We start from the raw sequence: 53,395 nt of genomic DNA, 5'->3' as shown, positions 1-53,395 counted from the left end.
GTTTATATTCTATGTGTGAAAAAACAATTACGCTATCACATACATAGTGCCTTTTAAAATTATTTTTTTCATTCTTTTTTCTTCTTATTCATTTTTTCATTTTTTTATTTTTTTTGCCAATAAAATTGTAGAACTACTACTATTCCCTCTAGTTTCTATTGTAATCAAATATCGAACTAGTGATTTTTTTTTTATGAGTTAACTTATATGTAATCCAACGTTTTTACTGATCTTTTTTTCTATTTTTTGTTATTAAAATTAACAATAAATCAAAAATAAATTTTCAAAAATCACTACTAAATTATGATAATCTCACTATTCAAAAAATTTATAAACTCTAAATGAATTATTTCAATATTTTCTTTTCTATCTTATAAATCTAAATCCATAATAAAATACCATCAAAAGTATCCTATCATAATGATAAAATTATTATTAGAGTAATTCTTATATACACTTTATATACACTGAAAGTATATACACTATCACAATTGAATGCGTGATACATATGCAAAATTTGGGTTTAAAATTGAAATTCGGATTATGTGTCATGCATCTAATGGTGAAAGTGTATACACTGTCAGTGTATAAAAGATTAATTCTTATATTATAGTTGTTTATCACACAGTAGGTATGGACATGAAAATTTTGGCACAATTTTCTTATAATTATACTAGATAATCTTATAATTATATAGAAAAATAAATTAAAACTTATCAACAAGGGCATTTCTAGATATTCATTTAAAAATTTACCCAGTCAATATTATTTTAAAACTTTGTTAGTAAAACTGTCAAATCAAGGGAGGTAGGTGTAATTTTTCAAACTTTAGGGGAGCTCAGTGAAATTATCAGAAACCTCAGGGGAGGTATCTGAAATTATCCCTAACTAAATTTTAGACTAATTTACCTCTATTAAAAGCAAAACTAATCTTTGGACTAATTGCTCCTACTAATAACAAAATTAAATTTGGGATGAAAGCTCATAAATAAGAAGCCAATCCTTATACTTGGAAAACTGAACTCTTTAGAGAAATTTAGCGATGTAACTAAACCTTATCTGAACATCAAAGCAATTGCCTTGGAAGATATCTGCTTACCAGCAATGTGATTAACGTTGAATAAAGCATTAGCCCTGGAAGAATATGGGGTCCGTGGAAAAATACACTATCCACTTACTGGTGTTTAGTGCATCAAATTCCTCAACTCATGATTATGTGGAATTTCATTTAGCATATTGCTGAATGATCTCATGGTTACGCTGATGAGCTGCATATATAATGATGTCATAGCTGTTTCGTTACCACTTGTTACTGGTCTCTTCCCCCCTTGAATTTTACCAGATTCCTAACCAGCCATTTAAAAACTTTCTGATGTTGATGCTAAAAAGATGAGCAAATTCAGATATGATAGATGAGTCCTCGCTGGAGCAGTCCAGATAAAACAACTAAAGCTCTTGATCCAGCTGGAGGTGATAATATTGAACTTCTTTGAAGATGTACTAATTTTGATGAATATAGCCTGCAGCAGCAGGTGTTCAAATACCAAGTATAAATTCAAATAAACAACAGGACTTTTGTTCCTGGAGAAGGCTTTAATGCTTAAATCAGCACAGGGATCAGTATTTAGACTTGGAAAAATTGATTCAGATATATACGTAGTAATTTGTATTAAGAGAGTGTAGAATGGAATAATTGACCTTGCATTTTAACTATTTATGGTGGAATTAAAGCTAACGGATTTTTTTACTGAGTTTCGTCTCCAATATTGTTACCTGCTGCTGCGCAACATTTAAGTGCATCTAAATAAAAAGACTAAGAGGTTGTCTAAATTGTAATTTTTATGAGATTCTGAGAAAATATTACCATAGCACATATTAAAGTATGATGTATGTGAAATAAAAAGTGGTTGAAAAATATACAAAAGAAATATTCTCAAAAAATGTAAAAATTTTTTGCCAATAGGTAGCTAAGCCGTTCAACTGCCATGCTCTAGCACGACATTCTGGATCCACAGGAAAAATTATAGAACCGCTGGACACTTCGAGTTTGAATCCTTGTTGCGAGGTGGAGCACGTTAAACCTTGTTTCTTGCAAGTTGAGCTTGTAATCACTCAAGCTCTCTTGCACGTTAAACCAATAGCCAAGAACATGGAAGCTCCTATCCATCGGGAAGCAAACGAGACTAATTAAACTGAACATCTTAGTGTTTAAATTTGTTTGATTATTTTAACGAGTTTAAAATTTTGTTTAAATTTGGTTTGTTTCTTTACCAAATCGATTTTGAACAAGCTTTTTTTAATCAATTTAAATTTTATTGAATATAAATGCTATTCAAGTTTAATTTGACTAATTGGCAAATCAAACTTGAATGAGTTTTTATCAAAACGAACTCGATTCAAGTATTAACTAGTATGATTCATTTTTTAGTTCTATCTACCTGTTGCACAACGCGTCATTCTTAATAACATTTATGGGGACTTGGAAGTTAGATGTCCACTGCTGCAGTAAGCAAATACCAGTTGAGTCTCAGACGGGATCCTTCGTCTGTTATATCTATCCATTCTTCTTGTTCAATACAAAACTACATAGTTCCACTTATTAATATTGCTGATGTGGTAAGTAACATTGAATGCATATTTAGGTGATGTTTGGTAAATGGGTTTCAAATTCAATTTTAGCATGGACGGCTTATTTTCTGAATCAACATGATTGCACGTAACTGTACCTCTGATAAATTCAAGGATCTCATCCTCAAATGCTTGTCTAATCTCATCTGAATCATGTGGCGTGAAATTCCAAAGTAGAAGATTATGGGTACAATTAGGCATAAACAAAATTATTTATGAATATTATTGAATTTGAAACCCATTTACCAAACACCCCCTAAATATGCATTCAATGTTATGTGCTACATCAAAAGTTTTAATAAGTGGAACTAAATAGTTTTGTATTGAACAAGAAAAATAGACAGATATAATGGACATAGAATCTCGTCTGGTCTAAAAGTAGCATATACTATAAGCTAAGGGTAACATTTCGACACATTTTCATACGCTGTAATAAAGATCATATATAAACTATTTTCATTTGCAATAGAGAATCTATCTTTTACCATAATCGGTTTTTTAGAGCTCTCGCCTTTACAGGCTCCACCATTCTTTCTTTTCTTGTCACCTTTCTCCTCTATCTCTCTCTTCTTTTCCTCTCTTGATCATCTGCTTCAGCATGTTCTTCAACTCTCTGAAAGAGGTTCTTGAAAGTTTTGGGAGTCTTGTGATTTATCTTCTCGGAGAATTTTCCTGCTTTGGTATTGAAACACCATAATTTGCATATCCTCATTGGCTCTAGCATGTGCTTATAGTTTCACTCTTGAACCCAACATACTCTAGAAGGGTTTCTTCCTCTCTCTGTTTCAAAGTCATCAAATGAATACAAGTCCTCCAAATGCGTTTTTGATTTTCAAAGTTAGTGAGAAAAAGATCGAATGGTTGATCCAAACTTTTGTTGTTTCCCTTCTTATACTTGCGAAACCAATCGGAAGCTGCACCTTTCAACGTGCCCGGGAATGGGAAACCTCGACAAAAGATAGCATCTCTTGTGCGGTTAGCAATATCGGCTGATTTCGATACGAATTGGCCAAGTCGTAATCGGAATAGAGGGGACTGGTACGATACTGATTCTCGAATATTGCGGATATTACTATATCCGCGGCAACTCGTTCTGAGTAATCGATATTGGTCGATTCGAATATGTGATGCATAATTTTGGCCAATATATCCGAGTCAACTCGGATATTTTTTCAGATTGTGCCTTTTTGGCATTTTCTAAGTTTAGTAATTTTTTCAGATTTTTAAAAAAATTTTGTGTGCTATAATGTACGTAGCACCTTATATTCAACTGATATGCTGCGATGGATGTGGAATAACCGAAACCGCGACGTAATCTCGATCTGTGATGGCGAGCCATGCTTGTGCCTTAGAAGCACATCTTGGAGCATATGCATCCAATATTCTCATGCATCTGTCGTACCATCATAAGAATTGAAGAGATTCCAACATGATTTCAATATGTGAAAGGCATAGAGTTGGATAGCAAATTATTTACATAAAACTATCTGCTTGTATCATAAACATATCCCATTGCATGACAAACCATTTCTTTTCCAACAAAAGCTCCAACCAATCGAAGCTTTCTTAGGTTGAGAAAATTTTTTATTTCTTATATATCACATCAAAAAATTATTTTATTATTTTTTTAAAAAAAATTTCCCAAAAAATCTCCTATCCAATCACACTAGTTTGTCCCCTTTCTTATCATTTATCTTGTCTGCTCGAGCTTTTAACTTGTCAAGTTTCATCATTACATCCTCTTCCTGAGCGGGTTCACTATGAGAAATAGCAGTTCTCATCGATTCACGCGGGGTAGAAGCATCTCCTGCTCTTCATCTCATTGGCCTAATGGTGGGGGGCTTCCTATTTAAAACTCATGCTCTCCCATTTTTGTTTTGTCCTGTTGAGTCCCATTTGAGGTTTCTTTTCCTTAGTTTTCAAAGTGCTGTCTTTGATCCTGAATCCATTAATTAACAATCATACCTGTGAGCACTTCCACTTGCTGCTTGAACCTGTGCATCTCGACGTCTTTGTCTTGGTTTTGGGAACCGGAATCCCTCTCGCTTGCCCCTGGACCAGTAAGCGGTTTGAGAGACTTTGCTATGGACCAAATTTATCTCTGTGAGAATTATTACAATTGGTAGGAGGAGTACTAAGTGCCATTTCAGGTTGCTAATAATCAATCCCCACAGAAGACATCAAATGTTCTTGCAAAATTGAGCAAATTCCAAAATGACAAATAAATTCTCGCTAGAGCAGGAGTCCATGTATAGTAACTGAGGTTCTTGGTCTGACTGAAACGATAATATTCTAACTTTTTTCACATAAACAATGGGCACTTTATTTTCAAGGGAGCCTCCGACTTAACTTTTGGAGAGAATAATTCACACATCAAAATAGTAAATTGCATTAAGAGAGTCTACAATGAAATAATTAACCTTGTATTTTAACTATCTATACGGAAGAGTTAACGCTTTTTTTTTTAGTGAGTGAGCCATAATAGGTTTTGTGGGCTAGGCTTATAGTCAATTGAGTTGATCGAATAAATTTATTGTTTGTATCCTTCAATTGCATTTGATATGTTTAATTGGCCACATATCTTTTACACAACCACCCCAGATTTAAAGTTCTCTTTCCTTTTCAACAAAAAAAAAAAAAAAAAAAAACAAATTTACCATGAATCAACGCGCTAATTTTAATTAATTAAACACATAAGGACACATGGTGATTTGCATATGACGGGACGATGTACAGTTCGGCCCTGCTAGATCTTCTTTTGAATTGAAATTTCCAAGCAAACCCTTGAAGGTGAATTTCAGATTACTGCATTCAATACTTTTGGACTGCGCATATGAAAATCGTACTCCCAATGAAATTTAACCCAGTTTTGATGCACTTTTTTCTTGTTTTGCCATGCGGTTTTCAAGTGGGACAAAGCAATTCTGCTCAACCAAATGCAAATTTACAAAGTTCTTGCGGTATTTGATTAATTCTCCTTGAAATTTGAATGGTCTTCTTCCCCCCTTTGCTTCTTATTCACAAAGATTATAAACATGGAGCAAATGGAAATTATTCATCAATTTCATTGTTTGTTACAGTTTTCCTATCTGTATTTACTAAAATGTTCAAAATTCATCTATATCTCTTGATCCTCTATGCACAAGGTAATGACACAAAGAACCATATACTTTAAGCCAAAGAAAAAAGAAGAAAAAAAAAATAGAATCTTTGGGGGCAAGATTAAAAATGGATGCCAGCAATAAAGTTGCATGTGCTTAATGTACAATATTTTAATTAATCAGCAATAAAAGTGTAAACAGTAGCATTTCAATCAGAAAATATAATTAATAGTTCTATACAATCAAGCAATTTCTAGGGTGATTAAGCATACATAAAATTCCAAAGCCATCCGGGGACGACTTATAGTGGGTTGCACTTGAGACAATTTCTTGGCTGAGGGATTCTGCAGACAAAACCTACCAAAAACTGATGAATTCATGGTGCAGTTGAGATTAAATTTGTCTGATGGTAGAGTCAAGAGTGTCTCTTATTAAAGTGTAATCATATATGGGATGATTGCTTAGAAATCATAAGCCAATTTTTATACTCGGAAAATTGATCTCCTTGGAGGAATTCAATTAAGCGAGTTGGCCTTGAAAGGTGAAAACACGAAAATATCTTCTTCTTCTTCTTTTGGAAAAGACACGAAAATACCACATATTAGTATATGGTACATTAAATTACTTAAATATCTCAACTCATGATTATGCTGCATAGTTCACTAATTATTCTTTGCCACTTGTAATCTCTCTGCCAGTGGAGTCCCTCATAAGAGGATTGTCATAATTAGCCACTTTAAATAAATTGTCTCATGATTAAGAGTAAAGACTTTTCCGAAATCTGCAGAAGTAACAATTTTTTTGGTTTACCGTTAATGTAAATTCATATCAATCACATAGGCACAATTTACATCGACTTTTCCAAGTCAACATGGAACTGGGATCACTGCATTCAGTGCTTTGGGCATCAGCATGTGATCCATGCTTAACCTGGAACCACTTTCATCAATGTAAGAGTTTGCACCGCCACTGTGACTTCTGTGGGCTACAAGTTGAATCATTCAGATTATCAGTTCATAGTCATTGCGACTTAAATGAGCTTTTCAAGAATGGCTACCCTATCAGTTTGCCATCGAGGCCGAAACAATTGAAAGTAAATGACTAAATGCCGACTACTACCACAATAATTAATGGTAGAAAGAACTAAGTATTGTGCAGTACATTTAGGACCTCATAATCAAATTCAACATTTAAATTTTATTTAAGGAGTTTAGCTTTTAACATGTTCAGACGTGTTTAACATCTTAACTAATTAATTAAATGACTCTGAATTGCCTACGCAAAATAAAAAATAATAAGTGATAAGCCACTAACTTTTTATTTAAAGTTGAATATGCTCAAATGTCAGTACTTAACAATTCATGAATTTAACGGATTCAAATTTTATACTTTAGATTTTAGATTTCAAATTTCAATTTTATCATGTGAGCCCTTAAACACGCTTCAATTATTTTTATAGAATCACTTGACAGAATAGACTTTATTTATGATATCCATGGTTACAATAAAGAAAGTTGAGGAGACTATATATGTCCTAAAAGAACCATGTCTATGAGGGGCATTGTCTCTCAAACAGCACAAGTTAAAACATCCTACAGCAATACATCGTACTACTCCACAAGCAGCTCATACTTGTGGCTGCAGAATACTTTGGATCATATTATAATCTTGAGTTTGGGAGAGATTAATCATTAATCCATCATGCTGAAATGCCAGTGTCATACGTGTATCCAGCCTTCCACTCACTAGGGATCACATTAGTTAATTGCACCCAAAAGTTGGAATCTCCGTAGTCATACACAGTCCCTTGGAACCTCAAGGTAAGTGCACCCAATGGAGGATCCGTCATATCAAATACTGCACCAGAGGGCCTCCGCATTGGCCTCCATTGCTTGCAATCCTCCTGCATCAAACAAAGGGACATAAATCACAAGTCATATCTTTTTTGTTAATTCAAACAAGACTTCCATTTACATGCTCTATGCTTCACAGACTTTTACTATTTCACAGGCTCAATTTATTGTATGAATTAATTTATCTTACATTTTCAGTGTAAAGGTTTTTTCTCTTGTACTAATGCATTTGGTTGCATGACACGTAACATTTATTTTACTTTTACACATGCGACACGCATTCAAATTAGTTAGTATGAAAAATACTTCAATGTTCAATGTAGAAAAGATTAATTTTATCGATATAATTGCCTGCTTGTTAATGCTCAATACTTTACCTGCCACACTTCAATAGCAGTAATGTCATAAGCACCGGGTTGGTATAACGGTACGAGTGCCAAATATCCGGGGTACCTGCTGTGTGCCTGGACTAGGAATAAAAGGTTGTAATTATATTTGCAAGGAATTCTCTTGAATTCTACATCAACTACACCGTAGGCAAAAAGATGTTCAGCCATGTAAGGACGAGCCAATCTTCCATAGGCAGCTGTGCTGAGGACGAAATCTGTTTTGTCTCCTTCACCATAGTCAGTCACTACTACCTTGGTTCCCTCCTCAGTGCAGTGCTCTGGAATGGTGCATCTTACCTGAAATTCTTAATCAATAGTCATCATGGATGAACTTAGTGAACAAGGAAGATATGCAATGCCAACGTCGAGGCAAGGATTAATGTGGTCTAATTTTGAAGAAAAAGAATTACAGTTTTCATATACCCGATTGCAATTCAAATCAAAAATTGGAAAGGAAAATTAATCAAATTTAAAAACCCTGCAAGTGGATGTCACTTTCATTCTTTCTGAAAGTGCAATGATATTGTCTAATTAAATTTTGAACGTTATCTACCAATAGTTTTTTTTTTCTTCAGGAGCAATGCATGTTTATTTTATTATCAATCCAATTAGGTGAGCAGTTTATTGATAGATATGCACCTTTTTTGTTGGGTGATTGCTTTCAAACGTTAATGATGATAATGCTTGGAAAGTTTACCTGATAGCATGCCCCACATCCAGAGCCACCCCTGTACAGGCTGGAGACTCCAGAAACTTGACCATCGTTGACAGTTCTTCCATATTCACCGAACCCGCAAGCTCCGGCTGAGTAATTGTTCATTAGCCCAATTCGAACAGTTAACTTACAAACTAAAGTATATATTCAGATTTTGCTAAGCACCAGAAAAAACCCTTAACAAGATAGTTGAATATTACACGTTTTTGTAAAACTCAAGGGTCAATTTTTCTAGCAACAATTTTTTTTTTATTTTTTTTACTTCTAATGTTTGTTTAAAAGTAGAGCGAAATGAACATGATGATGACCTAACAACTCTCAATTCTGCGAGCTGCATAAGAAACGATGCCACATTTGCATGTAATTGCATGTATACAGAGAAGAACACATGAAATATAGACTACAGTGAGAAGGGGTAGGCAAATGAATAAAAAACGAGAGTAAACGTACTTGGAGTTCCTAAGCAATCAGGGCTACCATAATAGGTTGCTCTCGAGGAGTAATAATCTCCCCCGTGGCATAGTGCAGGCAAGAGCACAATGATGCAAAGAAATGCTACGCAATAAGAATTCATGAAAGCCATAAGTTATAAACTATCTATCTTCTATAGCAAATTAACTATGGAGTAGTAGAGTTGATAGGGATGAGGAATGTGAAGCTCAGTAATGCGTAGGCCATATTTATAGTGGAAGTTTTGATAGGGAGAATAGGGCTGTATGATATTTGAGGGTTCTCCATACTTGTTGCCCTTTTGCTTTCCTTCCACTATGGAATTTATGGGGGGCCAAGTCGACTCAAGGATTGGACATGCGTACACCGAAGACCCGTAATTGACTCTTGGAGACCTTTCAATAATCTTGTATTTCTTTTATATCATAATGTGATTCAACATAAATACATGTATGTACCTTTACATTCTTACGTGCAATTAAAGTATCAAATGAAATCTTGTCCCATTTTCTGTAAATTCAGATTTTGCACATTTTGACAAATTTCTGGCACTTGAAGAACGGTTTAGGAATGCTGGAAGAGAAAAATATAGATTTTGGCCTACTACTTGCGACTTGCGAGTACTTTGTAGTTTAGCAAACTACTTTCATTTTTATGAAAAATTAACACCTTAGATCTCTCTTAGTAGGCGTTTAGAGTGCCATTTAACTAACTAAATGAAATAGGAGTTTGTCACGTTTGTGTATACTTTGCTGTGCACTAAATTTTTTTATTAAGTGGCTATAATGTTCGTCGGACATTATTTCTTAGCATGCCCTCCAAAGTCCAAATCTTGGTTCCACCGGTGCTTGTATGTGAAATGTTTTAGATTTAAATCTTTTTCTACAATTTAAAATCCCGATGGACACTACAACCCACAACCACCACCCACCATTGCCACCACCTCCTCCCTCCTCCTTTCTCATCTCCATCCCTCTTCCTTCTCCTCCTCTCCCCTCCCCTTACCCGCCACCCCCCACCCCATCCCTCCCCCGATCTGGTCATGGCTTTTTCAGCTACTAGAGGCCTTGATCTGGTCGAGGCCAGATCGGAGGGGAGAGGAAGGGCAGGGGGTGGTGGGGGAGAGGAGGGAGGAGAAGAGGGGAGGGTGTAGGAGAGGAAGGAGGAAACAGATGGTGGCAGTGGTGAGTAGGAGTGGTGGTGGTGGTGGGTGGTGGTGATAGGTGGTGGCTGTTGTAGAATTTATATTTTAAAATTTTTTTATATTTATAAATTGTTTTTGATATAATGTACGAATGAGATATTTTTGAAATTATTTTTATTTTTGTATTACTATAATATTGTATTTCAAAAACTAATTTTTAAAAAATAAGCCAATCCAAACAGATGGATTGTTGAGAATAAGGAATCATAAAACTCTTTCCAGCAGCTACCATCGAGCAAGCAGCCTTGCAGGACCTGCTCTATTTGCCTGTAGTAGTGCAATCTCAGGCAATGGGTTGTTGAAAATCCTAGCATTCCATGCTTATAGCTTACCCTTTGGAGCCCTCAACTTTTGGTTTCCCAAAATCAAAGGAATTGTAGGCAAATCGGCCTCCATGCAAATAATGACCTTAACATTCTGCTTGATTTGTCAAGAAGTAATGAATAATCAAGATATCTGTCGATCCTATCACAAGATATGGGTTAATGTTTTCTTTTAAAATGAAATGCAATTTCAATGCACTCTTTTTAAGATGAAAGTGTGATCCAATAGGCACAGATTTAATTGGTTTATGAAATGATTAGCCATGGCTCTTGACCGTTGACAAAGAAAAACTTTCCAATAAGAAACAAGTATTAGACGAATTGATTTTGGCTTCTGATCAACTAGTTGGAGCCTTGGACGCTGATCCTTGAGCGCTACCTACACAGAAGACAGTGTTTTCCATTTTTTTTTTTTTCCTAATGAGTAACCTACAGATAAGTGACAACTTTTACAGAAACAGTAGAATCCATGATGGAAATCTGGGCAGTACATTGTCATGCATCATGAAAAAATATATACTCCCTGCATAGACAAACACAAATATACAATTTTAATTTAGAGCTCATTTCTGGTTTCAGACCCTGCCTTGTTTGGTAACTCAAAATTAGTTGTTTTTTTGTTTCCCCTTTGAGCTAAAGCTTATTACGTTCCTCTGGATCATTCTATGTATACGACATTCGGATGGGAATTCCTGTTAGGGTCCTGCCCAATTGCCTTGCCTATAATTTTACCACAAGATATGCAGAAGATTCACCCACAATTGCACAAGCTCTATGAAAGCAAGTCAGATGATAGTTCTTAAGGGATGTTTGATTCAAGAATGGATTCCACTCCCTTATCCCAATGATTTTCTCAATGAATTTTCTTGATTTATATGTTATATTACATTTCTGACGATCGACTTATGAATAGCAAATAAACATGATACTATTGTTGCATTTTGTAGAATTTTGCTAAGCACTCTTTTCTTCTTGAAATGCACAATTAATTGAGTGATACAAGCTTTGTGCAAAGAAAAAGATGCTACTATAATTTTCCCAATAGACTAGAAACATAAGGAAGTGTTTGAAACAGGATGGTGATACATTTCTTAACTTGCTAAATCATGTGTTAGTACCCTCTATCACATATAAAGTAGAGGCTAGTTAAAGACAAAACAAAACTAGAGGCCATTTCAGCGACTGAATTATACCCACAAGGTGAGGTTGGGTTTGATTGCACTATAAAGTTCGTCAAACCAAACAGACGACATTCATTCTGTATATGTCACTTGTTCAATCTGGTGCAAAAGCACTTGTGGAATTTTATTTTTTATTTTTTAATTTTGACTCATAATTACATTCACATGGCTCCATTCAAGTACTCTAATATTGAAACTATAGACCGGCCTGAAAGTATGCCTTTTGAAACCAAGTCTACATGAGTTGTGGTTGGTGGCTTCCAATCTTGCCCGTTCATCCACAAATTCGCTTTATGCTTATCTTAAGCCCTAAAAACTAGCATCATCATGACGATGCAACAAGGAGAGCTTAAACAGGCAAGAGTAAGAGTTTTGATCCAAAATATCATCACTAGGACATGTGCTTGTTCTTATGGTGACGGTCTAGAGATTCCTTTACATTAGCGGGTTTGAAAACACGTTAATTACGTGTGATACAATAAAAATTTAAGTTAATTTTACGGGTTGATCTTAACTTTCGTTTGATTTATCAAGGAGATTATCTGCACTAAACCCATAATACTAGGACGTCCATGCGTCCCAATATGTCGCCAAAACCATTCAAGAGAAAATTTGAACGTATTTCGACATATTTGTCAATGTCGAATTTTTGTCGATCTGACAAGGCAGCTTGGCTGGTCGGACGAACGCCCCCATGTATACAGAGGGACAGGTTCCTGATGCACTGAACAAAGAACTCGCAATCGGCTTAAAAGCAAAACAATAAGAGAACGAACAATCAATAGGCTGAAGATGGTGGAAGCATGCTCTTTCATTTTCTGGGTCCAGACCACTTAGAAGTTAGAATAGGAATGATGGATGGACAGAGTTTGAAGTTTCTGTTAGGCAATTCTATGATTAGCAGCAGCGGAAGTGGAAGTGGAAGTGGAAGTGTGGAACCACTGCAATCTCCTTGCTACACTTGTACAAAGGCCGAAGAATGTGGGGGAAGTGCAAGCCAAGCATCAAGAAAATTAACATGACACCAACAAACCAGCAGCTCTAACTGATAAACCAAAAAAGGGGCGGGCAAAAAGTGATCACAAACGCAACATATTGTCAAATCACCCATTTCCGAAACTTTCCAGATGTCCCAGTGACGTAAATCTGGGAAAAGGATTAAGTAGTAATTCAGGATAGTGGACTACAGCTCGTACGCAATCTCCATATAGCGCCTATCATGACAATCAGCTCCAATTAGGCAACAAGTACTTTAACAAAAGCCACAGGCGAATATGGAGAAGCGGAGTGAATAAGCTCAGAAGAGAGTGACACTACTGAAAGTGCCAAAACAGCATGCTTTCTTGCGTCTATAATTACAGACCCTCAGTGTTGATATGATGACATGAAGTACTTTTTGCATCATCAATAAGATAATTGTAACATTAAAACCTTAACTTTTAAAGCTCTACAAGGACACAGCATCATATTTCTGGAATGCTCAAGTGAAGTACTGAAGTACACAAATTCTCTGAACTCCAGGCAAACATCTAAAGGAATGTTGACAATAATTTTTTGAAACCGAGCAGTAAAATCCTTTGTAACCAAGTGATCGGCTAACCGAATCACAAGCAACAGGAAAGCAGAACCACATTAATGATACAGCAAAACTAAGTATAAGCTGACAAAGGAGTTCACCCAGAGAAATAGCCTTGTTCATGAATTGCCGGAAAAAGGTGAATGCCAGAAGTAACTGTCACTGCAGAACAGGTGTGCTATTCGTGTATGAAATTTTCATATATTCTTCACTAGAAAATTTACACCCTGAAGGCAACTTGAAGCTACCAACTGTTTCACCAATCCTTTTTACAATGGCTTCAAATAAGTTGTGCCTTCCTCAAGTCAGATACAACTCCTCTATCTTCGCTGCCCCTTTCATTGTAAAGAACCTTCACAATAAAACGAGATAATGTACTATTAGTTGCCCGAAAGCTAAAAAACGAATTACATTAAAAGTCAATTGGTTTTCTCGAGTACCTTATCAATAATTCCATATTCAACAGCCTCACTTGGACTGAAGTACTTCGGCCGCCTTATGTCAGCTTCAATCTGCTCAAGCGATTTTCCTGTGTGCTTTGAATATAGTTTGACCTTCACAAAAAGGTAAAAGGGACAGCATGTTCAGCCGCAAGAATGTAGTCTAATGAAAAACCATGAAGGTAGGCACCATGTTGCCATCACATATGTCAGTCTGCTGGAATTAAAAACATCGTGATATGGAGAGTATAAAGAAAGAGCAACACGTAATAACTATCTATACAAGTGCAAAGATAGAAAGGAAGAAAGCTGGACATCAGGCTAGCTTATTCAACTTTCTGCATTAGAAATCTCAGATGACACAGTAAACATGAGCTTGCCAAAATAATGGTAGTAGAGAAGACACTCATAAAGGCATGCCGTTTTGGCACACAAGTGAGGAAGTACCGCAAAGCAGTCCCGTCCAAAGGTGTCCAATATGTAATAACAGGTAAACAGGAGAAACAACGACATAAATGAGAGTCTATTTACCAGCTCTGCCTTCACGTTCTTTACTTCTTTCCTCATAAGGTCAACATCTGTTGCTTGACCTTGAAATCTACCAATTGGCTGCAAAAAAAGATAAAATATCTTAAGTTCATCCATAAGGAAGTATAACCAAGCTAAACTATTACTACTAATAACAAGGCTGATAACCATTTCGACGACACTAGGGCACAAAAAATAATGTACTAATTTTGCAGCTACAATCTCAAAATAAAATCTTCTCTCTTTTTCTGTGTCTTACAGAAATATCAATCAGGAGCACCACGTACAGCTATAACAATTATCCTTATACTATATAAGAATGAGTTGTGGTCAAAGAGAGTTTGAATTTCAACCGCATGAATAGGAATCTTTTTAAAATGTGGAATGTTTTAAAAATTTTGGTACAACTAAGGGCAGCATGTGTTTAGGTATATTTACCGAAATGCCCTCAATTTGATGCATTTAAAACTTTGATTTATGAAGACATTTGGGTATTTCTGGAATATGAAATTATTTTGCAACCGTTTTTGCTTCGAAAATAACTCATATAAGCTTATGTATTGGTGTAATTACTGAAATGATGTTATAGACGCATTTAATTGAAGTGTGGCTTTTGTTGTGTAATTAACACAAAGACATATTAACACGTTATACACTTAACACGTTGCTATAACTAACTGTTGGAGGATATTCCTTTGTTTGAAACAACTTATGTTTGCTCTGGAGCGATTTTCAACTGACATCTGTAGGGGCTTTTTGGGAATGATAAAATTGTAAAAGCATTGATAAAACAAATTGTACAAGTGTGTGCTGCAATTAAAATATACTATTATTAACTTTGTCATATTTAATGACTTTTTTTTTTTTCAAAATGTACTATTTTTTGTTCAATGAAAAATCATCTTTAATCACATATTCCAAACATCCGCACGATGCTCGGGCACTCCCCCCTAGTACTAATAAGATAAGGATGATGACAACAACTATCTGCATGTTGGCACAAAAAAGTATCTACTCATTATTCATGCTACAATCTCAGACTAATTTCCTGTTCTTGTTACTCTTTTCACGTAAATTCATTTCGTACATAATTACACAGAAAGACAGAGACAGACACCAAGGTAATGCTAGAATGTAACGAGAGAAAAATGAGGAAAGAAAAAAAAAGGGCAAGGAAGCCATTAAAATCTGAATACCTGCTTTATCATTATAGTTGATGAGGGCAAGGCAGAACGATTTCCCTTTGCACCAGCAGCCAAGAGCAATGCAGCTTCTCCCCAAGCATTGCCAACACAGAGTGTGAAAATTGGTGGCTTCACATACCTGTGCAGAAAATTAAGACCTGCCTAAGAATCTAAAGGAGATATGTACATTCAATCAGAAAAGTTTCTCCGCTCCCCATTTGGTACTAAAATAGATACTTTGGGTAACTTCGTACAGTCTCACTTGTTTCATAAAAGTAACAAAAATCCACATACGCAAAATCACCAATTCTTAAATTTAAATGAGTTACATCGAATGCCCAGCACAAGAAATAAGCATGGGCTTTGAGTGCAATGGCAGGATCAGATGCCACAACTACACCCATGGCTATCAACTACTCATTAAGCAGCAGAAAGAGTCTTGAATTAGTCAATATTCTTTTGCACTAATTATTGACATACTATTTACGGTCTTATAATTGAAACCAATATGTTACATTAAGTTGTGCTCTGCAGAAGGCATTTCTGAAACGCATGCAAATTTAAAAACTCATTACAACCTTATCAGAACATTTTGTCAATTAGGAGCAGCTAATGATTTCATTACCCCATGACATCATAAATTGCAAAAGCCTCTGTTTCATATCCCAACTTCTCTCCATCCTGCAACAGAAAGCACACACTGTCAGTCACATTGCATATTTCTTCTCTGCATTTTCACATCCAACTTTTACATGAGTATGCTAAATTTCAGCAAGCCCCAAAAGTTCCCAGATCCTTCAGGCCCAAGTTCGTCATAAATGCATATTAGTCAAGCAAATTACATTTTTAGAGAACGGGATAAAGAATCCACCCAGAAATGGCCTAAAATAAAAAAATTTCAGATTCCGAACCCTCCAAGAAGAGTCTGAGTTTTATTAAGGTCCAATCATAAATTTAAAAGTACGTATAAATTTTTTAAGATAGTAGGTATATCAGGTTCTAACCTTGGTTGTCCCCGTTGAGTTTATGTAAAGATAAATTGGCTTTTGCTCATCTTCATACTGAAGGTAAAGAAATTCTGCTAATATAAGTTCAGTGACAGATGGAACCAATGACATGCCCAAGTAGACAATACGATTCTTATACAAGTAAGATGCTAAATCTGGTGGAGGTTGCTCCCATGCACTTCCCCTTGAAAATGGAATGACCTATATGAAGAAATAAGACAGGGTAAGCATACAAAAGAGCTAAGACACTAACATGGAGATCAAATGCTTTGTTGCTTAAATAGCTATAAAAGGTGACAACAAAAATTCAATAATTCAACCTAAGAATCTGAAGCTATCAAATCACCACAATAACCATAGATCGTGTATGCGATCAACAACTTGGATGCAAAAAGACTTGGCCATCTCACAGAAAGAGGCTACAGCACAACTTCTTTTCAAATCATGTCATGGTTCCGCCACTTTACTCTTGTTTCTGTAAAAGTTTCTCAATTTCTCTGATTCTACATTTTTAATCAAATTTCTTGAAAATTTCCGTAACAACTAATTGTCAAATAATAAAAATTTCTACAATCTGAAACGTGCATATTTCATTCAAAAATCCACAATTCCTGTTCAAACACCTTTTTAACATCTCCTCAAACCCATGCCATGTAAAAAGTAAGCAACAGAAGTAAAATGCTGCAAGTTCAAACCAACAGTTCAAGCTCATTTTCAGATACGTAATTCACGAATAGTGGAAATAATTACCTTTTACTAATATTCCAAATTGTGCCAAAAAATTCACATATTCCACCTTCTCAAAACTTAAAATTATGCTAAAAATGAAGACCACTTTCATCAACATTAGAGTTTCTTATCTATTCCACGTTAGCAACTACAGCATCAATAAAAATATAAAAATAAATAAATAACAATTTAGAAGAATACATAGGGAAACAGAAGGGAAAATTTTACCATGGTCACGACGCCACGTTTGCCCCCGCGAGAGTAGGAGGGTGAATAAGGGTTGAGAGAAGCGGGACGGATTTTAAGGCCGGAGAAGGCGGCGGAGACGGAGCCGCCCATAGAGGAAGAGGAGAGAAAGGGAGTAGATGGAAGAGAGGGTTTAGTAAGACAAGAGGAAGAAGAAGTTGGAGCGCGTGAAGAGCACGTTTGCGATAGCTTCAATCTTGCGAGCGGGAACGAATGAGAAGCCATGGTAGCGACCTCCATAGCAGCAGCAGCTGAGAAAGAGGGAAGCAAAGATGTGGAAGTCTACATTTGGGCATATTATGGCCCGATTTGGCAATTAATTCGGGTGGGTCGTTACCCTATATGATATCTGCCCCGATTACTGGCCCAATTGCGCTTTTTGGCCTTTCAAAGTAGTCAAACTTTTCAATTAAGCCTCTAAAAAAGTAAGAAATTTAAACTTAGCCCTCAAAAAAGTATATATGTGTGTGTATATATATATAAATTTTGGCCTATTTAATCTAATGTTTTCAACATATAATGTTTAAATCATTTAGGAAGAAACTGGAACCTGGTGAGAAAAAGGTTCAAAGGTACTATTTTAGCAATTTTTAGTGCCATTTTTTTTTTTGCTCGCGTGACTTTCAAAGATAAAAATATTAACTTACAAGACTTTTAATTTGACATTATTCTTTTTCTTGAGCATGCAAAATATTACTAGTAACAGATAGTCGTGAATGTGGCCTATGCTTTGTGTTACAAATGTCTTGCTCTTAAGTTTTTCTTATAAATTTCCACTGCTTGTAGATTGATAGGCGTTGAAGCTAGAGCTTTTAATGAGTTAAATTGAGGCGAATATTTAGTGTTTAGACTCTATTTGTATATTATATGACTAAGGTTCGAATTAGACTTGAATATTAGACGAATTTCAAGTGTTATTCGAATTCGATTTATTTATTTGTATAAATATGTGAATTCGAGTTTGAACTGAGCTTGTTCAACTAAACGAGTTGAATTCGACCTCGACCTCAAACTCAAGCTTGAATTTGAGTTTGGAGATGACTTAATTATAATTTTTAATAAATAATACTCCCTCATCCTATTAAAAGTGTTGTACTTTTTTTTTTCCTTTTTTATCTGTTTCAAAATGATTGTCACTTACCAAAATTGACAATGAAAACTTTCACACATTTCTGTTTCATACCCTTTAATGTGCCCACTCTTTTCAATCTTTTAGGGGGCTCAATCATGCACTTACCAAGTACAAACATTGCACTTAATAGTGCATGACTCTCACATGAAATGCAAATAACAATCGTACATGACACTTCCCTCTAAAGCAGTCGGGAGACATTTCATTCTTTTGGATCCCACATGTCTTATCACAACTAGTGACCTTTTTATTATTCACCATATATGAATACATTGAAAGTTAAGCAGCGTATTACCGGAACTTAAATCCGAATCATTTAAAAGTTTGCACTATTGATAATAATTGCAAGTCCCGAAATGCAATGCACTTTCTAGGACGGAAGGAGTAGTACATTATTTAGAATAAGCTTAATTGTATTTCTTGGTTTTAAGAAAATAAATAATACTACTATATATTTTATGTATAATTACCTTTTTAGTAAAATATAATATATATATTTACTAATATTAAATGTATTTATATTTTTATAATTATATATGTGTTCACGAACTATTCAAATAACTCACGAACAGGTTTATATTCAACTCAATTATTAAATGAGTCTAATATTATGTCTGCATTCCATTCGTTTATTAAACAATTGATTTTTTTTTTTAAATTCGAACTAGTCGAATATCAACATCTTCGTGAATAGCTCTATTTGTTGAAAGCTCAAATTGAAGCCATGTACATTTCTAAGGTTGCTAGCTTGCCTTAAATTCTCTTCCCCAACCCATGTACTTGCTCAAATTTGAGGGTTGTATGTAATGATAATATTTTCAAACAAATGACGACATTTTACGACAAAAGTCCTCAATAAGAAACTCATGAAATTGTGTTAAAAACAAAAATGTATCCAAATGGCATGAAGATACATAAAGTACGCTTTCTCTTAATCTGCTTCAACTATTCGATCCTGCTGTGCCAAGATTCGTATATATTATTTAACTGTGTTCCACTCAAAGTCAATCACTCGACTTTTGTCGGTATAAAGTATGTGTTCCGGACAAGCCATAAAAAGGTAACTAAACCACTCCATCTGGTAAATTGTTCATTAGTAAACCAGTTTTAGAGAAAGTTACGCCTCATGTAGTTTATCTTGCGCAAAAAAAAATAGATAATGGCAATTTGCATGGCATGACAGGAGCAGTAACAATAAAAGCCAAAACTATGATAAAATCTTTCACCAAAACTATGACACGACCAACAAAAATGAAAACCAAAACTTTGATTCTAATATCTTTCGCATGATGGACCCAATTACATCGTGCTGCAATGTTTGGATTATAGTTTTCTAACAAAATTTTTTTATATTTTTCATGAATATATTTTTCAATTACTTTTTTATTTCACATACATCAAATTGTTATAACAATATTTTTTTCCTACGAAACTCTAAAAAATAACAATCCACATTGTTTCAAACGAAGTTTTAGCAACATTTCTCTAGTTTGAAACCAGTATGAAATTGATTCAATTATAGACTCATGATGAATAGTCATTGGTTCAATTAGTGCATATACGTCATACTCTATACTTTTTTTTTTATAAATAGATATAGATCAATAAAGATTTTTCTAAAGCAGTTTTAGTAAGAACTCTATCAAAGAGTCCATTTAACTTCTAAGGAATTATTAAAAATATTCATAATTTTAGAAAACATTCATAATTAAAAAAAGCTCAGATCATTATTTGAATAAAATTGACAATAAGTACCACATTTGATCATCCTAGAAAAGATAAGTCCTTCTTATGGAGTTTTTCAGTTCATTTCCAAATTACTTGTCAAGGTACTTACGCACTAAGCTTGGTTTTTAATGAAAACAGATGACTCTCTTATGTGCAGCATACAAAACATGCGTGCGCCACAAGTGATTACTTTATTCTATCAATCCGTACCGTTATCTTTATCTTTATCTATATCACACGCATGTGTAATATTCTACTCTGAACAGGTACTATAAATATACAACTTCTAATCAATGTATAGAGCGTCTCCAAACAGATATCACCAGTTTTATAAGTATACTTTGCTGCTCCTTAATTTGAAACTATTCTATAGCCTAGTCATAATTCCATTTCTGGCCATTCTTTTTCTAGACTATATATAGAAGCCCATATTTAGAAAGAGTGGAATATTCATGGAGGAAGCTCTTATGGCAGCTAGTAGAGAGGGCAATGTTGATGCCTTGTATGATCTGATTCAGCAGGCTCCTGTTAACGCTGCTCGTAGAGAAGCTCTTAACGCTGCTCGTAGAGATCTTAACGCTGCTAGCAGAGAGGGCAATGTTGATGCCTTGTATAAGCTCATTGAGAAGGAACCTGAAATTTTGGACAGCGTCAACAAAGTCCAAGTTGTTCACACTCCTTTGCACGAAGCTGCAAAAGCTGGGCAAACTAAGTTTGCCATTGAACTGACGGCATTGATGCCGTCATTTGCCAAGAAGCTGAACCCTCAAGGGCTAAGCCCTCTTCATCTGGCAGTAATGTCAGAAGCACATGAACTCGCTGAAGAGAGGGCCGGGAAAAACAAAACTGCGATGGCGCTGATAAAGCTAGACGCCGAGCTGGTCCGAGTAAAAGGGAGGGAAATGATGACTCCTTTGCATTATGCAGTCAGAGAAAATAATCTGGAACTTTTGGCTGAGTTCTTGTGTGCTTGTCCGAAATCCATCAGTGATTTGACGAATGAGCACCAGTCTGCTGTTCATATTGCTGTACAAGAGCGAAAGTTCGATGCATTTAAAGTCCTCCTGGGATGGCTCTCGAGAAGGAACAAAGAAGAGGTGCTCCGTTTCAAGGACAGTGATGGAAATACTGCATTGCATATTGCAGTAGCAACGGAACAGTTTGAGGTATACATGTTTCTTGTTTTTTCCTATAGCATCCAAGTATGTAAAATCGATCATGCAGCAACCACTATGTAAAATCGATCATGTTTGCCTACCAGAAAACATGTTCATGTATTGTAGTAGCCTCAGAACCCTTTAGCTGAGTAGCATTTAGCAATATATGTATACTCAATTCCAACAGTACTACAATCTAATTTGAATAGGGTGGGTAGAGAGCTCATTTCATTAGGTAAAAATATTACTGGATGCAAAAGGCTTTGACTATGGGGGGACAAAATACATAGCTATGGTCATAGGCTGGTATTATCGGCTTCTGTTTATATAACGTTATTAGGCCTAATAGATGAAATTACTTTTCCTTGTACAGGTTGTGAGGGAGTTAAGTTCAAAAGTCAAAATAAATTCACTGAATTCTGAAGGATTGACGGCTTGGGACATCGCAAATGCTAAGCGCTCTGTTATTTCCGGGAACATAAAAAAGTTCTTGAAAAATCGAGGAGGTAGATCTGCAAAAGACCTCCCTGAGAAGGAACTCCTCCACGAGTTTTTGAAATTAAAACAGGGTCCCTTTGAGAAACCAATCGGATACCTAATTTACGTGGACAAGGAAATGTCCCTGGAAATGCGCAGCTTTATCTTAGTTGTAGCAGTGTTAATTGTCACAGCTACTTTCCAGGCAGCACTCCAGCCTCCAGGTGCGTTTTGGCAAGGGGATGGAGACACGAGTCAAAAAGTCTCGACATTCAATCGATCTAATAACAGTGCCAAATTCGGCCTACATAATTTTCGAAAACAACAACACAACATGACACGTGTGGTTGGACAAGTTGTCATGAGCCCCAGAAATTTCATGAACAGGCTTTGTCTGACTAGAATGAGCACAAGAGGTCAGGGACATCTAGTTTGGATAGTAAGTGACGTGAGAGACCAGACGGGCTGATACTGGGGCGACTTCACCTTTTCCTTTTGATTTACCTGTATATTGTTACTACATGACGTTAGTATACCTGTATGTACATGGTTATCTGTCCAACTTGATATGTATTTGTGTATTTGCTTATCCATCTTCTCGGTATGGCGTGTTATGTGGGTATATGTTTATTTGAATATTTGGTGCCCTCAATAGTTACTTTCGTAACCTTATCGTGTTTATTTACTAAATTACCTTTTGGGGGAAAAGAAAAGAGAGGGAAAACATATATATGGACGGGAGACGTAGCCGTGGACGTGGACGTGGCCGTGGGAAAGAACGAGCTCAAGAGCCAAGAGAGGAAAGAGAAACAACAGCTGCACAAGAGCAAGGAACGAGGGTTGAAGCCGAAGACCAAATGGCAACGGTAATGCAACAAATGACAGATATCTTGGCAAGACTGGTGGATCAACAAGGCCAAACGGCCGTGAATCAACCTCGAAACCCTGAAATCGGAGAAGATAAGGCTCTTGAGAGGTTCCAGAAATTTACTCCTCCGAAATTCCTTGGAGGATCTGATCCGGATAAAGCCGAACAATGGTTAGAGGCCATGATTAATATTTTCACCGTCTTGAACTACACCGAACAAAGGCAAGTAAACTTTGCGGTGTTCCAATTTGAAGGATCGGCCCGAGCGTGGTGGAACGTTATTAAAGCAAAATGGGAAAGAGAACAGACCGTATGGACATGGACGAATTTCATAAGGGAATTTAATGAGAAATACCTCCCTCCTTTAGTTCAAGAGAGGAGAGAGGAAGAGTTTATTGGACTACGCCAGGGAACGTTAAGTGTGGCCGAATATGAAACGAAATTTACGAAACTATCCAAGTTTGCTTCTGAATTGGTGGCCACAGAACGGCGAAGAGTAAGACGGTTTATACAAGGATTAAATTTGGAACTCCAAGAAGCATTAGCGGCAGTACAAGTGAATACGTTTACGGAGGCCCTTGAGAAAGCTCAAAGAATCGAGACTGCAAAGGCACAGATAAAAGCTCCCCAGACCCAGAAAAGGAGTGCATCGAGTAGTGTAGTGGAGGAATTAAGTGAAGCGAGAGTCCCTTCCAAAGTGCAAAAAGTGAACTTTTTGTCCCACCCACCATGGACATTAGGGGCGATAGGTGAAGGATCTACAAAAGAAAGCCAAATCAGATTTGGGAAAAGTTTTCAAGAAAGCACGAACTAGCGGACCGGCAAAGGTTTATGCTTTAGACAACCGACAAGTTCCGGACTCGTCTGAGGCAACTGAAGGTAAAATTTCGAGGACGAAATTTTTTTAAGGGGGAGAGAATGTGAGGACTCGCATATTTCTTGTATTTTTCTCAAAAATACCCTTTTATTTGAAAATTATTATTTATCAAAGCCCACTACCCAAATATTTCACATTAAGTGTAGATAAACCTAGAAAATAGGGTTTTACGCTTCGGTTTCAAGTTTGGAGCGAAATTAGGGTTTTCGCGATTTTTCGCCGGATGAATTTTCGGTACAGAGTAAGAATTAATTTGGGGATTAAAAGTGACTTTTAAGTGAGAAATAATATGTGACTAGTGGCAATGATATAAGGTTAGTGAATGGGAAGTAAAAACCCTAGTACGTGAGTTTTTAAGAAAAACGGCGCGAACCGGCGGGTCGCACGCACTACCGTTTGAACGCACCGCTTGACCACCATTTTTCCTTACCAAACAAATTTATTGAACTTGAGCAAAATATCTTCTCTCTTGGCAGCAAGCTTGACCGAATGTGAGGCTAGAAATAACAAGAAAGAAAGAGAAAAATTTTGTGGCCAAGATTAGTCCAAGTGTTTGCCCAATTTGTGGACACCATTAGTCCTAATCCTCTTGCTTTATTATAAGGCAACTAAGCTCCATTTCTCTTCATATTTCTGCCAAGGAGCCGAGAGAGAGAGAGGGGAAGAACAAGAGAGAAATTTCTTCATTTCATCTTCAAATCCAGCAACTTAGTGAGAAAACAAACAAAGTAAACCGATTAAACTTGTTCTTGAGTGATTAGCTAGTGGCTTGTGGTGTGATTTTTGAAAGAGGAAGCTTGGGCTACTCTTAGTGACCTTTATTCAAGGTAAGAGAGTTTATCTCTCTAAGTTTTGCTTTCAATTTTGTTAAATTAAGCTTAGTAGTTTGATTTTGTGGTGGAATCATGGATGATTAGCATGTTTTAGAAGTTTTCCCCAATTTATTTGATGAACTAGGGCTTGTGGAAATTCTGCCCAAATTGTTGTATGATGCTTATATGTTGCAATTGAGGGTTTATAAGGTGTTGTGGTAGTGATTAGACCAAGAAATTAAGGAAAGTTGCACTAGAAACTCAAAATTCCAAAATCTGGAAAATTTGCTCAACATTCTGTCCGAATTTGTATCTGTATGTTAGAGGCTGATTTGGCCTTAGGTCAAAGAAGAAAAGTTGTATAGAATGGCATTTTATAGGTGCCTACAAAATTTCAGCTCAATCGGAGCAACGTAGGACGTGAAAAGTCCAAAATACCCTTACTGTTTTAAGTATTTCCCAGCAGTCCGTTTCTTCAGTTCAGTCCAGTTTATCACGTTTTTTGACCAGGATTCATTCTGATTTAGCTCTGGGACAAAACATGAAAGTTGTAGTGTTCTGTATTAGCTTTAAAATGCCTCTAAGAACACCTGATTCGGACTTGTGTGGACTGAGTTATGACCATTACAGTGTTCTGCGTTTAAACAGCCGACGAATTGGTTTCTGGTTTAGTAATTTGAGAATTTGACCCAGTTACATTAGAAACTGGACTAAGTGACCTTCATGAACATTGTAGCCTTGTGTCTTAACTTCGAAACGGCATAGGTTTCGTTTTAATCCGATAAGCGTAGCCTCGGATAAGTTATTTCCGCTTTCATACGTCAAATCTGTCTTTTGCTAAATTGAATTTCTGCACTTGTTATTACTGTATTTCTTATTCTTATGATATTCTGAGCCTATGGAACGGCTCTTGACTTGAATTGATTATGTGTGATGTTGGGTTGTGGTTGAGGAAAATAATGAAGCCAAAATGGCTGGAAAATTAGGTAAACACAAAGGGCATGCTGCCCAAATTTTCGCCCGAGGGCTAGGTTTCTATTTGAACTTGTATAATTTTGTTAGGCCAATACCATGACCGGTTTTCCATTTTAAAACATGATTTTTCATCCTTGGGTTCAAACAACCCTCTTCTTACTTGAAAGTCATCTTTACACGTTTTACTCTTAATTAGTCGGGTTTCTTTGTTTCCCTTAAATGTTTTGCTCGATAAACCATAATAATGTTCTCTTGTTCAACCTTAGGTTTCATTGGTGATTAAGGGTAATATCCGGAAGGATATTTTGCACGATATTTTGCATTTCTAGGTGAGTGTTCCTTATTTGATTCTATGGCTTGTTGTTATCATTTGCTAATGTGTTAAGTGCTTTTAATGATTTCCAAAACGAGCTTTCTAGGCGAGTGTGTACTTTATCGCACTCGACCTAAATAATTGTGCAATTTTCAAGGATTTAATGATTGAAATGTTACTTGCGCATGAATGTAAGCCTTTTGGGCTGAACTGGCCATTGCCCCTTGTTACCAGTCGTCTCGAGCCAGAAGCGGACTCGGTCGGGCGATTAGGGACTTGGGTGAACGTTTGGTATACTCGAGTATTACCCTGTAGGTTGGTGGAGACTGGCCAACGGCCAGGACGGGGGTGAATGAATGAATGAATGAACGAACGAACGAACGAGGGTTTATTGATAAACGAAAAATGTATTTTCAAATGATTGGAGGAATAAGGGGAAATGTCAGGAGAACGAATGAACGACATAACGAATTGCTCCTTGTGAGCCGTATCCTTTTAATGAATGTGTTACTCCTGCTTTCCATTGTAAATGTTTCTTGAATTATTGATACTCCATGTTTAATGTATTGGATTGAATATCTGATTATGTGTTCGGAACCTCACTGGGCTTTTAGCTCATCCCTTTAGTTTTGTTTTCCTTACAGGGGAAGGCGAGCGAGGACGTGAGCTTGAGATAGACTAGCCAATCTAGTTTTGTTTCTTTTGTTTCTTTTGTAGTGGTTCTCGCCTAGTGCTTGGCACGGGCTGGACGTATGAAGGATTGAGAACCCTTGTATATTTGATGTTTATATTCTCTTTTGGGTTGGCAATGTATATAAGTTCCGCTTTAAGTTTGGATCAATGCCCTATTTATTCTTGTGATTTATTTCAATTTTTAATTGAGGACTGTAGCGAACGACTGAGTCCCGGCGAGAGCTGGGCAGGCGGCCCGCCGAACCCTCTGGTACGCCTTAGGGGGAGGTGGGGTCGTTACAAGTGGTATCAGAGCTTAGGCTTCAGATCTCTGTAGTGTATCCTAGATTAAAGATTAGGATACCGGACTGTGGGATTTGATTGGACTTGAAAGTTAAGCGATTGAGGGATAAAACTTATAGCTGCTTCGCGTGGTTTCTACGTGGAGTGACCCTGGACTAAGTGGTGAAAAAGTATGAGGGACTAAGTGAAGCTATGAATTGCGAATGTTATAGGCCTTAAATCTTTTTCATGGTATCTGAAGACCATAGATAGGTATGTCAGGTAGGAATTCCGATTGTAGATAGTTTACTCTTGAGACTGCAGCTCGAGATGTGAATTATCTTATTTCGGATTCTCGTGCCTGAGTACTCTATAGTTGAGGTGCTGCTAAATACTTGAGACTTGTATTTTGGGAACATGAACAGGCTTTGTCTGACTAGAATGAGCACAAGAGGTCAGGGACATCTAGTTTGGATAGTAAGTGACGTGAGAGACCAGACGGGCTGATACTGGGGCGACTTCACCTTTTCCTTTTGATTTACCTGTATATTGTTACTACATGACGTTAGTATACCTGTATGTACATGGTTATCTGTCCAACTTGATATGTATTTGTGTATTTGCTTATCCATCTTCTCGGTATGGCGTGTTATGTGGGTATATGTTTATTTGAATATTTGGTGCCCTCAATAGTTACTTTCGTAACCTTATCGTGTTTATTTACTAAATTACCTTTTGGGGGAAAAGAAAAGAGAGGGAAAACATATATATGGACGGGAGACGTAGCCGTGGACGTGGACGTGGCCGTGGGAAAGAACGAGCTCAAGAGCCAAGAGAGGAAAGAGAAACAACAGCTGCACAAGAGCAAGGAACGAGGGTTGAAGCCGAAGACCAAATGGCAACGGTAATGCAACAAATGACAGATATCTTGGCAAGACTGGTGGATCAACAAGGCCAAACGGCCGTGAATCAACCTCGAAACCCTGAAATCGGAGAAGATAAGGCTCTTGAGAGGTTCCAGAAATTTACTCCTCCGAAATTCCTTGGAGGATCTGATCCGGATAAAGCCGAACAATGGTTAGAGGCCATGATTAATATTTTCACCGTCTTGAACTACACCGAACAAAGACAAGTAAACTTTGCGGTGTTCCAATTTGAAGGATCGGCCCGAGCGTGGTGGAACGTTATTAAAGCAAAATGGGAAAGAGAACAGACCGTATGGACATGGACGAATTTCATAAGGGAATTTAATGAGAAATACCTCCCTCCTTTAGTTCAAGAGAGGAGAGAGGAAGAGTTTATTGGACTACGCCAGGGAACGTTAAGTGTGGCCGAATATGAAACGAAATTTACGAAACTATCCAAGTTTGCTTCTGAATTGGTGGCCACAGAACGGCGAAGAGTAAGACGGTTTATACAAGGATTAAATTTGGAACTCCAAGAAGCATTAGCGGCAGTACAAGTGAATACGTTTACGGAGGCCCTTGAGAAAGCTCAAAGAATCGAGACTGCAAAGGCACAGATAAAAGCTCCCCAGACCCAGAAAAGGAGTGCATCGAGTAGTGTAGTGGAGGAATTAAGTGAAGCGAGAGTCCCTTCCAAAGTGCAAAAAGTGAACTTTTTGTCCCACCCACCATGGACATTAGGGGCGATAGGTGAAGGATCTACAAAAGAAAGCCAAATCAGATTTGGGAAAAGTTTTCAAGAAAGCCAAAAGATGGCTTCTCACGTGGTCTGTGGGTACTGTGGAAAGGCAAATCATGTCGAAAGCGATTGTTGGAGAAAGGGGCGGAAATGTTTAATCTGCGGAAGTGGCGATCATCAAGTTAGCAACTGTCCGAGGAGACAGTCACGTGAAAGCAATACTCTGCAACTGGATGGAGCTAAGTCACAAGTGAATGAAGGAGGGAAACGAACTAGCGGACCGGCAAAGGTTTATGCTTTAGACAACCGACAAGTTCCGGACTCGTCTGAGGCAACTGAAGGTAAAATTTCGAGGACGAAATTTTTTTAAGGGGGAGAGAATGTGAGGACTCGCATATTTCTTGTATTTTTCTCAAAAATACCCTTTTATTTGAAAATTATTATTTATCAAAGCCCACTACCCAAATATTTCACATTAAGTGTAGATAAACCTAGAAAATAGGGTTTTACGCTTCGGTTTCAAGTTTGGAGCGAAATTAGGGTTTTCGCGATTTTTCGCCGGATGAATTTTCGGTACAGAGTAAGAATTAATTTGGGGATTAAAAGTGACTTTTAAGTGAGAAATAATATGTGACTAGTGGCAATGATATAAGGTTAGTGAATGGGAAGTAAAAACCCTAGTACGTGAGTTTTTAAGAAAAACGGCGCGAACCGGCGGGTCGCGCGCACTACCGTTTGAACGCACCGCTTGACCACCATTTTTCCTTACCAAACAAATTTATTGAACTTGAGCAAAATATCTTCTCTCTTGGCAGCAAGCTTGACCGAATGTGAGGCTAGAAATAACAAGAAAGAAAGAGAAAAATTTTGTGGCCAAGATTAGTCCAAGTGTTTGCCCAATTTGTGGACACCATTAGTCCTAATCCTCTTGCTTTATTATAAGGCAACTAAGCTCCATTTCTCTTCATATTTCTGCCAAGGAGCCGAGAGAGAGAGAGGGGAAGAACAAGAGAGAAATTTCTTCATTTCATCTTCAAATCCAACAACTTAGTGAGAAAACAAACAAAGTAAACCGATTAAACTTGTTCTTGAGTGATTAGCTAGTGGCTTGTGGTGTGATTTTTGAAAGAGGAAGCTTGGGCTACTCTTAGTGACCTTTATTCAAGGTAAGAGAGTTTATCTCTCTAAGTTTTGCTTTCAATTTTGTTAAATTAAGCTTAGTAGTTTGATTTTGTGGTGGAATCATGGATGATTAGCATGTTTTAGAAGTTTTCCCCAATTTATTTGATGAACTAGGGCTTGTGGAAATTCTGCCCAAATTGTTGTATGATGCTTATATGTTGCAATTGAGGGTTTATAAGGTGTTGTGGTAGTGATTAGACCAAGAAATTAAGGAAAGTTGCACTAGAAACTCAAAATTCCAAAATCTGGAAAATTTGCTCAACATTCTGTCCGAATTTGTATCTGTATGTTAGAGGCTGATTTGGCCTTAGGTCAAAGAAGAAAAGTTGTATATAATGGCATTTTATAGGTGCCTACAAAATTTCAGCTCAATCGGAGCAACGTAGGACGTGAAAAGTCCAAAATACCCTTACTATTTTAAGTATTTCCCAGCAGTCCGTTTCTTCAGTTCAGTCCAGTTTATCACGTTTTTTGACCAGGATTCATTCTGATTTAGCTCTGGGACAAAACATGAAAGTTGTAGTGTTATGTATTAGCTTTAAAATGCCTCTAATAACACCTGATTCGGACTTGTGTGGACTGAGTTATGACCATTACAGTGTTCTGCGTTTAAACAGCCGACGAATTGGTTTCTGGTTTAGTAATTTGAGAATTTGACCCAGTTACATTAGAAACTGGACTAAGTGACCTTCATGAACATTGTAGCCTTGTGTCTTAACTTCGAAACGGCATAGGTTTCGTTTTAATCCGATAAGCGTAGCCTCGGATAAGTTATTTCCGCTTTCATACGTCAAATCTGTCTTTTGCTAAATTGAATTTCTGCACTTGTTATTACTGTATTTCTTATTCTTATGATATTCTGAGCCTATGGAACGGCTCTTGACTTGAATTGATTATGTGTGATGTTGGGTTGTGGTTGAGGAAAATAATGAAGCCAAAATGGCTGGAAAATTAGGTAAACACAAAGGGCATGCTGCCCAAATTTTCGCCCGAGGGCTAGGTTTCTATTTGAACTTGTATAATTTTGTTAGGCCAATACCATGACCGGTTTTCCATTTTAAAACATGATTTTTCATCCTTGGGTTCAAACAACCCTCTTCTTACTTGAAAGTCATCTTTACACGTTTTACTCTTAATTAGTCGGGTTTCTTTGTTTCCCTTAAATGTTTTGCTCGATAAACCATAATAATGTTCTCTTGTTCAACCTTAGGTTTCATTGGTGATTAAGGGTAATATCCGGAAGGATATTTTGCACGATATTTTGCATTTCTAGGTGAGTGTTCCTTATTTGATTCTATGGCTTGTTGTTATCATTTGCTAATGTGTTAAGTGCTTTTAATGATTTCCAAAACGAGCTTTCTAGGCGAGTGTGTACTTTATCGCACTCGACCTAAATAATTGTGCAATTTTCAAGGATTTAATGATTGAAATGTTACTTGCGCATGAATGTAAGCCTTTTGGGCTGAACTGGCCATTGCCCCTTGTTACCAGTCGTCTCGAGCCAGAAGCGGACTCGGTCGGGCGATTAGGGACTTGGGTGAACGTTTGGTATACTCGAGTATTACCCTGTAGGTTGGTGGAGACTGGCCAACGGCCAGAACGGGGGTGAATGAATGAATGAATGAACGAACGAACGAACGAGGGTTTATTGATAAACGAAAAATGTATTTTCAAATGATTGGAGGAATAAGGGGAAATGTCAGGAGAACGAATGAACGACATAACGAATTGCTCCTTGTGAGCCGTATCCTTTTAATGAATGTGTTACTCCTGCTTTCCATTGTAAATGTTTCTTGAATTATTGATACTCCATGTTTAATGTATTGGATTGAATATCTGATTATGTGTTCGGAACCTCACTGGGCTTTTAGCTCATCCCTTTAGTTTTGTTTTCCTTACAGGGGAAGGCGAGCGAGGACGTGAGCTTGAGATAGACTAGCCAATCTAGTTTTGTTTCTTTTGTTTCTTTTGTAGTGGTTCTCGCCTAGTGCTTGGCACGGGCTGGACGTATGAAGGATTGAGAACCCTTGTATATTTGATGTTTATATTCTCTTTTGGGTTGGCAATGTATATAAGTTCCGCTTTAAGTTTGGATCAATGCCCTATTTATTCTTGTGATTTATTTCAATTTTTAATTGAGGACTGTAGCGAACGACTGAGTCCCGGCGAGAGCTGGGCAGGCGGCCCGCCGAACCCTCTGGTACGCCTTAGGGGGAGGTGGGGTCGTTACAAGTGGTATCAGAGCTTAGGCTTCAGATCTCTGTAGTGTATCCTAGATTAAAGATTAGGATACCGGACTGTGGGATTTGATTGGACTTGAAAGTTAAGCGATTGAGGGATAAAACTTATAGCTGCTTCGCGTGGTTTCTACGTGGAGTGACCCTGGACTAAGTGGTGAAAAAGTATGAGGGACTAAGTGAAGCTATGAATTGCGAATGTTATAGGCCTTAAATCTTTTTCATGGTATCTGAAGACCATAGATAGGTATGTCAGGTAGGAATTCCGATTGTAGATAGTTTACTCTTGAGACTGCAGCTCGAGATGTGAATTATCTTATTTCGGATTCTCGTGCCTGAGTACTCTATAGTTGAGGTGCTGCTAAATACTTGAGACTTGTATTTTGGGAACATGAACAGGCTTTGTCTGACTAGAATGAGCACAAGAGGTCAGGGACATCTAGTTTGGATAGTAAGTGACGTGAGAGACCAGACGGGCTGATACTGGGGCGACTTCACCTTTTCCTTTTGATTTACCTGTATATTGTTACTACATGACGTTAGTATACCTGTATGTACATGGTTATCTGTCCAACTTGATATGTATTTGTGTATTTGCTTATCCATCTTCTCGGTATGGCGTGTTATGTGGGTATATGTTTATTTGAATATTTGGTGCCCTCAATAGTTACTTTCGTAACCTTATCGTGTTTATTTACTAAATTACCTTTTGGGGGAAAAGAAAAGAGAGGGAAAACATATATATGGACGGGAGACGTAGCCGTGGACGTGGACGTGGCCGTGGGAAAGAACGAGCTCAAGAGCCAAGAGAGGAAAGAGAAACAACAGCTGCACAAGAGCAAGGAACGAGGGTTGAAGCCGAAGACCAAATGGCAACGGTAATGCAACAAATGACAGATATCTTGGCAAGACTGGTGGATCAACAAGGCCAAACGGCCGTGAATCAACCTCGAAACCCTGAAATCGGAGAAGATAAGGCTCTTGAGAGGTTCCAGAAATTTACTCCTCCGAAATTCCTTGGAGGATCTGATCCGGATAAAGCCGAACAATGGTTAGAGGCCATGATTAATATTTTCACCGTCTTGAACTACACCGAACAAAGGCAAGTAAACTTTGCGGTGTTCCAATTTGAAGGATCGGCCCGAGCGTGGTGGAACGTTATTAAAGCAAAATGGGAAAGAGAACAGACCGTATGGACATGGACGAATTTCATAAGGGAATTTAATGAGAAATACCTCCCTCCTTTAGTTCAAGAGAGGAGAGAGGAAGAGTTTATTGGACTACGCCAGGGAACGTTAAGTGTGGCCGAATATGAAACGAAATTTACGAAACTATCCAAGTTTGCTTCTGAATTGGTGGCCACAGAACGGCGAAGAGTAAGACGGTTTATACAAGGATTAAATTTGGAACTCCAAGAAGCATTAGCGGCAGTACAAGTGAATACGTTTACGGAGGCCCTTGAGAAAGCTCAAAGAATCGAGACTGCAAAGGCACAGATAAAAGCTCCCCAGACCCAGAAAAGGAGTGCATCGAGTAGTGTAGTGGAGGAATTAAGTGAAGCGAGAGTCCCTTCCAAAGTGCAAAAAGTGAACTTTTTGTCCCACCCACCATGGACATTAGGGGCGATAGGTGAAGGATCTACAAAAGAAAGCCAAATCAGATTTGGGAAAAGTTTTCAAGAAAGCCAAAAGATGGCTTCTCACGTGGTCTGTGGGTACTGTGGAAAGGCAAATCATGTCGAAAGCGATTGTTGGAGAAAGGGGCGGAAATGTTTAATCTGCGGAAGTGGCGATCATCAAGTTAGCAACTGTCCGAGGAGACAGTCACGTGAAAGCAATACTCTGCAACTGGATGGAGCTAAGTCACAAGTGAATGAAGGAGGGAAACGAACTAGCGGACCGGCAAAGGTTTATGCTTTAGACAACCGACAAGTTCCGGACTCGTCTGAGGCAACTGAAGGTAAAATTTCGAGGACGAAATTTTTTTAAGGGGGAGAGAATGTGAGGACTCGCATATTTCTTGTATTTTTCTCAAAAATACCCTTTTATTTGAAAATTATTATTTATCAAAGCCCACTACCCAAATATTTCACATTAAGTGTAGATAAACCTAGAAAATAGGGTTTTACGCTTCGGTTTCAAGTTTGGAGCGAAATTAGGGTTTTCGCGATTTTTCGCCGGATGAATTTTCGGTACAGAGTAAGAATTAATTTGGGGATTAAAAGTGACTTTTAAGTGAGAAATAATATGTGACTAGTGGCAATGATATAAGGTTAGTGAATGGGAAGTAAAAACCCTAGTACGTGAGTTTTTAAGAAAAACGGCGCGAACCGGCGGGTCCCGCGCACTACCGTTTGAACGCACCGCTTGACCACCATTTTTCCTTACCAAACAAATTTATTGAACTTGAGCAAAATATCTTCTCTCTTGGCAGCAAGCTTGACCGAATGTGAGGCTAGAAATAACAAGAAAGAAAGAGAAAAATTTTGTGGCCAAGATTAGTCCAAGTGTTTGCCCAATTTGTGGACACCATTAGTCCTAATCCTCTTGCTTTATTATAAGGCAACTAAGCTCCATTTCTCTTCATATTTCTGCCAAGGAGCCGAGAGAGAGAGAGGGGAAGAACAAGAGAGAAATTTCTTCATTTCATCTTCAAATCCAACAACTTAGTGAGAAAACAAACAAAGTAAACCGATTAAACTTGTTCTTGAGTGATTAGCTAGTGGCTTGTGGTGTGATTTTTGAAAGAGGAAGCTTGGGCTACTCTTAGTGACCTTTATTCAAGGTAAGAGAGTTTATCTCTCTAAGTTTTGCTTTCAATTTTGTTAAATTAAGCTTAGTAGTTTGATTTTGTGGTGGAATCATGGATGATTAGCATGTTTTAGAAGTTTTCCCCAATTTATTTGATGAACTAGGGCTTGTGGAAATTCTGCCCAAATTGTTGTATGATGCTTATATGTTGCAATTGAGGGTTTATAAGGTGTTGTGGTAGTGATTAGACCAAGAAATTAAGGAAAGTTGCACTAGAAACTCAAAATTCCAAAATCTGGAAAATTTGCTCAACATTCTGTCCGAATTTGTATCTGTATGTTAGAGGCTGATTTGGCCTTAGGTCAAAGAAGAAAAGTTGTATATAATGGCATTTTATAGGTGCCTACAAAATTTCAGCTCAATCGGAGCAACGTAGGACGTGAAAAGTCCAAAATACCCTTACTATTTTAAGTATTTCCCAGCAGTCCGTTTCTTCAGTTCAGTCCAGTTTATCACGTTTTTTGACCAGGATTCATTCTGATTTAGCTCTGGGACAAAACATGAAAGTTGTAGTGTTATGTATTAGCTTTAAAATGCCTCTAATAACACCTGATTCGGACTTGTGTGGACTGAGTTATGACCATTACAGTGTTCTGCGTTTAAACAGCCGACGAATTGGTTTCTGGTTTAGTAATTTGAGAATTTGACCCAGTTACATTAGAAACTGGACTAAGTGACCTTCATGAACATTGTAGCCTTGTGTCTTAACTTCGAAACGGCATAGGTTTCGTTTTAATCCGATAAGCGTAGCCTCGGATAAGTTATTTCCGCTTTCATACGTCAAATCTGTCTTTTGCTAAATTGAATTTCTGCACTTGTTATTACTGTATTTCTTATTCTTATGATATTCTGAGCCTATGGAACGGCTCTTGACTTGAATTGATTATGTGTGATGTTGGGTTGTGGTTGAGGAAAATAATGAAGCCAAAATGGCTGGAAAATTAGGTAAACACAAAGGGCATGCTGCCCAAATTTTCGCCCGAGGGCTAGGTTTCTATTTGAACTTGTATAATTTTGTTAGGCCAATACCATGACCGGTTTTCCATTTTAAAACATGATTTTTCATCCTTGGGTTCAAACAACCCTCTTCTTACTTGAAAGTCATCTTTACACGTTTTACTCTTAATTAGTCGGGTTTCTTTGTTTCCCTTAAATGTTTTGCTCGATAAACCATAATAATGTTCTCTTGTTCAACCTTAGGTTTCATTGGTGATTAAGGGTAATATCCGGAAGGATATTTTGCACGATATTTTGCATTTCTAGGTGAGTGTTCCTTATTTGATTCTATGGCTTGTTGTTATCATTTGCTAATGTGTTAAGTGCTTTTAATGATTTCCAAAACGAGCTTTCTAGGCGAGTGTGTACTTTATCGCACTCGACCTAAATAATTGTGCAATTTTCAAGGATTTAATGATTGAAATGTTACTTGCGCATGAATGTAAGCCTTTTGGGCTGAACTGGCCATTGCCCCTTGTTACCAGTCGTCTCGAGCCAGAAGCGGACTCGGTCGGGCGATTAGGGACTTGGGTGAACGTTTGGTATACTCGAGTATTACCCTGTAGGTTGGTGGAGACTGGCCAACGGCCAGAACGGGGGTGAATGAATGAATGAATGAACGAACGAACGAACGAGGGTTTATTGATAAACGAAAAATGTATTTTCAAATGATTGGAGGAATAAGGGGAAATGTCAGGAGAACGAATGAACGACATAACGAATTGCTCCTTGTGAGCCGTATCCTTTTAATGAATGTGTTACTCCTGCTTTCCATTGTAAATGTTTCTTGAATTATTGATACTCCATGTTTAATGTATTGGATTGAATATCTGATTATGTGTTCGGAACCTCACTGGGCTTTTAGCTCATCCCTTTAGTTTTGTTTTCCTTACAGGGGAAGGCGAGCGAGGACGTGAGCTTGAGATAGACTAGCCAATCTAGTTTTGTTTCTTTTGTTTCTTTTGTAGTGGTTCTCGCCTAGTGCTTGGCACGGGCTGGACGTATGAAGGATTGAGAACCCTTGTATATTTGATGTTTATATTCTCTTTTGGGTTGGCAATGTATATAAGTTCCGCTTTAAGTTTGGATCAATGCCCTATTTATTCTTGTGATTTATTTCAATTTTTAATTGAGGACTGTAGCGAACGACTGAGTCCCGGCGAGAGCTGGGCAGGCGGCCCGCCGAACCCTCTGGTACGCCTTAGGGGGAGGTGGGGTCGTTACAAGTGGTATCAGAGCTTAGGCTTCAGATCTCTGTAGTGTATCCTAGATTAAAGATTAGGATACCGGACTGTGGGATTTGATTGGACTTGAAAGTTAAGCGATTGAGGGATAAAACTTATAGCTGCTTCGCGTGGTTTCTACGTGGAGTGACCCTGGACTAAGTGGTGAAAAAGTATGAGGGACTAAGTGAAGCTATGAATTGCGAATGTTATAGGCCTTAAATCTTTTTCATGGTATCTGAAGACCATAGATAGGTATGTCAGGTAGGAATTCCGATTGTAGATAGTTTACTCTTGAGACTGCAGCTCGAGATGTGAATTATCTTATTTCGGATTCTCGTGCCTGAGTACTCTATAGTTGAGGTGCTGCTAAATACTTGAGACTTGTATTTTGGGAACATGAACAGGCTTTGTCTGACTAGAATGAGCACAAGAGGTCAGGGACATCTAGTTTGGATAGTAAGTGACGTGAGAGACCAGACGGGCTGATACTGGGGCGACTTCACCTTTTCCTTTTGATTTACCTGTATATTGTTACTACATGACGTTAGTATACCTGTATGTACATGGTTATCTGTCCAACTTGATATGTATTTGTGTATTTGCTTATCCATCTTCTCGGTATGGCGTGTTATGTGGGTATATGTTTATTTGAATATTTGGTGCCCTCAATAGTTACTTTCGTAACCTTATCGTGTTTATTTACTAAATTACCTTTTGGGGGAAAAGAAAAGAGAGGGAAAACATATATATGGACGGGAGACGTAGCCGTGGACGTGGACGTGGCCGTGGGAAAGAACGAGCTCAAGAGCCAAGAGAGGAAAGAGAAACAACAGCTGCACAAGAGCAAGGAACGAGGGTTGAAGCCGAAGACCAAATGGCAACGGTAATGCAACAAATGACAGATATCTTGGCAAGACTGGTGGATCAACAAGGCCAAACGGCCGTGAATCAACCTCGAAACCCTGAAATCGGAGAAGATAAGGCTCTTGAGAGGTTCCAGAAATTTACTCCTCCGAAATTCCTTGGAGGATCTGATCCGGATAAAGCCGAACAATGGTTAGAGGCCATGATTAATATTTTCACCGTCTTGAACTACACCGAACAAAGACAAGTAAACTTTGCGGTGTTCCAATTTGAAGGATCGGCCCGAGCGTGGTGGAACGTTATTAAAGCAAAATGGGAAAGAGAACAGACCGTATGGACATGGACGAATTTCATAAGGGAATTTAATGAGAAATACCTCCCTCCTTTAGTTCAAGAGAGGAGAGAGGAAGAGTTTATTGGACTACGCCAGGGAACGTTAAGTGTGGCCGAATATGAAACGAAATTTACGAAACTATCCAAGTTTGCTTCTGAATTGGTGGCCACAGAACGGCGAAGAGTAAGACGGTTTATACAAGGATTAAATTTGGAACTCCAAGAAGCATTAGCGGCAGTACAAGTGAATACGTTTACGGAGGCCCTTGAGAAAGCTCAAAGAATCGAGACTGCAAAGGCACAGATAAAAGCTCCCCAGACCCAGAAAAGGAGTGCATCGAGTAGTGTAGTGGAGGAATTAAGTGAAGCGAGAGTCCCTTCCAAAGTGCAAAAAGTGAACTTTTTGTCCCACCCACCATGGACATTAGGGGCGATAGGTGAAGGATCTACAAAAGAAAGCCAAATCAGATTTGGGAAAAGTTTTCAAGAAAGCCAAAAGATGGCTTCTCACGTGGTCTGTGGGTACTGTGGAAAGGCAAATCATGTCGAAAGCGATTGTTGGAGAAAGGGGCGGAAATGTTTAATCTGCGGAAGTGGCGATCATCAAGTTAGCAACTGTCCGAGGAGACAGTCACGTGAAAGCAATACTCTGCAACTGGATGGAGCTAAGTCACAAGTGAATGAAGGAGGGAAACGAACTAGCGGACCGGCAAAGGTTTATGCTTTAGACAACCGACAAGTTCCGGACTCGTCTGAGGCAACTGAAGGTAAAATTTCGAGGACGAAATTTTTTTAAGGGGGAGAGAATGTGAGGACTCGCATATTTCTTGTATTTTTCTCAAAAATACCCTTTTATTTGAAAATTATTATTTATCAAAGCCCACTACCCAAATATTTCACATTAAGTGTAGATAAACCTAGAAAATAGGGTTTTACGCTTCGGTTTCAAGTTTGGAGCGAAATTAGGGTTTTCGCGATTTTTCGCCGGATGAATTTTCGGTACAGAGTAAGAATTAATTTGGGGATTAAAAGTGACTTTTAAGTGAGAAATAATATGTGACTAGTGGCAATGATATAAGGTTAGTGAATGGGAAGTAAAAACCCTAGTACGTGAGTTTTTAAGAAAAACGGCGCGAACCGGCGGGTCCCGCGCACTACCGTTTGAACGCACCGCTTGACCACCATTTTTCCTTACCAAACAAATTTATTGAACTTGAGCAAAATATCTTCTCTCTTGGCAGCAAGCTTGACCGAATGTGAGGCTAGAAATAACAAGAAAGAAAGAGAAAAATTTTGTGGCCAAGATTAGTCCAAGTGTTTGCCCAATTTGTGGACACCATTAGTCCTAATCCTCTTGCTTTATTATAAGGCAACTAAGCTCCATTTCTCTTCATATTTCTGCCAAGGAGCCGAGAGAGAGAGAGGGGAAGAACAAGAGAGAAATTTCTTCATTTCATCTTCAAATCCAACAACTTAGTGAGAAAACAAACAAAGTAAACCGATTAAACTTGTTCTTGAGTGATTAGCTAGTGGCTTGTGGTGTGATTTTTGAAAGAGGAAGCTTGGGCTACTCTTAGTGACCTTTATTCAAGGTAAGAGAGTTTATCTCTCTAAGTTTTGCTTTCAATTTTGTTAAATTAAGCTTAGTAGTTTGATTTTGTGGTGGAATCATGGATGATTAGCATGTTTTAGAAGTTTTCCCCAATTTATTTGATGAACTAGGGCTTGTGGAAATTCTGCCCAAATTGTTGTATGATGCTTATATGTTGCAATTGAGGGTTTATAAGGTGTTGTGGTAGTGATTAGACCAAGAAATTAAGGAAAGTTGCACTAGAAACTCAAAATTCCAAAATCTGGAAAATTTGCTCAACATTCTGTCCGAATTTGTATCTGTATGTTAGAGGCTGATTTGGCCTTAGGTCAAAGAAGAAAAGTTGTATATAATGGCATTTTATAGGTGCCTACAAAATTTCAGCTCAATCGGAGCAACGTAGGACGTGAAAAGTCCAAAATACCCTTACTATTTTAAGTATTTCCCAGCAGTCCGTTTCTTCAGTTCAGTCCAGTTTATCACGTTTTTTGACCAGGATTCATTCTGATTTAGCTCTGGGACAAAACATGAAAGTTGTAGTGTTATGTATTAGCTTTAAAATGCCTCTAATAACACCTGATTCGGACTTGTGTGGACTGAGTTATGACCATTACAGTGTTCTGCGTTTAAACAGCCGACGAATTGGTTTCTGGTTTAGTAATTTGAGAATTTGACCCAGTTACATTAGAAACTGGACTAAGTGACCTTCATGAACATTGTAGCCTTGTGTCTTAACTTCGAAACGGCATAGGTTTCGTTTTAATCCGATAAGCGTAGCCTCGGATAAGTTATTTCCGCTTTCATACGTCAAATCTGTCTTTTGCTAAATTGAATTTCTGCACTTGTTATTACTGTATTTCTTATTCTTATGATATTCTGAGCCTATGGAACGGCTCTTGACTTGAATTGATTATGTGTGATGTTGGGTTGTGGTTGAGGAAAATAATGAAGCCAAAATGGCTGGAAAATTAGGTAAACACAAAGGGCATGCTGCCCAAATTTTCGCCCGAGGGCTAGGTTTCTATTTGAACTTGTATAATTTTGTTAGGCCAATACCATGACCGGTTTTCCATTTTAAAACATGATTTTTCATCCTTGGGTTCAAACAACCCTCTTCTTACTTGAAAGTCATCTTTACACGTTTTACTCTTAATTAGTCGGGTTTCTTTGTTTCCCTTAAATGTTTTGCTCGATAAACCATAATAATGTTCTCTTGTTCAACCTTAGGTTTCATTGGTGATTAAGGGTAATATCCGGAAGGATATTTTGCACGATATTTTGCATTTCTAGGTGAGTGTTCCTTATTTGATTCTATGGCTTGTTGTTATCATTTGCTAATGTGTTAAGTGCTTTTAATGATTTCCAAAACGAGCTTTCTAGGCGAGTGTGTACTTTATCGCACTCGACCTAAATAATTGTGCAATTTTCAAGGATTTAATGATTGAAATGTTACTTGCGCATGAATGTAAGCCTTTTGGGCTGAACTGGCCATTGCCCCTTGTTACCAGTCGTCTCGAGCCAGAAGCGGACTCGGTCGGGCGATTAGGGACTTGGGTGAACGTTTGGTATACTCGAGTATTACCCTGTAGGTTGGTGGAGACTGGCCAACGGCCAGAACGGGGGTGAATGAATGAATGAATGAACGAACGAACGAACGAGGGTTTATTGATAAACGAAAAATGTATTTTCAAATGATTGGAGGAATAAGGGGAAATGTCAGGAGAACGAATGAACGACATAACGAATTGCTCCTTGTGAGCCGTATCCTTTTAATGAATGTGTTACTCCTGCTTTCCATTGTAAATGTTTCTTGAATTATTGATACTCCATGTTTAATGTATTGGATTGAATATCTGATTATGTGTTCGGAACCTCACTGGGCTTTTAGCTCATCCCTTTAGTTTTGTTTTCCTTACAGGGGAAGGCGAGCGAGGACGTGAGCTTGAGATAGACTAGCCAATCTAGTTTTGTTTCTTTTGTTTCTTTTGTAGTGGTTCTCGCCTAGTGCTTGGCACGGGCTGGACGTATGAAGGATTGAGAACCCTTGTATATTTGATGTTTATATTCTCTTTTGGGTTGGCAATGTATATAAGTTCCGCTTTAAGTTTGGATCAATGCCCTATTTATTCTTGTGATTTATTTCAATTTTTAATTGAGGACTGTAGCGAACGACTGAGTCCCGGCGAGAGCTGGGCAGGCGGCCCGCCGAACCCTCTGGTACGCCTTAGGGGGAGGTGGGGTCGTTACAAGTGGTATCAGAGCTTAGGCTTCAGATCTCTGTAGTGTATCCTAGATTAAAGATTAGGATACCGGACTGTGGGATTTGATTGGACTTGAAAGTTAAGCGATTGAGGGATAAAACTTATAGCTGCTTCGCGTGGTTTCTACGTGGAGTGACCCTGGACTAAGTGGTGAAAAAGTATGAGGGACTAAGTGAAGCTATGAATTGCGAATGTTATAGGCCTTAAATCTTTTTCATGGTATCTGAAGACCATAGATAGGTATGTCAGGTAGGAATTCCGATTGTAGATAGTTTACTCTTGAGACTGCAGCTCGAGATGTGAATTATCTTATTTCGGATTCTCGTGCCTGAGTACTCTATAGTTGAGGTGCTGCTAAATACTTGAGACTTGTATTTTGGGAACATGAACAGGCTTTGTCTGACTAGAATGAGCACAAGAGGTCAGGGACATCTAGTTTGGATAGTAAGTGACGTGAGAGACCAGACGGGCTGATACTGGGGCGACTTCACCTTTTCCTTTTGATTTACCTGTATATTGTTACTACATGACGTTAGTATACCTGTATGTACATGGTTATCTGTCCAACTTGATATGTATTTGTGTATTTGCTTATCCATCTTCTCGGTATGGCGTGTTATGTGGGTATATGTTTATTTGAATATTTGGTGCCCTCAATAGTTACTTTCGTAACCTTATCGTGTTTATTTACTAAATTACCTTTTGGGGGAAAAGAAAAGAGAGGGAAAACATATATATGGACGGGAGACGTAGCCGTGGACGTGGACGTGGCCGTGGGAAAGAACGAGCTCAAGAGCCAAGAGAGGAAAGAGAAACAACAGCTGCACAAGAGCAAGGAACGAGGGTTGAAGCCGAAGACCAAATGGCAACGGTAATGCAACAAATGACAGATATCTTGGCAAGACTGGTGGATCAACAAGGCCAAACGGCCGTGAATCAACCTCGAAACCCTGAAATCGGAGAAGATAAGGCTCTTGAGAGGTTCCAGAAATTTACTCCTCCGAAATTCCTTGGAGGATCTGATCCGGATAAAGCCGAACAATGGTTAGAGGCCATGATTAATATTTTCACCGTCTTGAACTACACCGAACAAAGGCAAGTAAACTTTGCGGTGTTCCAATTTGAAGGATCGGCCCGAGCGTGGTGGAACGTTATTAAAGCAAAATGGGAAAGAGAACAGACCGTATGGACATGGACGAATTTCATAAGGGAATTTAATGAGAAATACCTCCCTCCTTTAGTTCAAGAGAGGAGAGAGGAAGAGTTTATTGGACTACGCCAGGGAACGTTAAGTGTGGCCGAATATGAAACGAAATTTACGAAACTATCCAAGTTTGCTTCTGAATTGGTGGCCACAGAACGGCGAAGAGTAAGACGGTTTATACAAGGATTAAATTTGGAACTCCAAGAAGCATTAGCGGCAGTACAAGTGAATACGTTTACGGAGGCCCTTGAGAAAGCTCAAAGAATCGAGACTGCAAAGGCACAGATAAAAGCTCCCCAGACCCAGAAAAGGAGTGCATCGAGTAGTGTAGTGGAGGAATTAAGTGAAGCGAGAGTCCCTTCCAAAGTGCAAAAAGTGAACTTTTTGTCCCACCCACCATGGACATTAGGGGCGATAGGTGAAGGATCTACAAAAGAAAGCCAAATCAGATTTGGGAAAAGTTTTCAAGAAAGCCAAAAGATGGCTTCTCACGTGGTCTGTGGGTACTGTGGAAAGGCAAATCATGTCGAAAGCGATTGTTGGAGAAAGGGGCGGAAATGTTTAATCTGCGGAAGTGGCGATCATCAAGTTAGCAACTGTCCGAGGAGACAGTCACGTGAAAGCAATACTCTGCAACTGGATGGAGCTAAGTCACAAGTGAATGAAGGAGGGAAACGAACTAGCGGACCGGCAAAGGTTTATGCTTTAGACAACCGACAAGTTCCGGACTCGTCTGAGGCAACTGAAGGTAAAATTTCGAGGACGAAATTTTTTTAAGGGGGAGAGAATGTGAGGACTCGCATATTTCTTGTATTTTTCTCAAAAATACCCTTTTATTTGAAAATTATTATTTATCAAAGCCCACTACCCAAATATTTCACATTAAGTGTAGATAAATCTAGAAAATAGGGTTTTACGCTTCGGTTTCAAGTTTGGAGCGAAATTAGGGTTTTCGCGATTTTTCGCCGGATGAATTTTCGGTACAGAGTAAGAATTAATTTGGGGATTAAAAGTGACTTTTAAGTGAGAAATAATATGTGACTAGTGGCAATGATATAAGGTTAGTGAATGGGAAGTAAAAACCCTAGTACGTGAGTTTTTAAGAAAAACGGCGCGAACCGGCGGGTCCCGCGCACTACCGTTTGAACGCACCGCTTGACCACCATTTTTCCTTACCAAACAAATTTATTGAACTTGAGCAAAATATCTTCTCTCTTGGCAGCAAGCTTGACCGAATGTGAGGCTAGAAATAACAAGAAAGAAAGAGAAAAATTTTGTGGCCAAGATTAGTCCAAGTGTTTGCCCAATTTGTGGACACCATTAGTCCTAATCCTCTTGCTTTATTATAAGGCAACTAAGCTCCATTTCTCTTCATATTTCTGCCAAGGAGCCGAGAGAGAGAGAGGGGAAGAACAAGAGAGAAATTTCTTCATTTCATCTTCAAATCCAACAACTTAGTGAGAAAACAAACAAAGTAAACCGATTAAACTTGTTCTTGAGTGATTAGCTAGTGGCTTGTGGTGTGATTTTTGAAAGAGGAAGCTTGGGCTACTCTTAGTGACCTTTATTCAAGGTAAGAGAGTTTATCTCTCTAAGTTTTGCTTTCAATTTTGTTAAATTAAGCTTAGTAGTTTGATTTTGTGGTGGAATCATGGATGATTAGCATGTTTTAGAAGTTTTCCCCAATTTATTTGATGAACTAGGGCTTGTGGAAATTCTGCCCAAATTGTTGTATGATGCTTATATGTTGCAATTGAGGGTTTATAAGGTGTTGTGGTAGTGATTAGACCAAGAAATTAAGGAAAGTTGCACTAGAAACTCAAAATTCCAAAATCTGGAAAATTTGCTCAACATTCTGTCCGAATTTGTATCTGTATGTTAGAGGCTGATTTGGCCTTAGGTCAAAGAAGAAAAGTTGTATATAATGGCATTTTATAGGTGCCTACAAAATTTCAGCTCAATCGGAGCAACGTAGGACGTGAAAAGTCCAAAATACCCTTACTATTTTAAGTATTTCCCAGCAGTCCGTTTCTTCAGTTCAGTCCAGTTTATCACGTTTTTTGACCAGGATTCATTCTGATTTAGCTCTGGGACAAAACATGAAAGTTGTAGTGTTATGTATTAGCTTTAAAATGCCTCTAATAACACCTGATTCGGACTTGTGTGGACTGAGTTATGACCATTACAGTGTTCTGCGTTTAAACAGCCGACGAATTGGTTTCTGGTTTAGTAATTTGAGAATTTGACCCAGTTACATTAGAAACTGGACTAAGTGACCTTCATGAACATTGTAGCCTTGTGTCTTAACTTCGAAACGGCATAGGTTTCGTTTTAATCCGATAAGCGTAGCCTCGGATAAGTTATTTCCGCTTTCATACGTCAAATCTGTCTTTTGCTAAATTGAATTTCTGCACTTGTTATTACTGTATTTCTTATTCTTATGATATTCTGAGCCTATGGAACGGCTCTTGACTTGAATTGATTATGTGTGATGTTGGGTTGTGGTTGAGGAAAATAATGAAGCCAAAATGGCTGGAAAATTAGGTAAACACAAAGGGCATGCTGCCCAAATTTTCGCCCGAGGGCTAGGTTTCTATTTGAACTTGTATAATTTTGTTAGGCCAATACCATGACCGGTTTTCCATTTTAAAACATGATTTTTCATCCTTGGGTTCAAACAACCCTCTTCTTACTTGAAAGTCATCTTTACACGTTTTACTCTTAATTAGTCGGGTTTCTTTGTTTCCCTTAAATGTTTTGCTCGATAAACCATAATAATGTTCTCTTGTTCAACCTTAGGTTTCATTGGTGATTAAGGGTAATATCCGGAAGGATATTTTGCACGATATTTTGCATTTCTAGGTGAGTGTTCCTTATTTGATTCTATGGCTTGTTGTTATCATTTGCTAATGTGTTAAGTGCTTTTAATGATTTCCAAAACGAGCTTTCTAGGCGAGTGTGTACTTTATCGCACTCGACCTAAATAATTGTGCAATTTTCAAGGATTTAATGATTGAAATGTTACTTGCGCATGAATGTAAGCCTTTTGGGCTGAACTGGCCATTGCCCCTTGTTACCAGTCGTCTCGAGCCAGAAGCGGACTCGGTCGGGCGATTAGGGACTTGGGTGAACGTTTGGTATACTCGAGTATTACCCTGTAGGTTGGTGGAGACTGGCCAACGGCCAGAACGGGGGTGAATGAATGAATGAATGAACGAACGAACGAACGAGGGTTTATTGATAAACGAAAAATGTATTTTCAAATGATTGGAGGAATAAGGGGAAATGTCAGGAGAACGAATGAACGACATAACGAATTGCTCCTTGTGAGCCGTATCCTTTTAATGAATGTGTTACTCCTGCTTTCCATTGTAAATGTTTCTTGAATTATTGATACTCCATGTTTAATGTATTGGATTGAATATCTGATTATGTGTTCGGAACCTCACTGGGCTTTTAGCTCATCCCTTTAGTTTTGTTTTCCTTACAGGGGAAGGCGAGCGAGGACGTGAGCTTGAGATAGACTAGCCAATCTAGTTTTGTTTCTTTTGTTTCTTTTGTAGTGGTTCTCGCCTAGTGCTTGGCACGGGCTGGACGTATGAAGGATTGAGAACCCTTGTATATTTGATGTTTATATTCTCTTTTGGGTTGGCAATGTATATAAGTTCCGCTTTAAGTTTGGATCAATGCCCTATTTATTCTTGTGATTTATTTCAATTTTTAATTGAGGACTGTAGCGAACGACTGAGTCCCGGCGAGAGCTGGGCAGGCGGCCCGCCGAACCCTCTGGTACGCCTTAGGGGGAGGTGGGGTCGTTACAAGTGGTATCAGAGCTTAGGCTTCAGATCTCTGTAGTGTATCCTAGATTAAAGATTAGGATACCGGACTGTGGGATTTGATTGGACTTGAAAGTTAAGCGATTGAGGGATAAAACTTATAGCTGCTTCGCGTGGTTTCTACGTGGAGTGACCCTGGACTAAGTGGTGAAAAAGTATGAGGGACTAAGTGAAGCTATGAATTGCGAATGTTATAGGCCTTAAATCTTTTTCATGGTATCTGAAGACCATAGATAGGTATGTCAGGTAGGAATTCCGATTGTAGATAGTTTACTCTTGAGACTGCAGCTCGAGATGTGAATTATCTTATTTCGGATTCTCGTGCCTGAGTACTCTATAGTTGAGGTGCTGCTAAATACTTGAGACTTGTATTTTGGGAACATGAACAGGCTTTGTCTGACTAGAATGAGCACAAGAGGTCAGGGACATCTAGTTTGGATAGTAAGTGACGTGAGAGACCAGACGGGCTGATACTGGGGCGACTTCACCTTTTCCTTTTGATTTACCTGTATATTGTTACTACATGACGTTAGTATACCTGTATGTACATGGTTATCTGTCCAACTTGATATGTATTTGTGTATTTGCTTATCCATCTTCTCGGTATGGCGTGTTATGTGGGTATATGTTTATTTGAATATTTGGTGCCCTCAATAGTTACTTTCGTAACCTTATCGTGTTTATTTACTAAATTACCTTTTGGGGGAAAAGAAAAGAGAGGGAAAACATATATATGGACGGGAGACGTAGCCGTGGACGTGGACGTGGCCGTGGGAAAGAACGAGCTCAAGAGCCAAGAGAGGAAAGAGAAACAACAGCTGCACAAGAGCAAGGAACGAGGGTTGAAGCCGAAGACCAAATGGCAACGGTAATGCAACAAATGACAGATATCTTGGCAAGACTGGTGGATCAACAAGGCCAAACGGCCGTGAATCAACCTCGAAACCCTGAAATCGGAGAAGATAAGGCTCTTGAGAGGTTCCAGAAATTTACTCCTCCGAAATTCCTTGGAGGATCTGATCCGGATAAAGCCGAACAATGGTTAGAGGCCATGATTAATATTTTCACCGTCTTGAACTACACCGAACAAAGGCAAGTAAACTTTGCGGTGTTCCAATTTGAAGGATCGGCCCGAGCGTGGTGGAACGTTATTAAAGCAAAATGGGAAAGAGAACAGACCGTATGGACATGGACGAATTTCATAAGGGAATTTAATGAGAAATACCTCCCTCCTTTAGTTCAAGAGAGGAGAGAGGAAGAGTTTATTGGACTACGCCAGGGAACGTTAAGTGTGGCCGAATATGAAACGAAATTTACGAAACTATCCAAGTTTGCTTCTGAATTGGTGGCCACAGAACGGCGAAGAGTAAGACGGTTTATACAAGGATTAAATTTGGAACTCCAAGAAGCATTAGCGGCAGTACAAGTGAATACGTTTACGGAGGCCCTTGAGAAAGCTCAAAGAATCGAGACTGCAAAGGCACAGATAAAAGCTCCCCAGACCCAGAAAAGGAGTGCATCGAGTAGTGTAGTGGAGGAATTAAGTGAAGCGAGAGTCCCTTCCAAAGTGCAAAAAGTGAACTTTTTGTCCCACCCACCATGGACATTAGGGGCGATAGGTGAAGGATCTACAAAAGAAAGCCAAATCAGATTTGGGAAAAGTTTTCAAGAAAGCCAAAAGATGGCTTCTCACGTGGTCTGTGGGTACTGTGGAAAGGCAAATCATGTCGAAAGCGATTGTTGGAGAAAGGGGCGGAAATGTTTAATCTGCGGAAGTGGCGATCATCAAGTTAGCAACTGTCCGAGGAGACAGTCACGTGAAAGCAATACTCTGCAACTGGATGGAGCTAAGTCACAAGTGAATGAAGGAGGGAAACGAACTAGCGGACCGGCAAAGGTTTATGCTTTAGACAACCGACAAGTTCCGGACTCGTCTGAGGCAACTGAAGGTAAAATTTCGAGGACGAAATTTTTTTAAGGGGGAGAGAATGTGAGGACTCGCATATTTCTTGTATTTTTCTCAAAAATACCCTTTTATTTGAAAATTATTATTTATCAAAGCCCACTACCCAAATATTTCACATTAAGTGTAGATAAACCTAGAAAATAGGGTTTTACGCTTCGGTTTCAAGTTTGGAGCGAAATTAGGGTTTTCGCGATTTTTCGCCGGATGAATTTTCGGTACAGAGTAAGAATTAATTTGGGGATTAAAAGTGACTTTTAAGTGAGAAATAATATGTGACTAGTGGCAATGATATAAGGTTAGTGAATGGGAAGTAAAAACCCTAGTACGTGAGTTTTTAAGAAAAACGGCGCGAACCGGCGGGTCCCGCGCACTACCGTTTGAACGCACCGCTTGACCACCATTTTTCCTTACCAAACAAATTTATTGAACTTGAGCAAAATATCTTCTCTCTTGGCAGCAAGCTTGACCGAATGTGAGGCTAGAAATAACAAGAAAGAAAGAGAAAAATTTTGTGGCCAAGATTAGTCCAAGTGTTTGCCCAATTTGTGGACACCATTAGTCCTAATCCTCTTGCTTTATTATAAGGCAACTAAGCTCCATTTCTCTTCATATTTCTGCCAAGGAGCCGAGAGAGAGAGAGGGGAAGAACAAGAGAGAAATTTCTTCATTTCATCTTCAAATCCAACAACTTAGTGAGAAAACAAACAAAGTAAACCGATTAAACTTGTTCTTGAGTGATTAGCTAGTGGCTTGTGGTGTGATTTTTGAAAGAGGAAGCTTGGGCTACTCTTAGTGACCTTTATTCAAGGTAAGAGAGTTTATCTCTCTAAGTTTTGCTTTCAATTTTGTTAAATTAAGCTTAGTAGTTTGATTTTGTGGTGGAATCATGGATGATTAGCATGTTTTAGAAGTTTTCCCCAATTTATTTGATGAACTAGGGCTTGTGGAAATTCTGCCCAAATTGTTGTATGATGCTTATATGTTGCAATTGAGGGTTTATAAGGTGTTGTGGTAGTGATTAGACCAAGAAATTAAGGAAAGTTGCACTAGAAACTCAAAATTCCAAAATCTGGAAAATTTGCTCAACATTCTGTCCGAATTTGTATCTGTATGTTAGAGGCTGATTTGGCCTTAGGTCAAAGAAGAAAAGTTGTATATAATGGCATTTTATAGGTGCCTACAAAATTTCAGCTCAATCGGAGCAACGTAGGACGTGAAAAGTCCAAAATACCCTTACTATTTTAAGTATTTCCCAGCAGTCCGTTTCTTCAGTTCAGTCCAGTTTATCACGTTTTTTGACCAGGATTCATTCTGATTTAGCTCTGGGACAAAACATGAAAGTTGTAGTGTTATGTATTAGCTTTAAAATGCCTCTAATAACACCTGATTCGGACTTGTGTGGACTGAGTTATGACCATTACAGTGTTCTGCGTTTAAACAGCCGACGAATTGGTTTCTGGTTTAGTAATTTGAGAATTTGACCCAGTTACATTAGAAACTGGACTAAGTGACCTTCATGAACATTGTAGCCTTGTGTCTTAACTTCGAAACGGCATAGGTTTCGTTTTAATCCGATAAGCGTAGCCTCGGATAAGTTATTTCCGCTTTCATACGTCAAATCTGTCTTTTGCTAAATTGAATTTCTGCACTTGTTATTACTGTATTTCTTATTCTTATGATATTCTGAGCCTATGGAACGGCTCTTGACTTGAATTGATTATGTGTGATGTTGGGTTGTGGTTGAGGAAAATAATGAAGCCAAAATGGCTGGAAAATTAGGTAAACACAAAGGGCATGCTGCCCAAATTTTCGCCCGAGGGCTAGGTTTCTATTTGAACTTGTATAATTTTGTTAGGCCAATACCATGACCGGTTTTCCATTTTAAAACATGATTTTTCATCCTTGGGTTCAAACAACCCTCTTCTTACTTGAAAGTCATCTTTACACGTTTTACTCTTAATTAGTCGGGTTTCTTTGTTTCCCTTAAATGTTTTGCTCGATAAACCATAATAATGTTCTCTTGTTCAACCTTAGGTTTCATTGGTGATTAAGGGTAATATCCGGAAGGATATTTTGCACGATATTTTGCATTTCTAGGTGAGTGTTCCTTATTTGATTCTATGGCTTGTTGTTATCATTTGCTAATGTGTTAAGTGCTTTTAATGATTTCCAAAACGAGCTTTCTAGGCGAGTGTGTACTTTATCGCACTCGACCTAAATAATTGTGCAATTTTCAAGGATTTAATGATTGAAATGTTACTTGCGCATGAATGTAAGCCTTTTGGGCTGAACTGGCCATTGCCCCTTGTTACCAGTCGTCTCGAGCCAGAAGCGGACTCGGTCGGGCGATTAGGGACTTGGGTGAACGTTTGGTATACTCGAGTATTACCCTGTAGGTTGGTGGAGACTGGCCAACGGCCAGAACGGGGGTGAATGAATGAATGAATGAACGAACGAACGAACGAGGGTTTATTGATAAACGAAAAATGTATTTTCAAATGATTGGAGGAATAAGGGGAAATGTCAGGAGAACGAATGAACGACATAACGAATTGCTCCTTGTGAGCCGTATCCTTTTAATGAATGTGTTACTCCTGCTTTCCATTGTAAATGTTTCTTGAATTATTGATACTCCATGTTTAATGTATTGGATTGAATATCTGATTATGTGTTCGGAACCTCACTGGGCTTTTAGCTCATCCCTTTAGTTTTGTTTTCCTTACAGGGGAAGGCGAGCGAGGACGTGAGCTTGAGATAGACTAGCCAATCTAGTTTTGTTTCTTTTGTTTCTTTTGTAGTGGTTCTCGCCTAGTGCTTGGCACGGGCTGGACGTATGAAGGATTGAGAACCCTTGTATATTTGATGTTTATATTCTCTTTTGGGTTGGCAATGTATATAAGTTCCGCTTTAAGTTTGGATCAATGCCCTATTTATTCTTGTGATTTATTTCAATTTTTAATTGAGGACTGTAGCGAACGACTGAGTCCCGGCGAGAGCTGGGCAGGCGGCCCGCCGAACCCTCTGGTACGCCTTAGGGGGAGGTGGGGTCGTTACAAGTGGTATCAGAGCTTAGGCTTCAGATCTCTGTAGTGTATCCTAGATTAAAGATTAGGATACCGGACTGTGGGATTTGATTGGACTTGAAAGTTAAGCGATTGAGGGATAAAACTTATAGCTGCTTCGCGTGGTTTCTACGTGGAGTGACCCTGGACTAAGTGGTGAAAAAGTATGAGGGACTAAGTGAAGCTATGAATTGCGAATGTTATAGGCCTTAAATCTTTTTCATGGTATCTGAAGACCATAGATAGGTATGTCAGGTAGGAATTCCGATTGTAGATAGTTTACTCTTGAGACTGCAGCTCGAGATGTGAATTATCTTATTTCGGATTCTCGTGCCTGAGTACTCTATAGTTGAGGTGCTGCTAAATACTTGAGACTTGTATTTTGGGAACATGAACAGGCTTTGTCTGACTAGAATGAGCACAAGAGGTCAGGGACATCTAGTTTGGATAGTAAGTGACGTGAGAGACCAGACGGGCTGATACTGGGGCGACTTCACCTTTTCCTTTTGATTTACCTGTATATTGTTACTACATGACGTTAGTATACCTGTATGTACATGGTTATCTGTCCAACTTGATATGTATTTGTGTATTTGCTTATCCATCTTCTCGGTATGGCGTGTTATGTGGGTATATGTTTATTTGAATATTTGGTGCCCTCAATAGTTACTTTCGTAACCTTATCGTGTTTATTTACTAAATTACCTTTTGGGGGAAAAGAAAAGAGAGGGAAAACATATATATGGACGGGAGACGTAGCCGTGGACGTGGACGTGGCCGTGGGAAAGAACGAGCTCAAGAGCCAAGAGAGGAAAGAGAAACAACAGCTGCACAAGAGCAAGGAACGAGGGTTGAAGCCGAAGACCAAATGGCAACGGTAATGCAACAAATGACAGATATCTTGGCAAGACTGGTGGATCAACAAGGCCAAACGGCCGTGAATCAACCTCGAAACCCTGAAATCGGAGAAGATAAGGCTCTTGAGAGGTTCCAGAAATTTACTCCTCCGAAATTCCTTGGAGGATCTGATCCGGATAAAGCCGAACAATGGTTAGAGGCCATGATTAATATTTTCACCGTCTTGAACTACACCGAACAAAGACAAGTAAACTTTGCGGTGTTCCAATTTGAAGGATCGGCCCGAGCGTGGTGGAACGTTATTAAAGCAAAATGGGAAAGAGAACAGACCGTATGGACATGGACGAATTTCATAAGGGAATTTAATGAGAAATACCTCCCTCCTTTAGTTCAAGAGAGGAGAGAGGAAGAGTTTATTGGACTACGCCAGGGAACGTTAAGTGTGGCCGAATATGAAACGAAATTTACGAAACTATCC

At 38.4% G+C, this 53,395-nt stretch overlaps 3 protein-coding genes across 3 annotated transcripts; 1 reads left to right on the top strand and 2 right to left on the bottom strand.

Annotated features, from left to right (window-relative positions):
• Positions 1-7,194: 7,194 nt before the first annotated feature.
• LOC140013128 (expansin-like B1) lies at positions 7,195-9,355 on the bottom strand. The gene is made up of 4 exons (XM_072062245.1): positions 9,137-9,355; positions 8,669-8,775; positions 7,960-8,268; positions 7,195-7,632 (listed from the first exon to the last, which is right to left on the bottom strand). Exons 1-4 carry the CDS (start codon positions 9,267-9,269, stop codon positions 7,429-7,431), a joined length of 753 nt encoding a protein of 250 aa, XP_071918346.1. The 5' UTR covers positions 9,270-9,355; the 3' UTR covers positions 7,195-7,428.
• Positions 9,356-13,119: 3,764 nt separating this feature from the next.
• LOC113706968 (ATP-dependent Clp protease proteolytic subunit-related protein 4, chloroplastic) lies at positions 13,120-17,860 on the bottom strand. The gene is made up of 7 exons (XM_027229082.2): positions 17,537-17,860; positions 16,577-16,780; positions 16,198-16,253; positions 15,585-15,711; positions 14,392-14,469; positions 13,861-13,974; positions 13,120-13,772 (listed from the first exon to the last, which is right to left on the bottom strand). Exons 1-7 carry the CDS (start codon positions 17,792-17,794, stop codon positions 13,701-13,703), a joined length of 909 nt encoding a protein of 302 aa, XP_027084883.2. The 5' UTR covers positions 17,795-17,860; the 3' UTR covers positions 13,120-13,700.
• Positions 17,861-20,736: 2,876 nt separating this feature from the next.
• LOC140012833 (ankyrin repeat-containing protein BDA1-like) lies at positions 20,737-27,133 on the top strand. Its single transcript, XM_072061157.1, has 3 exons — positions 20,737-21,580; positions 21,945-22,487; positions 27,110-27,133. Exons 1-3 carry the CDS (start codon positions 20,867-20,869, stop codon positions 27,131-27,133), a joined length of 1,281 nt encoding a protein of 426 aa, XP_071917258.1. The 5' UTR covers positions 20,737-20,866.
• Positions 27,134-53,395: the final 26,262 nt, after the last annotated feature.

This window comes from Coffea arabica, chromosome 8e, assembly GCF_036785885.1.
Source record: "Coffea arabica cultivar ET-39 chromosome 8e, Coffea Arabica ET-39 HiFi, whole genome shotgun sequence".
Classification (NCBI taxonomy): domain Eukaryota; kingdom Viridiplantae; phylum Streptophyta; class Magnoliopsida; order Gentianales; family Rubiaceae; genus Coffea; species Coffea arabica.
Note: the sequence above shows the minus strand (reverse complement) of the source record. Positions and strands in the feature narration are given on the sequence as shown.

Coding starts and splice junctions, on each gene's coding strand:
- LOC140013128 (XM_072062245.1), bottom strand. CDS start 9,269: ATGGCTTTCATGAATTCTTATTGCGTAGCATTTCTTTGCATCATTGTG. Junction 8,776..9,136: donor TGATTGCTTAGGAACTCCAA/GTACGTTTACTC, acceptor ACAATTACTCAG/CCGGAGCTTGCGGGTTCGGT. Junction 7,633..7,959: donor CTGCTATTGAAGTGTGGCAG/GTAAAGTATTGA, acceptor TGTTTGATGCAG/GAGGATTGCAAGCAATGGAG.
- LOC113706968 (XM_027229082.2), bottom strand. CDS start 17,794: ATGGAGGTCGCTACCATGGCTTCTCATTCGTTCCCGCTCGCAAGATTG. Junction 16,781..17,536: donor AACGTGGCGTCGTGACCATG/GTAAAATTTTCC, acceptor TTCTTCATATAG/GTCATTCCATTTTCAAGGGG. Junction 16,254..16,576: donor ACTCAACGGGGACAACCAAG/GTTAGAACCTGA, acceptor TTTCTGTTGCAG/GATGGAGAGAAGTTGGGATA.
- LOC140012833 (XM_072061157.1), top strand. CDS start 20,867: ATGGAGGAAGCTCTTATGGCAGCTAGTAGAGAGGGCAATGTTGATGCC. Junction 21,581..21,944: donor TAGCAACGGAACAGTTTGAG/GTATACATGTTT, acceptor TTCCTTGTACAG/GTTGTGAGGGAGTTAAGTTC. Junction 22,488..27,109: donor AGGGACATCTAGTTTGGATA/GTAAGTGACGTG, acceptor TGGTATCTGAAG/ACCATAGATAGGTATGTCAG.